Source organism: Lagenorhynchus albirostris, chromosome 20, assembly GCF_949774975.1.
Source record: "Lagenorhynchus albirostris chromosome 20, mLagAlb1.1, whole genome shotgun sequence".
Classification (NCBI taxonomy): Eukaryota; Metazoa; Chordata; class Mammalia; order Artiodactyla; family Delphinidae; genus Lagenorhynchus; species Lagenorhynchus albirostris.
In genome coordinates this window covers 29,833,033-29,899,504 of record NC_083114.1, presented here as the reverse complement: position 1 = coordinate 29,899,504, position 66,472 = coordinate 29,833,033, and the positions used below count along the sequence as shown (strand labels likewise).

The window sequence follows — 66,472 nt, the reverse complement described above, 5'->3', positions numbered from 1 at the left end:
GTTAAGGGGTACAAAAAATGTAAAATATGACATCAAAACATAAAACGTAGAGGGCGGAATAAAAAATATAGATCTTTTAGAATGTGTTCAAATTTAAACAACTATCAACTAAAACAGATACATGTAGAAGCCAATATACATGAAACTCATGGTAACCAGAAACCAAAAACTTTCAATAAATGCCAAAGAAACCCCAACAACAACAAAGAGAAAGGAGCCCGAACATAACACTAAAAAAAAAAAAAATCATCAAATCACAAGAGAAGAGACTAAAAGAAGAAAAAAACAGAGAACTACAAAAACAACCAGAAAACAAGTAACAAAATAGCAATAAGTACATACCTATCACTAATCACTCTAAGCGTAAATGGACTAAATACCCCAATCAAAAGACAGAGTGGCTGAATGGGTTAAAAAAAAAAAAAAAGCAAGACTCATCTATATGCTGCCTATAAGAGACTCACTTCAGAGCTAAAGACACACACAGACTGAAAGAGAAGGGATGGGAAAAAGACGTTCCATGCAAATAGAAATGAAAAAAAACCTGGGGTAGCAATATTCATATCAGACAAAGTAAACTTTAAAACAAAGACTATACGAAAATACAAAGAAGTGCATTACATACTGAATAAGGTGTCAATAGAAGAAGACGATATAACATTTGTAAACATATGTACACATAGGGGCATCTAAATATATTAAGCAAATATTAACAGGTATAAAGGGAGACGTTGACAGTAATACAATAATAATAGAGAACTTTAATGCCCTATTTACATCAATGGATGCATCATGCAGACAGAAAATCAATAAAGAAACATTGGCCTTGGGACTTCCCTGGTGGCACAGTGGTTAAGAATCTGCCTGCCAATGCAGGGGACGTGAGTTGGATTCCTGGTCAGGGAAGATCCCACATGCCATGGAGCAACTAAGCCCGGGAGCCACAACTAGTGAGCCTGTGTGCCACAGCTACTGAAGCCCGCAAGCCTAGAGCCTGTGCTCTGCAACAAGAGAAGCCACTGCAATGAGAAGCCTGCACACCGCAATGAAGAGTAGTCCCCACTCACCACAAGAAGAGAAAGCCTGCACACAGCAACAAAGACCCAACACAGCCATAAATAAATAAATAAATAAATAAAATTAAAAAGAAACATTGGCCTTAAACAATAAATTAAACCAGATGGACTTAATAGACATTGATAGAACATTCCATCCACAAAAAAAGACTACACATTCTTTTCAAGTGCACATGAAACATTCTCCAGGATAGATCATGTGCTAGGTCACAAAACAAGTCTCAATATATTTAAGAAGATTGGAATCGTATCAGTCATATTTTCCAACCACAGTGGTATGAAACTAGAAATCAGTTACACGAAGAAAACTGGAAAAACTACAGACACATGGAAACTAAACCACATGCTACTAAAAAGCCAATGGATCACTGAAGAAATTAAAAATGAAATTTAAAAAATTCTGTGAGATGAATGAAAATAGAAACACAACTTTCCAAAATCTATGGGACACAGCAAAAGCAGTTCTAAGAAGGAAGTTCATAGCAATTCAGGCCTACCTCAAGAAACAAGAAAAATCTCAAATAAAGAACCCAACTTTATACCTAAAGGAATTAGAAAAAGAACAAACAAAGCCCAAAGTTAGTAGAATGAAAGAAATAATAGAGATCACAGCAGAAATTAATGAAAGAGACTGAAAAAACAAAACAATAGAAAATTTCAGCAAATCTAAGAGCTCTTTTTTGAAAAGATAAACAAAATTGATAAACTTTAGCCAGACTCATTGAGAAAAATAGAGAACCCAAGTAAAATCAGAAATGAAGAGAAAGAAATTATAATCAATAACACAGAAATACAAACAATCATAAGACAATATTATGAACAACTATATGCCAACAAATTGGACAACCTAGAAGAAATGGATAAATTTCTGGAAACATATAATCTTCCAAGAAGAGGGAATGCTTTCAAATGCATTCTATGAAGCCAGCATTACACTGATATCAAAACCAAAGACACTACCAAAAAAAAAATTATGGGCCAATATCCCTGATGACCACAGTCACAAAAATTCTCAACAAAGCATTAGCAAACCAAATTCAATGATACATTAAAAGAACCATACATCATGATCAAGTGAGATTTATTCCAGGGACAATAGGATGGTTCAATATCCACAAATCAATCAATGGGGAAAAGATAGTCTCTCCAATAAGTGGTGTTGGGAAAACTGAACAGCTACATGTAAAAGAATGAAACTAGACCATTTTCTCACACCATATACAAAAATAAGCTCAAAATGGATTAAAGACATAAATATAAGACCTGAAACCATAAAACTCCCATGAAAACATAGGCAGTACATTCTTTGACATTGGTCTTAACAATATTTTTTTGGATCTGATTCCTCAGGCCAGGGCAACAAAAGTAAAAATAAACAAATGAGACCACATCGAACTGAAAACCTTTTGCACAGTGAAAGAAATCATCAACAAAATGAAAAAACAGCATATTGAATGGGAGAATATATTTGCAAATGATATGTCTAAAAAGAGGTTAACAGTAAATATCCAAAATATATAAAGAATTCATACAACTCAATATATTAAAAAAATCTGATTTAAAAGTGGGCAAAGGACTGAATTGGCAGTTTTCCAAAGAAAACATGCAGATGGTCAACAGACACATGAAAAGATACTTAACCGGGCTTCCCTGGTGCCGCAGTGGTTGAGAGTCCGCCTGCCGATGCAGGGGACACGGGTTTGTGCTCCGGGAAGATCCCATATGCCGTGGAGCGGATGGGCCGTGAGCCATGGCTGCTGGGCCTGCGCGTCCGGAGCCTGTGCTCCGCACCGGGAGAGGCCACAACAGTGAGAGGCCCGCATACCACAAAAAAAAAAAAAAAAAAAAGATACTTAACATCACTAATCATCAGGGAAATGCAAATCAAAACCACAATGAAACATCACCTCACACCTTTCAGAATGGCTATTATCAAAAAGAGAACAAATAACAAGTGTTGGTGAGGATGTGGTAAAAAGGGAACCCTAATGCACTTTTGGTGGGAATGTAAATTGGTATAGCTGGTGTGGAAAACAATATGGAGGGTCCTCAAAAACTTAAATATAGAACTACCATATGATTCAGCAATTCCACTCCTGGGTATTTATCTGAAGAAAATGAAAACACTAATTCAAAAAGATATATGCACTGCAATGTTCATTGCAGCATTATTTACAATAGCCAAGGTATGGAAGCAACCTAAGAGTTCATTGATAGATGAATGGATAAAGAAGATGTGGAATATTATACACAATGGAATATTAGCCATAAAAAGAATGAAATCTTGCCATATGCAACAGCATGCATGGGCTTACAGGGTATTATGCTAAGTGACATAAGTTAGAGAAAGTCAAATACCGAACATTTTCACTTATATGTGGGACCTAAAAAAGAAAAAAGTATAATAAAACAGAAAAAAACAGAAACAGACTCACAGATACAGAGAACGAACTTGTGGCTGCCAGAAGGGAGGAGCGTGCAGGGATAGGCATAATAGGTGAAGGGGATTAAGAGGTACAAACTACCACTTAAAAAATAAAAGTCACAGGGATAAATGTCCAGCACAAGTAGTATGGTCAATAATATTGTAATAACTTTGTATGGTGTATAATCTATAAAAATATTGAGTCACTATGCTGTACACCTGAAATTAATATAATATTGTAATATTTTTTAAAAAGAAAATAAATAAATGCTTGTATTACAAACAAAAAGAAAAAAGTGTTGATATCTCCAACTATAATTGTGGATTTCTTTCATTTCTACCAATTTTTGCTTCATGTATTTTGAAGTTCTGTTATTAACTGCATAAATATTTAGGTTTCTTATGTCCTCTTGATGAATCGATGCTTTTATCATTACAAAATATACCTCTTTATTCTTGATAATATCCCTTGTTTTGAAGTCTATTTTGTCTGTTATTAATATAGCCACTCTAGCTTTCTTTTGATCAGTGTTTGTTTGGTATATCTTTTCCCATCCTTTAATTTTAAAAACATTATTTTCTTTTCCTACTTTTGTTTTCTTCCAGTTTTATTGAGATATAATTGACATACAGCACTGTGTAAATTTAAAGTGTATAGCATAATGATTTGACTTACATATGTCATGAAATGATTATCACAGTAAGTTTAGTAGACATCCATAATCTCATACAAAATTACAGAATACAAAAATACACATACAAAATTAAAGAAATAGAAAAAATATTTTTCCTTGCAATGAGGATGCTTAGGATTTACCTTCTTAACAACTTTCACGTGTAACATACAGCAGTGTTAATGATATTTATCATGTTGTACCTTACATACCTAGTACTTATTTTTATTATAACTGGAAATTTGCACCTTTTGACTGTCTTCATCCAATTCCCTCTCCCCCCACCCCCCACATCAGGTAACCACAAATCTGATCTTTCTTCTATGAGTTTGTTTTTGGAGTATAACTGACCTACAACATTATGTTATACAACATAGTGATGTGATATTTCTATACATTTCAAAATGATCACCATGGTAAGTCTAGTTTTGATCTGTCACCATACAAGGATATTCCAAAATTATTTACTATATTCTCTACAAAGTACATTTCATACCCATGACATTTATTTTGCAACTAGAAGTTTGTACTTCTTAATCTCCCTCATCTATTTCTTTCCTCTCCCCACCTCCCTCCCCTCTGGCAACCTCCTATTTGTTCTCTGTATCTATATCTCTGTTTCATTGTTTGTTCACTTGTTTTATTTTTTAGATTCCACATATAAATGAAATCATGAAGTAATTGTCTTTCTCTGACTTTTTTCACTTAGCAAAATACCCTCTGTGTCCATCCTGTTGTCACAAATGGCAAGATTTCATTCCATTTTTTTAACTTTTAAAGTATCAATGTCTTTATATTTAAAGTGAGCTTCTTGTGGACAGCATATAGTTGGATCTTGTTTTTTATCCAATCTGACAATTTCTGCTTTATGGTGTGTTTATGGCCCCGTCCTCCATCTTCAAAGTCAGGGAGAAAGAGAGAAAAGCAAGAGTCAAGTCTGTTACTCCTCATAAGATTGTTCCATTTCAGTAGGATCTCTTCTCTGGGCCAAGGTGAGTTCAAGGGATAGTAATTAGGCATAAAGCATAGACACTGTGGGACCCAGAAGAATTTTTGAAGAACTGCTTTCCTAAAGTCTTGTAGTGGGGAGAGCCCAAGTAAGTTATAAAGTACCAACTGGAGAGGGGAAAGAGAGAGCAATTGGGCTGTTATGATATAGCTCAGATGTGGCTGGTTTAAGAAAGAAAAAATGGGGGTTGGGGGGGGTGGGAGTAGATGTAAGGAGGCAGCACAGTTCAAAGGAGAGTCCATAGGTTTGAGTCAAAACATCCTGAACATAAGTCCAGGCTCTATACTTCTTGGTCATAAGACTGAGTAGTACAATTAATGTCTTGGTTTATAAATATGTGAAATGGAGGCAATATCTACCCTTTGTGATGGTTTGTGTAAGTGTTTTCTAGCCAAAAAAACAAAAAACAAAAAACCTCCAAATAATGGTTCCATTTTAGGGAGAACACATTAAATGTCAACTCTGAACCTTCCTGACTGGGGATGGGGGAGGAAGGGTTGCTGGGGGTGGTACAAGGGATTTTGGCCTTTATGCTATATAATCCAAACTTTTGATGTTTAAGAAGATGTCAGTATATAAATGTAGTGGGGATCAGGCTACTCTTGATATCAGGTACAAACTCCTTCCAGAATCTGATAAAAGCCATGGACTCTTTCCAGAAAATGGCCCCCACAAAAATCTAGGGAGGTTTTTTTTAATTGACATAAAGTTGATTTAGAACGTATTAGTTCAGGTGTACAACATAGGGATTCAATATTTTTTATAGATACTCCAGTTAAAGTTATTACAAAATAATGCTATATTTCCCTGTGCTGTAAAGTATATCTCTGCTGCTTATTTATTTTATACATAGTACTTTGTATCTCTTAATCTCATACTGGTACCCCCTACTGGTAAGGGAAAGAGTCAATAGACCCCTTGAACTCTCCTCATGGATCCCAATTTTAAGAATCCTGACTTATACCAGTAAATAAGGAGAATAAAAATCTAGTTTATCTGTATAAAAATAATTCAACTATGGTTAGACAAATAACTTATATTTCCATATCATGTGGTACAGTACCTATTTTGTCTATGTCAGATTGACTTTGCTATAAGTTTGATTTGGTATAAAACTAAACTGTTGGTCCTGGCTCCACCGTTATCATTTGCTGTTCATGTGGCACAGTGTTGCCTATGCACAACTTTAAAAGAAAAAATTAGAGTGGCTTTTCTCTTAAAAGCTAATATTCTGCCTCCATGGTTTCACCTGTCGAAATAATTATTTCCCAGATTGGCAACTGTGTGCTCTTATAGAATAAATTGGTAGGTGAGAGGTCGTGAAGCAGAGTGGAAGGTGTTCAGGCTTCAAAAGACAGACCTGGCCTGGAATCTCAGCTCCTTCACCACTTACTAGGGCTCAGCCTTCAAGCTCTGGCCTTCAATAACTTCATTGATTAAATGAGAATAACAAATACCTACTTAAGGGGTTTCTAGGAGGATTGGGGACAATACAAACAAAGCACCCAGGCTGTATCAGATCTTAAATAAATAGGGCTATTGTTACCGTGAGTCCTTAGTGTTACACAACAGCAGCTTTGTTGCTTAGGGCTCCCAATGCCATATAATGAAACTGGCATGAGATTCTTGAGTTCAGGGGACAATTGCCTACTCTGTTGAGGAAGCAGCAAATGTCAAAGGCTGAAAATTGTTGACATCCCCAAGGTGTCAGGGAGCTAGACTGAAGGTTATGGTGTGTCCTGCCTTTGGCAGTCCAGTGAAGCACGTCTTCATAATGGCATTTTGTTGACTTTTCCCAAGGCCAGTGAGGTATCTAACTAAGGTGGCTTAAAAATCCGGAAATAACACACGCAGGGGAAAACCCAGTGCAATAATGACATCTTTTCCTTCCTTACTGTTAGCTTCCTTGTTTCTTCTTTCTCTGGTTCAGTGAATGCCAACACAAGGATTAATAAATCTTGACACTTTTTTGCCTTCTTCCAAGAATATATTTTCATGTCTGGGTAACCGTCATCACCTCCCCTGACTCCTTTGGGAAGAATGGGTGCATTCTGTGAGTCACCTCCACCGATTAGGAGGCCAAAGTTTCCCAGGATTCAGTGGAAGGCTGTGTCGTGTGGTGGAAAAAGTAGTAGTTGAGAACTCAGGACGCTTGGGTTTGGTGTCCATCAGCATTTCTGTCTGAATCTGTATAAAAGCGGCCTCCAGCGCTGCTTTAGTTTCCTCATTTGTAAAGTGCATCAAGTCTGGCCTTGGGTATGAGCGAGCTTCGTTCCCACTCAGGACCAGCGGCAACCCCGCACGAGCCCCAGCCGAAGCGTGCGCTGGCACCAACTGGCCTGCGCCTGCAACGGGCGGGGCTCTGCCGCGCCGCGTAGGGAACCGGGTTCCCGCCTCCCTAACCCAGCGTTTCCGTTGCCAGGGGAACTGGGGCGGCGCGCTTTCCGGCGCAGTCGCGCGCAGCGCAGCTGTCATGGCGGAGACCGTTTGGAGCACTGACACCGGAGAGGCCGTGTATCGCTCTTGGGACCCCGTGCGCAACCTCCGCCTCCGGTAGTCGCATCACCCCAGAGACCCGTGCTTTTATGCTGTCAGATAATTAGAGCCTGAACTTCGCTTCTTGTTTGCTGGGACCCTCACTTGGGTTTGCAGTCCTGACCGCTGTCACCTCGTCTCCCCGCGTCTCCCTCACTACCCGGCACCCTCTTCACTCCCAGCTTCCAGACCCACCCTTTCAGGACCCTGCCCCTCCCAAGTTTCTCGAGGCCCTGTGTCTCCAGTACACTCTCCCATCGTCTTCTCCTTAGGTCCCCGTGCCGCACTCACATCCCCTCTGTCGCCTACACCCCGCCACATTCTTGGTAGCCGTACCCTCTTCTGAGTTTTGTTTCTCCATCTTTGCTCTGCTTTCATCTCCTGGTTGAGTGTTTTGTAACGAGTATTTTGGGCTTCTCTTTTCCTGGCAGAGTCCACCTGCAAAGAATCACATCAAGCAGCTACCTCCATTGCCAGCCTGCTGCCCAGCCTGGGAAGGACCTCATAGACTTGGCCACTTTTAGGCCTCACCCATCCACCAGTGGGTGAATGGTGGTGATGTGGCCGCCTGGGGATCTGGGGAAGGGCCTAGGGTGGAGGTTACCTCTTAAGACAGAGTAGACCCAGGTCTATAGTCTGAGAAAAGGTATAGAGAGGATGGGTTTATTGTCCAAGGTCACAGGTCTGGTAAATGTTGAAGCCAGGATTTGGTCCCAGGCAATTTTAACTACTACATTATGTTGTGTAAAATTGAATAAGGCTTGATTCCTGCCGTCAAGATGCTGATCCGAATTGTGGTCAAACGTAGGGAAATAGCAAATACCATACTTTAGATACGTTATAAATTTGCCTGTCAACCGAAATACAAATTTGTGGCATTTTTTTCCTAAGAGAAAATATCACTCCAAGCTTGAAACATACAACTAAACACTTTTTAAAACAGCTTAAAAATTGGGGTCTACTTGGAAAATGTACATATTAACACCGTCTGTGTTCTAGCAGTTTTCCTTATCTGGGAAGCCAGAAAAGTGAGGAAGAGAGGACAGTGTGTTTGCGTTAGGTCACTGGTCTCTCTGCTTTTGTTGTTTCTGTTCAAAAATATTCCTGGGCAAGAGTGTGAGCTGGCAGGTTGTGAAGCATGTGTCTTTGGAAAAGGCACACTCAGCTAGGAGTGTGTGTATTAGATTTGGTTCTTAAAAAAAAAAATCAGTTGTATGTCTTTCCTTTTCTCTCCTGATACTTGGTCTCTTAAGGTTATAGTGTTAGTGATTCTAGATATATGGCTTCAGGAATAGTGAAGATAAAAATGCCACAGTTCCTGGGCTTCCCTGGTGGTGCAGTGGTTGAGAGTCCACCTGCCAATGCAGGGGACACGGGTTCGTGCCCCGGTCTGGGAAGATCCCACATGCCGCGGAGCGGCTGGGCCCGTGAGCCATGGCTGCTGAGCCTGCGCATCCGGAGCCTGTGCTCCGCAATGGGAGAGGCCACAACAGTGAGAGGCCCGCGTACTGCAAAAAAAAAAAAAAAAATGCCGCAGTTCCTGTCTAGCAAATGTAGGCAGTTGGGATTGAGGAAGAGCTATTTAGCCTGTATCTAATAAATTTCAGCTCTTGACACTGAATTAGATCAAATAATTCCTGGAAGGCATGACTTCCTTTTATTCAAATCAGAGTAGTGATTAAGACTTCTTGGGTCCTAATCTTGGCTTCTACACATATCCACAGCCTCTATAGAGTAAGTCTAGAGTGAGTGCTTCATAGATCAGTGAACTCCAACTGATTTTGTGGCAAATATAAGAGCAGGGACTTTGGTTATAACCAACCACAGAGTGAGAAGTGGTGCTAGTTTGGCTCAAACATTTGACTCACTCTATTGTCTTTGGAGGTGGACACCGCCCGGAGGTCGATGAAGAGGAGGAGGTCGTGATTGGGTGGCAAGAGAAGCTCTTCAGCCAGGTGAGCCAGTGTCCCTTGTCTGCTCAGTCTGCCTCCCCCTGGTCCATCTCCACCTGACTAGTCACAGGGAAGGATTCTTGATACATATGGCTAAACTGATTTCCAGAAAGCTTATAACAGTTTATACTTTCCACTGTTGTGCTTATGGGGTCAATGGAATATAGTGCCTGCCACTACCCAGTTTTATAATCCTGGGTAAGACACTTTTCATCTCTGGGCCACATACCAAAACAGCAGAATTACTGTTTTGGTATGTCAATTCTGTAATAGCAGAATTGAATTAGACTATCACTGTGGTTCCTTTTAGCTCTAACATTCGTTGGCTCTCCTGTCCTCCATTAGTTTAGATAAACGACAGTTGGCTATGAGAACATGTCAAGTTGCATCAGCTCTATAGAACTAATTTGACCAAACTGTTATAGGAGCAAAATTTGACATATTCTCAGTAGAACTTTGTTTCTTTGTGACCTCAGTTCGAAGTAGATCTGTACCAAAATGAAGCAGCCTGTCAGAGCCCTTTGGATCATCAGTACCGCCAAGAGATTCTGAAGCTGGAGGATCTGGATGGCAGGAAGAACCGACGAATCTTTACCTACACTGACTCTGATAGATACACCAATTTGGAGGAGGTAGCATTCTTCCCCAAGCACCGTAGCTCCCTTCACCTTTGTCTGCCCTAGCTTTCCGGCCTCTCTGTATGTTAACTCGGAAGCCTGTTAAGGGGATACAGACCTTCTGGCAGCCAAGCTGGAGTAGGTGGGCACAGTCTGCGGGTGGTGAGGCTGCTGCTCCCGGCTCCATCTGCTGGAGGGCCTGGGGGAGCCGGCAGTGTCTCTAATCACAGGCTTGCAGCCTACAGACTGGGAGAAGCCACCACTGGGTTTGGCTTCCTCCGTGCATCATGAGATCAGACAGGTGGATGGAGTCTAGAGCCATCTAGATAAAATTCATCACGGATTCAGCCGAAACTGAATATATGGGTTTGAAGAAGGATTCAGTACTGCGTGGGGAATGGCTTATATCCTCAATTTGCCTATGACAGCTATACCCTCATGGACTTGTTTTACATTTTCTTCTGCATATTCTGTCTTAGTGAGATTTTAAACTCCTTGAGGGAGGGGAGTGCCTATGTTATCTGATTTTTGTCTATGACCTTGTAGATCTCTGCAAGGAGCCAGGTGTTAAGTGAATGTTTTTGAAAGGTTGATGCTTATATCAGGAAAGCTGTGGGTTGGTAGCATATAAAATTTGGGTTGTCTGTTTTGGTAAACAAAAGAAAATTACAGATAGTGTTCAGTTACCCATGGGAGGGTTTTCCACAGGATACCTGTGTTACACATCTTCCAACTACCTAGTGATGTCAACGTCTACCAGGCAGACTCACCAAACCTTTTGTTGGTATGTGTTTAGAGATTGCAGGCTCATTTTAAGATGAGCATAAATAAACTCATTTCTCAAGGATAATATGCTGCTGTAACCTTCGGGCAAACCAAGGCTTGGTTGGGCTCTTCCTTGGGCTGTTTGTGCCACTGTGCCCGCCGTCAGTGTGATTGTGAGGTGGCCGTGCGCTGAGGTTCAGGTCCTATGTGAAGTTTCAGAAGGAAGACTTCCCTCCAGGTCCTTGGTCCCACACGGCCCTGAGCAGGCTTACACTGGGCTGCTCTGTTTTCCCAGCACTGTCAGAAGATGACCACTGCAGCCAGCGAAATGCCGTCATTCTTGGTCGAGCGAATGGCAAATGTCAGGCGGCGACGGCAGGACAGGCGAGGGATGTGAGTGCAAGTGTGTACAGGGCCGTGGCGGCCTCTGTGGTCCGTCCATGCCTGTGTTCCCCGTATGCCCACCAACTCGAGCGTCCCATCCTGCAGCAGACCTCCACCTTCGTGTGCTCCCCTGAGCTCCTCCTTCAGGCTGTTCGGGGGGTGCCAGGGAAGTGACCCTTCCTGTGGTGTCTCCCAGGGAGGGTGGCATCCTTAAGTCACGAATCGTCACCTGGGAACCCTCAGAAGAGTTCATCCGGAACAGCCATGTCATCAACACCCCTCTTCAGACAATGTACATCATGGCAGACCTGGGTCCCTATGGAAAGTGAGTGAAGCTTCTTACTGCCCGGCTCAGACCTGCATTCTCTTCTCCTGTCACTAACCATCACTCTCCTGTTACAGTCATCCCAGGTATATGGGAGGGAGGGATGTTTTCCTTCTACTTTTTCTTTGGAAGAGAGTATTTTACCATGACAATTCTCACTCCAGCCTCTGTCCTCTCCCCTGATATGTCCTGAACACCTCTTCCTCTTTCCCTGGAGGTGGGGCAGCAGTCTTGAACCCTGGTGTTAATTCCCTGGTTTCTAGGCTTGGCTATAGGAAGTATGAACATGTCCTCTGTACTCTGAAGGTGGACAGTAATGGTGTGATCACAGTAAAACCTGACTTCACTGGCTCCAGAGGACCCTACAGGTGAGAAGAGGAAGAAAGGGATGGCGGAGACTGGCATTGCTTTCCTTGGCTTTACTTCTTGCCCCAAGTTGAGGAGATTCTCTGAAAGCCCTTCATGTGTTCTAACTTTTAAATTCCGAGCCAGTGGTTCATATTCTGTTCCAGGTCATAGACCCTTAGGACACTGGGCAACCTTTTCTCAGAAAATATGCACCTACCCGGATTTGAAAGTGATACCTTCATCAGTGTCGTCAAGTGAAAATAATTCTCTGTGCTGCTGCGTGTAGGGACTAATCAAAACTGGGAGAGATGAACTAGCCAGGTCTTCTCCTCTGGCCTGACTGTTCCTCATCTTACGTCTTAGAATAACAGAACTGTAAATCGGCTCCTCCCTGGGCTGGGTCTGGAGGGCCCCACCTCCTGTTTGCTGAGTTAGTCCCTTTGTGGCTTTGACCTTACAGAATCGAGACAGACGGGGAGAAGCAGGAGCTGTGGAAGTATACGATTGACAGCGTGTCCTCCCTTGCACAGCCTGAGGAGGAAGAGCGGGAGCAGCGTGCGCTCAGGGACGTAAGTGCTGGTTCAGTCCGGGAACCAGAGAGCTGGGAGCCGAGGCCGCGGCCGAGGTTGGGTCAGCAGCTGCAAGGCCTTGCTCTTAGAGGCCTCGCCTGACTTGGGAAGCGCTGCTGACATGTCAGATGTAAGGTTTCGATCCTATTATAAGATCATCACAATAATGACCATTTATTTGAGCATTTGCTGTGCTCTGTGCTAGGCCCTTCACATACTTTATTTCATTTAGACTGTACCACAAGCCTTTAGGTGAATATTTTTATTATTACCACTTTATAAATGAGGAAATGGAGATCAAGAAGCTAAGCGGTCTGCCCGAGGTCACGTAAGTGCGAGAGCCAGGTTGGTCCCAGACCGGTGGACTCCAGAGCCTCTGTGCTTCATGGTCAGATGTCAGTGTCTGGGATGCTTAGGCCCAGCTTTCTGTGGCACGTCCCACTCCTGCTGCTTTTCTCCCTCCCATGCAGATCTGGACCCTGGTCTGGCTGGGGTCACACCTTGAGTTTCAGTGTGGTTTGTTTCCTCAGCTCTATGGCCGGCACAAGGAGTATCTCAACAGCCTCGTGGGCACTGACTTTGAGACGGTGAGTAGCTGGGTTTCCTGCAGCTCCGCCAGCTGGGTTTCTGTAGCCAGAGCGTTCTGACTGCGGCTCAGTGACAGTTCTCTCTTCAGGGTCCCAAAGACATACTCCTCAGTGGAAAAAAGTAAAAAACAACATTTAGAGTATAGTCCTTGTTATGTTTTAGAAGCATTGCATATTGATATAGAACTGTTAATGCATAGGAAAAGGTCTCAAAGGGCACACACCCTATGGGTGGCTTTCTCTGGGGAGGGGGTGGGATTGGGAAATGGTAGATGGCTATTGGGTGGTGAGAGGGACATGTCAGGAATGTTTACTTTTTATTCTCTAAACTTAGGTGGTTTTGAATTTTTATCAGTGGGAGTGCATTCATGTATTACTTTGTAATTAATTTTATAAATAAATATAAAGATGAAAAGTGTCTTCCTTGCTCTTCATGTAGATATTTTTCCTAATGCCCCATAGAGAGGGAGGGGTGTCATTTCTGTTTGTCAAATAGTTTGGCTCTTAAAACAAAACAAAAGAGTTTAAGTCCGTAATCCTGTGGTCCTATTCTTTGTCTTCTCTTATTCCAGGAGTTCCATTTCTAGATCTGGAAACAAGGAGAGAGTTACCTGGTGGTCTCCCTCTCTCTAAAAAATTAACTTTCACTATTTTTGTGTTCTATTAGCAACAGATTTTCGGTGTTAAAAAGTGAGATAAGATAGATACACAAATAATTTAACAAGGAAACTTCCTGGTCTCTTGACCTCCCTCTAGAGGGAGCCGGGGTCTCTAGCCTCTCGCCCTACGGCGGCAGGCAGCTGTGGTTGCTTCTCTTGGCCGTTCTTGTAAATACCCCACACTTTGTTGCCTTCCCCACCATGTAAATTAGGTGCTTTTTCCATTACATTACACGCTTTTAGAAATGAAGGAAACAGATTTATGGAGAAGTGGCAGGTGGGGAGGAAGCGGGATTAGTCACACACCTGGATCTGGCGTCCAGCGTCAGGTCCTCTGGGGATTTACGGGCAGGCTGGAGGAGAGGTGTCGCTTCCCTCAGACCTCCTGATCTGTCCCCACTTCTCTCTACCTCAGACGGTACCAGGTGCCCTCCGGCTCTTTGTAAATGGAGAAGTAGGTGAGTGTCTCACCAGACAGAAGCCCCTTGATGCTGGCAAGTGTCAGATTTAACTGTGGAGTAATCCTCCCTGCCCCAGTAGAGCCCTTGGGTTGTCCGCAGCACTCGGGAGACTCAGGCATGTGTCTTTCCTGGAAGCACAGGGAGTTCCTGGCCCTTGAGGGACTCGCTTCCACACGTGGGTAGGCCCTTTAGGACTGGGGCGGGTGTTAAGGGTGATAGGAGGATAACCTGAAACAGTTTCCTGTTTTCTTAGTTTCAGCCCAAGGCTATGAGTTTGACAATCTTTACGTCCACTTCTTCGTGGAATTGCCAACTACTAGTAAGTAATATTCATAAGTCTCTCTTTTTACCCATTCTGACAGTTTTCCGGAGGCATTCGGTCAGACTTCCTTCCCCACTCCTCCACTGAAATTGTTACTGTTCTTTTCAAGGTCATAGATCACTTCCAAGATGTGAAATCCTGTGGTGACATCTCTGCCTTCACCCTACTTGGCCTCTCAGAAGCATTCACCACAGCTCACTTTCCTCACTGAGACTGTCCTCTTGGCTTCTGGCTCTGTGCTCCTCTCGTCTCTCTCGGGGGCTCAGCGGCCTTCTTGACTGTTCCCTCATCTTCTGTTGATCTAAAACTATTAGAGTGTCCAAGGCTGGGCCTGGCCTTCTGTTACTCTCTCTCCACGGTCTTTCTAGGTGGCCTCATACATCCTGTGGCTTCAGTACTGTTTATATGTCTCAGACTCCCGGATGTCCCTCTCTAGCCTTAGCTTCTCCCCTGAACTCCGGAGTCATGTCCACTTACCTCTTTGTCGTTCCTATTTAACATGACCAAAAGCTTCTTGATTCCCCCTCTTGCCTCACACCTGCCCTCATGGTCTTGCCCATCTTAGCAGAATGGCAATGTCATCTACTTAGTTTCTGATAGCAGAAACTTAAGAGACATCCTTGACTCCTCACTTTCTCTAGCTCCCTACCGCCATTCATTCTATCAGCAGTTCTTGGCAGTTCTGTCTCCAGAAGATGTCTTGAATCCTCTGTTTTCTCGAGGACCCTGGGCCAAGCCACCATCATCTCTTGCTTAGGCCGAAGCATTAGGTTTCTAATTTATCCTCTCACTTCCTGTCTTGCTCCGTCTTACGTTTCATTTGCCACGTGCACCACAGCCTAACTGAGCCTTTAAAATGTAAACCAGTTGTGTCTCTTTTGAACTTAAAGCCCCAACAGCTTCCCTTCCCACTTAGAGCCAAATCCAGACTCCATTCTCTGAACGAGCTGGCCCCTGCCTATCCCTCCCTTACAGCATTGCAGTTGTAATTTCTGTTCTTGAGCAGGCCAAGTTCATTCCCACCTGAGGGCCTTTTCAGGGCCATTTCTTGTCTGAAAGCTTTTGTGTCCAATCTTTGCACGACTGGTTCTGCTTTAGTTTAGGTCTCAGCCTCAGTGTCGCCTCTGAGTGGTGTTCCCTCACCACGCCGTCTAAATGAGCCTCAAGCCACTCAGTCCCTTCACCCTGTTTCATTTTTACTTTAGCATTTATTACTACTTGATAGTCTTTTTGTTGGTTGGTTTGTTGTCTGTTCCCCCCTCCCATCCCCAACGGGAATGGTAGCCCCATGAGAGACAGGAAGCTTTTTTATCTGGTCACCAAGATGTCCCCAGTGATCGGTCATAGCACATGGCAGACACACAGTGAATGTGAAATGAATGATTGATTGCATGAACGAGTGAGTGAATGGAGAAAGGAACTTTGTCTTTTTCTCAACTGCTTGCCTTCCTCCCCGTTGACTTACTATATGTGGTCTTTGGTTTTCAGGCTGGTCAAGCCCAGCATTCCAGCAGCTCTCAGGAATAACACAGACCTGTGCCACCAAGTCCCTGGGAACGGTAGGGCAGCGAGAGGGGGCACCTAGAAGGGGGAAGGCATCTGAAGATTATCACGCTCACGGCCTGGGGAAGATTCCAGGGCTGGGTCCGGCCCTTCGCGGTGGGCTCTGCAGGGATGCCTGGCCCAAGGGTTCTCTCTGCCTTTCTGAGAGTGGTAGCCGCTCGGGTTTGGGTGTCCCTTCACCTCTCAGCCTTTTATTTCCTACCTGGGGTGATAGTTTTTCTTTTTCCCTTGGGATGGTGAGCTTGTCATTGGCTACAGGGAAAACAAATTCCAAGTGAGCCCTCGTCCACCCCATGACACTGAGTATAAAATAACATTCCTCTTTTTTAGGATAATGTGGCTTACTTCTCCTACCCGTTCACGTTTGAGGCCTCCTTCCTCCACGAGGATGAATCTGCCGGTGAGTGGCCCGGCAGGTGCTCGGCCTTGGGCCCCTCAGACAGGCCCTCTCCTGGTGAAGGCCTCCCACGACCTGGCCGCTTCTCCCCCTTGCTGCAGGTGCTCTCCCGGCATGGCCTGTGCTCTACTGCGAGGTCCTCTCGCTGGACTTCTGGCAGAGGTATCGCGTGGAAGGCTACGGGGCTGTGGTGCTGCCTGCCACCCCAGGTGACCGCTCATCCCTGCCCTTCACGTGGCCCATGTGCCCTAGCTCCTAGAAACAAGGCTAACACTTCAGAAGATTCGACCACTTCCTGTGAGGAGTAGGGATGACTGGGAATTAGAAGCACTTAGCTTGCAAGATTTCCTTCTCCTTTTGAGGAAATTTTCCCCCTCTGTTAGAGACAACTGGGTGAAAGGACAGCTAACTGGGAAGCTGAGCAGCTCTGGGCTCTGCCTCCGGCTCCTCTGACCTGACTCGTGGCCTCGAGGGAGCAGCCGCGTGGCAAGATGGGCTCTCGGCGGACGTGTATTGAGTGGATCAGCTCCTTTTGAAATAATAGCCGCTGTCTTCTGTTGTGCGCCAGGCAGTGTGCTAAGTGCTTCTCATTTAATTCTCCCCACCACTCTGTGAGGCATAGGTGTTGTTATTAGGTGAGGAGAATGGGGTTCAGAGAGGTTGAGAAACTTGTCCTGGTGCCCAGGTAATAACTGGCAGAGCTGAGATCTGAATTTCCATCTGATTGATTTTCAAGTGGGTACCCTAAACCACTCTGATGACCTTCACCAGAGGTCAGGCCATTACCAGACCAGGTGTTTTGGTGGTGGCGAGGCCCGTGTCATTGCCGGGAAGGCAGCAAGGGAGCACGTGCCATTTCCGGCCCCGCTCTCCTCTTCCTGCACAGGCTCGCACACCCTGACAGTCCCTACGTGGAGGCCCCTGGAGCTGGGCCCAGTGGCCGAGCTCAGGAGGTTTTTCATTGGCGGCTCTCTGGAGCTGGAGGACCTCTCCTACGTGCGGATACCAGGAACCTTCAAGGTGACTTTGGGGAGACTTCATGCTGGGAACGTACGTCCCTATCTCTTCTGGAGTAAGGTGGAATCTGGGTTAAGGACCCTTAATTGTTCATTGCTTCATTATTGCTTAGTCCCTTCCCTCCTGTCTCGGCCACATCTTGCACCAGGTACAAAGATCACTGCTGTCCTAGGAGAGCTCTGGAAAATAGTACACTTAGAGGTTTCCCCTGGTCCCTGTCGGAATAACTGGCCCCTCCTTCCAGCCCATCCCTGAGTCCTCAGGAATCAGAGGATTGGCAGGCAGCTTATAAGACTGCTGATTCTCGAACGAGGTCGGAATGTTCCTTGATTTACACTTGGGAGGTGGTGGAATCTGGGTGTTGGGATGAAGTTTCCTCAACAGAACTGTTCTCCCCAAGAAGGGGAATAAGAATGGGAGTGAGGCCACTGTGGTGCCTGGGGTCTAGGAACCAACAGAAACCTGACGTTAACCGGATGCCGCAGGGGGAGCGTCTGAGCCGCTTTGGACTCCGCACAGAGACCACAGGCAGTGTCACCTTCCGCCTGCACTGTCTGCAGCAGTCCAGGTGAGTGGCCATCGCCCTCCGCCTTGGGGCTTCTGACCCTGAGGGCTGCAAGAGCAGCCATGGCCACGTGGCGGGCTCCCCTGCAGGGCCTTCATGGAGTCAAGTTCTCTCCGGAAGAGGATGAGGAGCGTGTTGGACCGTCTGGAGGGATTCAGCCAGCAAAGTTCCATTCACAACGTGCTAGGTAGGCTTCCCCCCACCCAATTCCAGCTACACCCCCCTCCAGCATCCCCGTGGGTCCCATTTCCCCCACACCGTGGCAGCTGACTCCTGTGTCTGCTTCCCTCACAGAAGCCTTCCGTCGAGCCCGGCGCCGCATGCAGGAGGCCCGAGAAAGCCTTCCCCAGGACCTCGTGAGCCCCTCGGGAACCACGGTCTCCTAGCTCACTGCAGTCCTGGCCCGCCGTGCACGAGGACAAGACGGGTGATATCCAAGGCCTGGGCCCTCTTCGTCTTTCTGATTAGAGACTCTGCTGACCTGCTGAGAACCAGAAGAGCTGAGAATCCTGGGCTGGACCCCTGCCTGGTCTTCAGCTGCTGGGTGGCAACAAAGCCAAAGACCCTGTGGCCCCCATATGGTCCCTGTCTTCATATGTCAGCCACTGCAAGTGACCATCGCAACAAGACAGGTTTTTTGGTTTGAGAACAGTTTTGGGGGGAAGCCCAAAGTTAGTTCTGTCCTCGACACAGCCTCCTTTCCGGCCTGTCTCATGGTCTCAGTGGCAGAGGGCAGCAGTACCACCTGCTCCACACCTGCTTTACACATGGAGGCCCGAGAAAGAAGGCGAGAGAGATCTTACACTCCTGGCCTGGGAACCCAGCCTCCTCTTCCCAGGGTAGCCTCCCCTTCCTGCTGGGGGCTTGTTTCTGTAGTAAATGAAGGCTGAAGGCAATGCCCAGTCCTTTCTGCTAGCTAGCTGTCATCTTTTATTGTGCTTTTTATACATAAAAACTTTTTATACTGACTGACGTTCTGTCGGCTGGTTTTCTGCTTGGGTCGCTTTCACGGCCAAGCTGTTCTCCTTAACATCGGGGCCCCTAACGCTGCTGCACTTCCCTGCCTTTTCCTACTCCACAGTGTTTCTTTTGATGCTCTAAACTCAGCCCCCAGGGGAGGCTTTAAGGTTAATGCCAGCTGTGTCTTAGCAGCACTCCTCTTAAACATCTGGAGCAAAGCATGGGACTGAGGTCCAGCCCCTGCCCCCCCTGAGCCCAATGCAGAAACCAGCTTCTGCCCTCAGGGGTGCTTTATTGGTAGAAGCAGAGGGTGCTGTGCAGCCTGCAGGCTCCAGAGAAAGACCGTGGGGTGGCTGGAGGCGGGGACTCTGTGGCCTCCCAGTCATAGGCAGGGGTCAGGGACAGGGTGGGAAATAGATGAAAGTGGCTGGAGATGAAGATGACTCCTCTTGCCTGGGCCTCAGGACCCCCTTGCTTGGCTCACGAGCCCTTGCACCTGGAGCTGACATGTGACCTATTACATAAGAGGCTTGCATGGCAGGAGGGTTCATTGCTGCTGGGAACCCTGGCCGTCACTCCCAGCCAGAGAACCAGCTCTGAGCTATAGCCAGCAAAAGCATCAGCAGGAAGCGGTTGCTCCAGGGGAGGAGGTAGCCTTGTGGTCTCCCCCAGGTTTCCTTGTCTCCAAGGTCAGAGGCTTGGGATGGACTCCTGCGGAAGCAGCACAAGTAGCCAAGTGAGGAGCTTGCTGGATGTCCAGAGATTGAGCTGTTCTTAGGGTGTTGATGACCAAGCTGAGGCTACTTGGATACTTCCTAATTGCCCCGCAAAGTCCTGGGCCCTGGGGTTAACTATCAACCCAGAGGCTAGCACACTGGGAAGCCACTGTGCAAGCGTGATCTGTTGCTAGAGACAAGTTCTGTTGTTTCTGCTTAGGGGCCTGAGAGGACTCAGCTGTCCTGTCCAGGAAAGGATGTGAGGGCCTGACCCAGCCCAGGGCTGTTGGAGGAGGTCCCCCTTACCTGCAGAAGCCTCATCTGCCTCTCCAGGCTGACAGGTTCAGGCTGGGGATGCGGGTGCAGGGCACAAAGCCCCGGGGGTCGGTGTTGGCCCTGAAGATGTCCCTCGGAACGGTGGTGATACCAGTGTTGTCACACACAATTCGAGACAAGGAAATGTGGCTCAGGGCCCTGCGCTGTTTCTTGGTGAAAACACCCCGTTTTTGCCACCAGAACCTACCCAGACAGCGGAGAGATGTGGGTGAAGTTTGGCAGGGATGAACAGGAATGAGCACCTGCTGTGTGTGAGGTACTTTACATACATTATTTCATTCAATTCTCCAAAATCCCTGCAAAATAGGTATGATCCCCATTTTATAAAGGAAGAAACAAGTTCAGCAGTCTAGTAAATTGCCCAGTATTAATTGCACAGTAATTTAAGTAGCCAGGACTGGATTTGAACCCAAGTAAATGCCAAATCCAAATAAGAAGTCAAGTCTTAAACCACAAGGTTATTGGAGGGAAACCAGATTTAGCTTTTGTGCCCATGTTTTCTGGGATCCTTAAGCCTGGAACAGTGAGGCTGAGAAGTCTCTCTCCTGAGTTAAAGGTGCCTCCAACTCAGGCAAGTGCTCTCTCTGCCTCTTACCAAGCTCTCCAGGGAGGAGCTCCTGGTCTCAGATCCTGCGTACTTGGAAGAGGTGAAGCTAAAAAGAGTACTTTCTCTCATTGCTGAGTCTTGAAATTCTAGTGCTTTTCTGCCCTGCCTCTGGGGCTGGTCCCTTTAGGGTAGGGGCACTTACCTGTCTCCACTTCGGGCTCTTCTGAACTGGTTCTCAAAAAGACAAGCCAGGAGAGGCCCCACTCGGGCCCCCGGCAAAAGAGGCTCTGCGATGGCCCCGATCCAGATGTCAATGTTGTCAGGTGTTCCATAGAGATCCAGGAACTTCCTTGCCAAACCCTGGTTTTTCAGAACCTGGCTGAGCTGTGCCAGATTCCGGGGCTGGGAGAGCCGGCAGAAGCGCCTCCAAGCATTGTACCCTGTAGGGAGAGGACAGGAGCAGTTCGGTCTCACCCCTGCGGATTCCCATGAGCTTCTGCTCGCCGCGATTTCTCCCAGGGGAGCTCTGTGGTCAGGCAATATTGGGCAGAAGAAAACCCCTGCTGGCAGAAGAGGCCTTGAACCTTCCAAAGACCAAACCACTGCCCTCTTAATTTGCAGTGCGAGCAGACAACCATGCTTTGCGCACACGCTGAGGAGTGTGTCCTAATGTAAGAAGCTGTCGTAACCCAACACTCACAATCACAATGATACTATCGTGGCATTAATCAGGCACAAGTAAGACATTATCTAGAACAGGAAAGCCTCTCAGATTTGTAGAATGCCCGAATGAATAAATGAGTGAATGAACCAAGAAATGAAGAACATGGATAAAATTTATCTACTCAGAAGAGGACCACATGCTATATGATTCCATTTATATGAAAGGTCTAGAATAGGCAAATATGTAGAGATAGAAGATTGGTAATGGTCAGGGGCTGGAGTGGGGGTGGGGAGTGACTATTATTACTAGGTTTCTTTTGTGAGTAATGAAAATGTTCTGATATTAGATATGATGCACAACTCTAAATATACTAAAATCATTGAATTATATGCTTTACATTGGTAAACTTTGTGATATGTTAATTATATCTCAATATAATTTAAAATTAAAAATTTTAACTAAAATTAAAATTTTTTTTTCACCTACTCAGAAACTAACAAAGACCATACTGATTTCTCAGCCATCAGGATCCCACACCATGACAAGTCACATGATATTATGGGGACCATTAAGATAGGAGGAAGATAGCTTTGCCGTGACTCAAAGAAACACCAGCCCAACGTTGTCCATTGAACTACAACTCCCAAACCCCAGCCCCCAAGCTGAACAAAGGAAAACCACATAAGGTTTCACCATTACCGAGCACTGCTGTGCGGCTATCTCTCAGGATCCTCACATTTTTGTGAGGTACTTTGTAATCCCAGTGTTATCAATGGATATTCGCTGAGCTTGAGCAACTGTGACTTTTCCAAGGTCACCCCACCATTAAGTGCAGTTCAGACCAGGCCTTCCAATTCCAAATTTGGGAAGGGATTGGAGGAGACTGCAAGAGCTGCGATCAGTACACTATTTGTGGGACAGTTTAGAGGGTACAGAAACCGTGTGGCAGCTTGGGCAGCTAGCAATATCAGACCTCCAGCAGGGGGCGCCCACAACACTAGCTGTCAGGAGCACCCAAGCGTAGGGAAGGAAAGAAACTCAGGTTCTTGAGCGCCTGCTGTGTGCTAGCCAGGGGCTGTGTTAGGTGCAGTAGAAACTGCCCACCCTTTATTATTCACGGCCAAAAATTAGCAGAGGCAGATGGGGCTTCGGGTTGTGTTTAGACAGGGAAGTAGGAGATGGGGAGAGGGAGAGATGAGTGAGGCTGTGGCCAAAGCCTTCCCCTAACATCGTGGATTGAACAGGGGGATGGAAGGAGAAATTTTGAAACTGATTCGAATTTTACTACTTCCTAGTTATGTGGGCTTGGGCCAATTACTAGATGTCTCTGAGTTTATTTTCTCATTTATAAAAATGTCTGTCACAGCTGCTTTTCAAGGTCATTGGGAGGACTAAAAGAGTTAATATCCATTAAAGATCCTAGCAAAGTGCCTAATTTTTCTTATTTCCTGAGATGAAGTCTTTCTGTGGCCTCACCAAACAACCAAGGCCGTTACTTTTACTCCACCTGTTCCCTGCCTCTCAGGCTCTTTGCCCAATTAGAGCCAAGAGCCAGTTTCTATATCCCTGGAACTGCCTCCCTGGATCTTGCCAGGGTGGTGGGGCATGGAGCAGCTCTTCCCTGCCTTTTTTTTTTTTTTTTTGCGGTACGCGGGCCTCTCACTCCTGTGGCCTCTCCCGTTGCGGAGCACAGGCTCCGACGCACAGGCTCAGCGGCCATGGCTCACGGGCCCAGCCACTCCGCGGCACGTGGGATCTTCCCGGACCGGGGCACGAACCCGTGTCCCCTGCATCGGCAGGTGGACTCTCAACCACTGCGCCACCAGGGAAGCCCTTCCCTGCTTTTTAAAGCCACTGTTTTTCTCTACGTGGAAAGTCCTGATCTCCTTTGTTCAGCTCCTGCGTCCAAGTCCTGGTCCTGTTGTGACCCTAAAGCTAGAGACCCTATGGAGGATGGAGAAGATGTGGCAGAACAGCAACAAGGAGGCCTCAGGGATGCTTTGTGGCATCAGCCTCAGCGCATCCTGTAGACAGTCCCAGTCAGAAAGGAGGCGCCAAGGGTCTTCTCTGAACCCTCCCCCCAACCAACCATCACCAGCAACCCTGCTCTGGGGAAGCCTGGGAAGGGGCGGGCAGCCCCCTCACCTGGGAGGCCATGGTCCCGGCTGCGTTGCATGTTGAGAGCTGCCAGGTCCAGCCCGATCCTTCTCACTTGCTGAAACAGCCGGTCTCGGAGCTCATCCACTAACATGGAATTTTGACAGTTCAGCTTGGCAGGGGTGGCCATGAGGCCTCGGAGGATGGGGTCGATGCCACCTGGTGGCGGGGAATATGAGCAACACAGATTAGACCAGCCTTTTGGAAGCCCCGAGGGTCATCACATGATGCCAAGCTAGCTCAGAGCTGGACAAGCCAGTCACTTACATTCTATAATGTTTGTATCCAGAAACGGTGGCCTGGGTGGACGTGAAGAGAGCTGGAGCCGGCAAGAAAAGCAATCACCCCCACTTCTCCGAGAAGGCAAGCTCCTTTCAGGACCACAACCACCAGTCTCCTCCCCTTTTAGAAATCCTCTAATCCCGGAGGGGACAGGAGGCCCGTGACTGAGGGTCTTGGTGGCGCCTGCCTTGTTTTCACTCACTTGGGGAGATGCTTAGCAGTAGCCTGGCCTCCGACACTAAGCTGGGCCCCACCCCCTCGCCCTGTCTGCCTCTGGAAAACCTGGTCACCTTCGTGCACGATTCGCCAGCTGGCGAAGAAGGTGGAGCTGAGTGGGACCCGCGAGTCGGGTGCTGAGGCCTGGTACTGGCTGTCCAGGCGGAACATGAAGGGCTGGATCATGGTGTGGCCGAAGCGGAAGGCCAGCGTGAAGACGTTGGCCACGCGGGGGTCTACCTTGCGGTAGTACCCCCGGTAGGACCCCAGGGTTTTCCTGGCCCTGGCCTTGCCCAGAACCAAGGGCAGAAAGTCCCGGTAGGTGATGATCTGGAAGAAAAGATGGAGGAGGAACGTTACCTCAGTGGCCACCCACCCCACTCCCCTGCCTTTGGACAGACCTTTTGCTTTTCGAAGCGCTGCTCAGACATATTGATTCTTTATTGGCAGTATGTCAAATGTGGCGATGTTAATCTCCCATTGTCTGATGGAGATACTGAGGCCCAGAGAGGCTGGGTGACATGAACGGGGCCACAGAGAGAGCTAGCGGCAGTATTGGGGATACAGGTCAGATCTCAGGAACACTCTCAATCACCCAGACCTAGCTGACTTGAGGCACATCCCCCAGGATGGCTTCTCACGCCAGATTGCCTTCTAAGGGATGCTGAGACCCAGGGCCCCCTACCTGGACCATGGCCCCCACGATCTTCCGAGCCTCCTGGTACAGCTTGTCACTGGTCCACCGAGGATTCAGGTTTCTCAGCTCAGTTGCCAGCCGGTTGTGCTCTCGCATAAAGAGGGTGTGCATGGCTGCCAGTTTCGGGGTTTCAGTTGACCGGCTGTCACCTTGAAAACCCCAAGTTCAGAGTCACCATAGTCCTTCCCAGAGCAATGTCTTTCTGCTAAGGCAGACAGAGCTCTGGGGACTAGAAAGAGGTGGTGGGATTTTGTGACCTGGGCCAAATTCCTGGCCCTCACTGGACCTCCATCTCCTCAGCTGTGCTGTGAGGCTCCACTGACAAACACAATGGGCCAGGAGTGGGAGGACAGTGGAGTCTCGGGTCCCTAAGTTACGGGAATGAGTTTGCGCGAGGTGGCACAGGGCAGCTGCTGGTCTTGGGCAGGAACCCTTTTGCCTAATGATTCTGCTCTGCAGGATTACCAGATCCACAGCTGGTGGAGGGTCCTGGGTGACTCTAGGAACCTGTCCTGTGGGTTGTATCCTTCTGCACGTTCTCTCCCGGGGGCTGGACCTCTCCCCAGCTTGGGCTTGGTGTCATGCTGCTCTCCCCAGGGAGCCCCATGGAAGGAGGAAGAAGGAAGGTTGGGCAGAGCCTGTTCCCGTAGCCAGACCTTCTCCTAGAGGCCGGGAAGGAAAGTACGTTCCTAAAGGTTGGCCTTACACACAGTCATTTGCTGGCTTTGAACTAAGCCCTTGTAATGTGGTCTTATTCAATCTACTCTTAAGTAAACCTCTGGTGAAGGCGCATGCCGCTCTTGCCAGGAGCAAAGAAACATACAGTCCTTAGAAAAGGGGCTGGAGCTGACTCCCTGCAAAGGAGGTGGTGGAGCAGAGTGGAAAGAGCCCAGACCTGGCCACTACCCTGACTTGAGTCCTCACTGTGGACTCTGCCATCTGACACTCTGCTCTGGAGCACGTTAGTTATCTTCCCTGATGAGTGTCTCATCTGCAAAACGAGGGTGCTCATAGTGCTCTCCTTTCAGGGCTGCTGTAAGGATTAGAGACGGCACATTTAAATATAGTAAGTAACCAGAAGCGATGACCATCATTATGATAACCAGCAAGGGGGGCAGGGGCAAAGACCCCCAGGAGAGTTCAGATTATGCCTCCAGAAGAAGGGACCAGGTGACAGTGTCTAGCAAGAGCAGGGGGGAAACTGAAGATTCTAAGGGAATTTAGCCCAGAGGAGAAAAAAAAGGTAGGCGAAAGTGAAAGCTACTTTCAGGTTATTAAAGAGGCTATTACTGTGTGAAAGATAGAGTTTTTTCTCCGAGGTTCTAGAAGCATGATGAAGAGCAACAGATGGGCATTGGATCAAAATGGGGGGGGAGGGGCTGTCTGCAGTCAGCACCGCACCAGATGAACAGCAGAGGGGGTGAGCCCCTTATCACCGAAGAGAGTCAAGTGGCGATCTCCGGCCACACACCGGGTTCACAAAGGGACTCCTTCCAACTTACTGATTCTGGGATGACTATGCACAGATCTGTGTGCCTAATATTGAGGTCTGAAGCCATGCACCCCCATCGAGTCCCACGAGGCTTTCCCAACCCGGAGCCCAGGGACTGGCTGTTTCGTCCTTCCGTCCCCCCAGTCTGACCTGCCAGGAAGCAGGGGATGTTCGCGGTGCGGTTGGTGAGCAGGCACGGGTCTTCGTGCAGGTTGTCAAAGGGCAGCAGGGCCCGGCCGTTGTCATGGAAGAAGGTGTTGACGGCCAGCAGCCCCAGCTGGTTGGTCAGGTTGCGCAGCCTCATGGCCAAGGGGTCCTCGCTGCCGTACACCATGCTGGCGTCCAGGAAGGAGGTGAGCGCGTTGATCTGGTTGCGGACTTCGTTCTTGTTTTGGGGGCACGAGGGTGCCGAGCGGAAGAAGGGGATGCAGTCACGCTGGTTCATGATGCGGGGGTCATCGGGCGGGATCTGAGGTGGAAGAGGAGCCAGTGACACTGGGGCCCCTCCCGAGCAAGCTCACTGCTCCTGGTCATCCCCCACCTGCTTCAAAACCTTGCTCAAAACTCCCTTTTTCCAGGAAGCCCTCCTTGACTCATCCAGACTCACGCTGCTCACCAGGTCATCCGAGCACCCTTAGCACGTTGTGTCATAGAGGCATGAAAGGTTAGAAATGGACGAGGCCTGGGGCTTCCCTGGTGGCGCAGTGGTTGAGAGTCTGCCTGCCGATGCAGGGGACACGGGTTCGTGCCCCGGTCCGGGAGGATCCCACATGCCGCGGAGCGGCTGGGCCCGTGAGCCATGGCCGCTAAGCCTGCGCGTCCGGAGCCTGTTCTCCACAACGGGAAAGGCCACAGCAGTGAGAGGCCCGGGTACCGCAAAAAAAAAAAAAAAAAAAATGGACGAGGCCTTAGATCCTCATTTTATAGGTGGGGAAACTGAGGCTCAGAGAGGGGAAGTGACAACTCGTTAGCGGGAGAGGAGGGATTAGAACCTAGTTCTCCTGACATGAGGCTTGTGCTCCTTTCATTCCATTCAATTCAACAGACCATTTCCTAAGCCCCTTTCTGTGCCGGGTGCCTCGGAGATGGTGAAGGTCGAGGAAACCCAGGACAGGTTGCAGGAAGCTGGCAATTCCGTGAAAACAGACCTGCACATCGAGTAATGTAACTCTAAATTGAGGTGGCATTTGCTATGCTTGGCTTAAAAGTCAAGAGCTAGGGAGACCTTCAAGATGGTGGAGGAGTAAGACATGGAGATCACCTTCCCACAAATACATCAGAAATACATCTACGCGTGGAACAACTCCTATAGAACACCTACTGAACGCTAGCAGAAGACCTCAGACCTCCCAAAAGGCAAGAAACTCCCCACGTACCTGGGTAGGGCAAAAGAAAAAACAGACAAAAGAGTAGGGATGGGGCCCGCACCAGTGGGAGGGAGCCGTGAAGGAGGAAAGGTTTCCACACACTAGGAAGCCCCTTTGAGGGCGGAGACTGCGGGTGGCGGAGGGGGGAAGCTTCGGAGCCACGGAGGAGAGCGCAGCAACAGGGGTGCGACGGGGGCAAAGCGGAGAGATTCCCGCACAGAGGATCAGTGCCGACCAGCACTCACCAGCCCGAGAGACTTGTCGGCTCACCCGCCGGGCGGGCGGGGCTGGGAGCTGAGGCTCGGGCTTCGGTCGGAGCGCCGGGAGAGGACTGGGGTTGGCGGCGAGAACACAGCCTGCAGGGGGCTAGTGCACCACGGCTAGCCGGGAGGGAGTCCAGGAAAAAGTCTGGACCTGCCGAAGAGGCAAGAGACTTTTTCTTGCCTCGGTTTCCTGGTGCGCGAGGAGAGGGGATTAAGAGCGCCGCTTAAAGAAGCTCCAGAGACGGGCGCGAGCCGTGGCTATCGGCGAGGACCTCAGAAACGGGCATGAGACGCTAAGGCTGCTGCTGCCGCCACCAAGCAGCCTGTGTGCAGCACAGGTCACTATCCACACCTACTCTCCTGGGAGCCTGTGCAGCCCGCCACTGCCAGGGTCCCGGGATCCAGGGACAACTTCCCCGGGAGAACGGGCAGCGCGCCTCAGGCTGGTGCAACGTCACACTGGCCTCTGCCGCCGCAGGCTCGCCCCGCACTTCGTGCCCCTCCCTCCCCCTGTCCTGAGTGAGCCAGAGCCCCCGAATCAGCGGCTCCTTTAACCCCGTCCTGTCTGAGCGGGAACAGATGCCCTCAGGAGACGTACACGCAGAGGTGGGGCCAAATCCAAACCTGAACCTCGGGAGCTGTTCGACCAAAGAAGAGAAAGGGAAACCTCTCCCAGCAGCCTCGGGAGCAGCGGATTAAATCTCCACAATCAACTTGATGTACCTGCATCTGTGGAACACCTGAATAGACAACGAATCATCCCAAATTGAGGAGGTGGGCTTTGGGAGCAACTGTAGACTTGGGGTTTGCTATTTGCATCTAATTTATTTCTGGTTTTATGTTTATCTTACTTTAGTATTTAGAGTTTATCATTGGTAGATTTGTTTATTGATTTAGTTGCTCTCTTCCATTTTTTTATATATATTTTTTTCCTTTTTCTCTATTTGTGAGTGTGTATGTGCATGCTTCTTTGTGTGAGTTTGTCTGTATAGCTTTGCTTTTACCATTTGTCCTAGGGTTCTGTTTTTGTTGTTGCTGTTGTTGTTTTGTGGTACGCGGGCCTCTTACTGCTGTGGCCTCTCCCATTGCGGAGCACAGGCTCCGGATGCGCAGGCTCAGTGGCCATGGCTCACGGGCCCAGCCGCTCCACGGCATGTGGGATCTTCGCGGACCGGGGCACGAACCCACGTCCCCTGCATCGGCAGGCGGACTCTCAACCACTGCAGCACCAGGGAAGCCCTGTTGTTGTTTTTACTATAGTTTTAAGTGCTTGTTATCATTGGTGGATTTGTTTTTTTGGTTTGTTGTTCTCTTCTTTCTTTCTTTTTTTCTATTGCTTAAGAATCTTTTTAATTTTTAATAAATTTTTTATTTTAATAACTTTATTTTCTTTCTCTTTCTTTCTTTCTTTTTTTCTCCCTTTAGCTCTGAGCCGTGTGGCTGACAGGGTCTTGGTGCTCTGGCCGGGTGTCAGGCCTGTGTCTCTGAGCTGGGAGAGCCGAGTTCAGGACACTGGTCCACCAGAGACCTCCCAGCTCCATGTAATATCAAACGGCGAAACCTCTCCCAGAGATCTCATCTCAACGCTAAGACCCAGCTCCACTCAACGACAGGCAAGCTACAGTGCTGGACACCCTATGCCAAACAACTAGCAAGACAGGAACACAACCCCACCCATTAGCAGAGAGGCTGCCTAAAATCTTAATAAGGTCACAGACACTCCAAAACACACCACTGAATGTGGTCCTGCCCACCAGAAAGACAAGATCCAGCCTCATCTACCAGAACACAGGCACTAGTCCCCTCCACCAGGAAGCCTACACAACCCACTGAACCAACCTTAGCCACTGGGGACAGACACCATAAACAACGGGAACTACGGACCCACAGCCTGAAAAAAGAAGGCCCCAAACACTGTAAGTTAAGCAAAATGAGAAGACAGAAAAACACACAGCACATGAAGGAGCAAGGTAAAACCCACCAGACCTAACAAATGAAGAGGAAATAGGCAGTCTACCTGAAAAAGAATTCAGAGTAATGATAGTAAAGATGATGCAAAATCTTGGAAATAGAATGGAGAAAATACAAGAAACGTTTAACAAGGACCTAGAAGAACTAAAGCGCAACCAAACAATGATGAACAACACGATAAATGAAATTAAAAATTCTCTAGAAGGGATCAATAGCAGAATAACTGAGGGAGAAGAACGGATAAGTGACCTGGAAGATAAGATAGTGGAAATAACTACCACAGAGCAGAATAAAGAAAAAAGAATGAAAAGAACTGAGGATAATCTCAGAGACCTCTGGGACAACATTAAACATGCCAACATTCAAATTATGGGGGTCCCAGAAGAAGAAGAGGAAAAAAAAGGGACTGAGAAAGTATTTGAAGAGATTATAGTTGAAAACTTCCCTAATATGGGTAAGGAAATAGTAAAAATGGCCATCATCAAAAAAAATCTACAAACAATAAATGCTGGAGAGGCTGTGGAGAAAAGGGAGCCCTCTTGCACTGTTGGTGGGAATGTAAATTGATACAGCCACTATGGAGAACGGTATGGAGGTTCCTTAAAAACTAAAAACAGTACTACCATATAACCCAGCAATCCCACTACGGGGCATATACCCTGAGAAAACCATAATTCAAAAGGAGTCATGTACCACAATGTTCATTGCAGCTCTATTTACAATAGCCTGGACATGGAAGCAACCTAAGTGTCCATCAACAGATGAATGGATAAAGAAGATGTGACACATATATACAATGGAATATTACTCAGCCATAAAAAGAAACGAAATTGAGTTATTTGTAGTGAGGTGGATGGACCTAGAGTCTGTCATACAGAGTGAGGTAAGTCAGAAAGAGAAAAACAAATACCGTGTGCTAACACATATATATGGAATCTAAAAAAAAAAAAAAAAAAAAGGCTCTGAGGAACCTAACAGCAGGGCAGGAATAAAGAAGCAGATGTAGAGAATGAACTTGAGGACACAGGGAGGGGGAAGGATAAGCTGGGATGAAGTGACAGAGTGGCATGGATATATATACACTAGCAAATGTCAAATAGATAGCTAGTGGGAAGCAGCCACATAGCACAGGGAGATCAGCTCGGTGCTTTGTGACCACGTAGAGGAGTGGGATAGGGAGGGTGGGAGGGAGAGCCAAGAGGGAGGAGATATGGGGATATATGTATATGTATAGCTGGTTCACTTTGTTATACAGCAGAAGCTAACACACCATTGTAAAGCAATTATACCAATAAAGATGTTAAAAATTAAATAAATAAAAAAAAGTCAAGAGCTAAAGGTATAATAGGAAGATGAGGGACAGTTCCCCAGAGGAGCTTGAGGAAGGAGCCAGCCAGGGGCCCTCACATGTCATGTCGCGAGAACACTGCCCTACCCAGTAGGGGCGAGTGAGTGTGTGTGTGTGTGTGTGTGTGTGTGTGTGTGTGTGTGTGCGTGCGCACAGAGGGTCCCCTCTGTCCCCAGAAGAGGCTGTGCTCCCTGGAGCCCGTCTTTTCTTCCCTAGTGTCCCTCACCATCCTTGCCTCTCAGCTGAAGGATAGCACCGTGCTCACAGCCCGATCCCAGGAAATGGTGAGAACTGCAGGGCCCTCAGACCACCCCAGGAGGGAGAGAAGGGCAAGAGCTAAGAGACCCTAAAGGCTTCCCCTGTTGGAAAGGGACCCAGGGGTCAAGGCTAGTCTCAACTTCTTCCCCTTCTGTGAGGCCAGCACCGGGACTTCCTGGCAGGTTGCCCCCCGCCCCCGCCCCAAACACACACAGAACCAGGCGTCTGTGCCGGACTGTGCATCTCTGTCTGATACTCCAGAGTCACAGGCAGCTCCTTAAGGCAGGTGCACTAGGTACCAGATGCCCAGCCCCAGCTCTCTGCCAGAGGTGGAGGCCACATCAGGAGCCTGGGAGTCAGGGTTAAGTACCTTGATGGGGAAGCAGGGGGGCAGCTGGTCACAGGTCCTCTCACAGTCGACGCCCACAGTGAAGGCCACTCTGGCTGGGGACTCAGGGACGAAGTCCAAGTCGTGGTCAATGAACTGGCCCCACTGCATGAACATGAGGGACCGGCCCCGGTCGGTGGTTAGCCTCTCACTGGGGAAGCGCACGATCTGGTTGGAGACGGCTCGGACCTGGTGGGGAGATAGATCAGCGTGGGGCGCTGACTCTGCAAGGTGTCAGAGCCAACCCAGGACTCAGGGGGTGGCAGGTTGCCCCTGCTGGAGTTAACACAGTCCCTTCTCCTCCCCTGCCCTCCCCTCCCCTCTCCTGCTTTGTCCCACTTCCTATGTGGCTGTCATTCCTACAAGGATGCTCTCCAGCCCAGCTCCTGAGGACTCCAGGAGTAATTCCAGGAAGGGGACGGGCCAGGTTGGCTGGCTCAGACCCCACCAGCTTCTCCAGAGAGATAAATAGATGAAACTGATAGATCAATTTATAGACTAATGGATAATTAGATGGTAGAACTGATTGACAGATGCAAGAATTGGTTGCTAGGCGATGGATAATAAACAGAGAATTGGATAGATGGAAAGATCAACGGAAGAAAAATTGATAAATAGATGTTGATAGATGGGTAGATGACAGATTGTTATTTTGGCATATGAATAGAAGATTGATAAATTGTTAAATGTGAAATAGTTTAGGTCAATAGATAGAACTACATTAAGATGTATTGCTTCTTATATTTAGCAAGGTACTTTGACATGAATTCTTTCAGAAAAAAACAATATTGTAATGGCTAGCATTAATATATCACATCCTACATGGGTGTTTATATCAAGGACTTTATTTAATAGTCACAACAGCAATATTAAGTGGGTTTTACGGCCGTTTTACAGCTGAGGAAACTGATTCAGCTGGAGTCCTTGCCCAGAGTCATCAGCCAGCCTGTGGGACAGCCAGGTTCGAGCCCTGTCCGACTCCGGGCTGTGCTTTTACTCCCCACGTTTAGAAGAGATGGAACATCCTCCAGCCCCTCAGCCCTGACTCACAAGGGGGAGGAGGAAGCCATTGCGCTTCTTGTCGGGGGTCCAGCCGAAGGGGAGCGACAGCCTGTCCTCATACTCGGCTGGCAGCCAGCGCGCCAGGGGCTGGTTGGAGGCCCCCAGCTGTGGTCTCCTCCTGCAGTGGTGGGTGGGCTGGGGTTAGCAGGGTTGGGGAGGAGAGGAGGGAACTGGGCCCCACCAGGTGAGGTGCTGCCCCAGCACCCACTTGTTGTTGCATCTCCCAGTGATGGTTCGGTACTTGTTACTGCACTTCTCGGCTTCATCCCGGGGTGCACAGCCACTGGCCTGGGACAGCAGCCGCATTTGGGATTTCGTTAGCACATCTGCAGGTGGGACAGTGGGCAGGGTTCTAGCTTCTTCTAGAGCTGGTCTGTTCTGTACCTCCCATCCCCTTCCCCTCTCCCCTCCCAACACCCCGAGGCGTGCACCCTGCAACCCCCTCCTGGCTTCCTTCCACTCTGCAGTACCAGTGACATTGAAGGATCCGGGCCCCTGGAGTTGTAACTTCTCTTCCAGCAGTCCCAAGGCCACATGCATATAATCGGCAGCCTGAACGACTCTCCTGGTGGCCACTGCTTGTTGTTTGAAGTAGGACAGGAGGTCCATGGGGCTGGCCAAGCCACTGTGAAGCCGCTGCTTGATGCTGCCCAGAAGAGGAGAAGGGAGGGCTGGAGAGAGGAAGCAGACACACCCAGCAGAGCCCTAGCCTGGGCAGTGGACAGTCAGCACGGTGTAAACAGACAGAAGGATGGATAGAAGGGAGACTCTCTACCGACATGGCACTGTCCCAAGGTGCCCAGGGGCAGGTGATGGGTGAGATGACCTTGGCTAGAGTCCATCCATCCCCCATCATCAACCCTTCCAGGCCCATGCAGTCCCCAGACCCAGGCCCGGGCCCACCTCCTCTCAGTCTGATTGTAGGCGGCATCCACTAGCAACTTGGCCTCTGTTATGCAGCTCTGGAGGACTGAGGTCTCCACTACCCTAGGGGAGGCTGTTCAGAGGGAAGGAGGCTTAGGGTCCAGGGCAGCCACAGGACCCTCAGACCCAAGTGCTTCCCCCTCCATTGCCCTCCTCCCTGGCTGTCCAAGGGGCTATTACCTGGGGTGGTGCCCTCAGAGAGCCGGGCCAGGGTGAGGGTGTCTAGGAGCCCAACCAGGGCCAGGAGCAACTTCATCTCTGCAGCGAGACCCCAGCCACAGGGTGGTAAGCGAGCACACCTCTCACCTCCTCCTGCTCTTCTGTGGAAGTAGCTGGGAAGGGACTTTTATAGCCTGTCCTGGGGGAGGGAGGGGAGCTCTGGGCCTCAGAAGCCCAGCCTCTTGAGGTGGAGCTCTGGGACTTCCCTCTCATTTGGGGGCAGTTGTGACACTGAAACACCCCACTTTACCCCTCACCAACATGGAGATGTTCTTTCATCTGCTCACTCCATCCCCCGCCTCTTTGTTATCGAGTTCACTGATAGATTTCTCCCAGGGCCCAGAGCAGTGCCTAGAACACAGGTGTCGCTCCGTGAATATTTGCTGGGTGTGCCTCAGAAGAGCGCTGCGCCTGGTCCTGCCCCTAACTATGTGTATGGTCTTGGGCAAGTCACTTCCCCTCTCTGAGCCTCAGTCTCCACATTCCTAAAATGGGACTTGGGCTGAATAATAGGAAAGGCCCCTCTCCTCCTCCAGCAGGGCAGAAGCCGGGTCTGTCTTACTGCCCTATCTCCCCAGCCCCCAGCACAAGGCCTAGTATTCAGTAGGTGCTCTAAGTTGATTGAGGGGATGAATGATGTGGGGTCAATGATTCGGTCCCTCCCCCTTGCTCCAGCTCTCTCCAAGATGCAGGGGAAGGTGAGGTGATGGCGGAAGCAGGGCCTAGCAGTGAAAATCAAGGTGCTGCCTCATGCGCCATCTGGGGGACACAGTGCGAAGTCACCGGGAAGCACCCCGCGGAGTGATGGCAGCAGGCTTCCGTGCAAGCTGAGGACCTGCCTGAGGCTTAGCGCTTCTCTGCGCGCTTCTTCAGTGCACGTCAGTAGCAGGTTTGCACCACACGCTCGGTGTAAATTCTGACTTTCTATGGGCTTGGTCAGCAGTGGCTTCCTTAGGGGAGGCGGTGGGCTCCGACCCACCTGGGTTTGGACCCCGCTCGGCCTGCACCACCTTGGCTGGGCCTCCATTTCTGCATCTGAAGGGTAGAACGCCCCCAGTCGGCGCTCCCTCCAGGGCCCAGGACTTCACACCCCTTGGCCTTTCCTCCTGGTTTATGCCACTGGATGAGCCAAGCTCATCCTTTGCTCCGACCCCATCCTGGTCTGCCTGGACAGCGCTCAGCCCCAGAGTCACCCTCGCTGCACCCTGCAGCCTGCCTGCGCTCGCCCCTTCTTCGGGTGGACGTGTCCATCCCTTCCTCGGAGCAGTCGCTGTGCCTGCTGGGTGTCCCCCCCTCCTGCCCTCCGAGCCCCGCCCCGCCTAACGCAGCCGCCGGGCCCTCCGCAGCCTCTTCCCACAGCAACAGCACCGGCCCGCCGGTTGCTCTCGAAACAGCCCCTTCAGCAACCCCTTTCACAAGCCCCAGTTGAGGGCCTGGGCCAGCTGATCTTATCTCCTTGTCTTCAGCGGGGGCCCCTCTCCTGCACAGGGTCAGGACGGACCGTCACCGTGCAGTTGCAGCACGCCCACCGAGTTCCTTGCTGCTGACCCGCCATGTGACCGGGGTAGACCGCACCGCTCCCCGGACCTCAGCTTCCAGGCCTGTGAGAGTGGGACAGTGACCCTCAAGAAGGAGAGAGATTGCAAAAGATGTGGAGTGCTCCCCAAATGTGCTCGCCTCCCCTGCCCTCAGGATCCCAGATGCGCCCAGGAGATTGGAAGCTGGGGCAGGGCGTATGGAACCGAGGTCGCTCTCCTTCCAGGGTCCCCCCCGGAGAGGACTCAGACTGAGCTCTGCTCTCCCCCCGAGAGGACTCTCATTCTTCAGCAGTAGCGAGGTGTGCACGGGTTTTGCCGCAGCTGCGGGCTGCCATGGTCCCTGAGACGAGCTTGAGATAGAACCCGGGCTCTAGGCCCATCCCTGCCATGTTGGCCCATCTCTGGGGGATTTTGGCGTGCTGACCGCTCCAGGTGGTGATGGAGGAAAGCAGAAAGGAAGGAGCCGCCAAGAAACCCTGCACAACCAGTCTATGGAAGGCGGGTTCCCGGGGCTGCAGGGCTGGACAGGCAGGCGGTGTCCAGGCAAGGGACCCTGCCCCTCTTCTGCAACCACCTTGACCCTCTTGTCTGCTCCCAGGCTTCTGCTGATGCTGCAGGAAGGCTCCCTCTGGGAGCCACAGCACTTAGCACCCAGGAGCTTGTTGAGAGCAGTACAGAGAGGTGAGAGAGACTTGGCCTGGGTCCAGATCCCAGCACCGTCATTCACCTGGCTCAGCTGCTCAGCTTCAGAGCCTGCCTCCTCACTGTCTAACAGAAGGCCTTTCTCTGTTTACCTTGCAGAGCTGTTATGGAATAAAGGTGAAACGCTACCAGGGCCAGGCATGCAGCAGGTGCTGGACGGTGTTTGTCTGACAAGCCTTGTCGTTCTGCCCTATTGCTGCTTCCTTTGCTGAGCCTACTCCAGCAGTTACCATGAGGTGGAAGGGTGGGGGGCAGTGAGTGCAAGAGCTTTGCAGAGCATCCAGGCCCCGGTGCCTGGGAAGAAGGAGGGCAGGAAGAAAGGAAGGGAGACCTCCAAAGTCAGGGTTGTTCAGATCCTGGTCTCCGAGCACCCTCCCGTCAGAGTGGGCGTGCCGGCTGCCCAAGCCAGGCCACTGGAAACTGAGTGGAGTGACAGCGATGGAGGGAGAAGCCCTCCTGGGGGGATCCGCCCCCTCTCCCGCTGTGACCTTCCCTGGGGGGCAGGCCTGGACATGCGTGGCCCTCACCAGGTCTCACAGTGGTCAGCTGTGTCATCCGCTTTTTTTCTGGGGTCAGGGTCAACCACACAGAGACAACAGGAGAGGAGTGTGGGCAAGGGCCACAGGTCCCTCAGAAGCCCCCATGGGCTTTTCATAATGCCCACTGGGACCTCACTGGAGAGATTTTCCTCGGGGCTAAGTGTTGCCCAGTGGCGACCTGGAGTATCTGATATGGGAGCAGATTCGTTTTTGATACCTCCTCCTCTCCACCACAAAATTATTTTCAGTAACACTCATTAAATGAAAAAAAGCAATAATAATGGCTAGAAAGGAAATGTGTGGAAATTCTCACTTATTAAATTTGGACATAATCATCCCAGTAATGAAATAAAAATAAAATACTACAATATAAAAAGGAAAAGAGTAGTGGATTAATACTTTTTAATGACATGAATGTGTTTAAATAAAGGGAAAAAACTACCTACATATTGGTAGTTTTAATACTTAATGTATCATTACAGTTTCTGTTTTCTTGATGCGTTTTTTTAGTTTTAAAATAAAAAAATTTTAAAAAACAAATCTCAACGTTAACGATATTCAAATTCAGTAAAATAGTCACATAATAATTTAAATTTTCACTTTAAAAATATTATACTTCACAATTTGCACTCTGTTTCACTGTTTTAAATCTTAAACACAAATTCTCATTCCAAATGGTCACAAAGAGTGACAGAATGGAAGAAAGTCAAGTTCTGTCTCATCATTCTTTGCAATCACAGTAGTTAACACTGCTTATGTTAAGCCAACCGTTTAAAAGCAAGAATATGTGATGCTACAGGGGATGAGGGGCACCAAGCACAGCGAGAGCCAGCTCGGATGATTCTGAACCCTTAGAACTTACCCTCGAAGCCAATGCAGGTAACTGAGGGAGCCACCGTATAACTGGGAATTCTGCAAATTGACTTCCACGTGGAACACAGTACATATTAAAGGATAAGCAATAGGGCTTCCCTGGTGGCGCAGTGGTTGGGAGTCCGCCTGCCGATGCAGAGGACGCAGGTTCGTGCCCCGGTCTGGGAAGATCCCACATGCCGTGGAACGGCTGGGCCCGTGAGCCATGGCCGCTCCGCAACGGGAGAGGCCACAACAGTGAGAGGCCCACGTACAGCAGAAAAGAAAAAAAAAAAGGATAAGCAATAAAAATGCATTCATTTGAAGCTTACACATAGAATTGTTAAAGCAACGGTAATTGCAGCAATTGTTTAGAATCTAGACCAACGAAAGATGTCTTTGGGGAGAAGCGTTTCGTCACTGACATTGTTCAGAATTGCTGACACGTGACGAGCACAGGAAGCAGTCCAACACTTCATCCGTGCTCTTGGTACTTTTAAATTCCCTACAGACAATGCCCGCCATCTCCTGCTCCTCCTCTGCCCTGGCCTTGGTACTGGCATTTTGCCCCTTCCTCTTGCCCTCACTAAATGACAAGTCAGGAAGCTTTCAAATCCTTCCACACACATCCCAAGTTTGCGTCCCTGGGGAGGGGGTCGAGGGGGAAGCACCGGGCTCTGAGTGCCTGGGGGTGGGTGAGGGGCTGCTCATGTGCTGAACCGGGGATGAGCCCGGGCCCTTCCAGGATCCTAGTGTGCACAGCCATGGACCGCAGGGCCTATGCACAATGTCCCTTCAGCAGGAGCCCAGGGACCCCCCAATCCTTCCACTCTCCCAGGCCCCATAGGACCTCTCCAGCCTCCACTCACCCCTCCCCACTGCCCACCACACTCCAGCCTTGACTTCCCAGAAGCTTTCTGAATGCACCATGTTCTCCCTCGCCTCTGGGTCCTCCTACACTTTCCCTTTGCCTGACTCACCTCTACTCATCTTCACAGCCCAGCTGAGACACCACTTCGTCCAGGAAGCCTTCCCTCATCCCTTTCCCGTTCACCCCTCAACATGGTCTGTGTTCTGTTTGCAGAGCAACCTATGCTGATGCTCTGTCAGCACAAAATGGGCTGTACTGAAGGCATGCTGTCACCATGTCCCCCTCCCGGACTGACCACGGGGACCCCAGACCCGATCTTGTTTGCACCTGTGGACCCAACACACGGGGCCTGGCCAGTGCTCAGAAATGTTTGTGGAGCATGAGTGAACCGTGTCATGTCCTGATTTAGCTCCATGAGTCCACGCGCCCTCTTTCACCCCGCAAAGGAGGACATGTTCCTTCCCCCATCAGATGCGATTTCCTCTTCCTTTCCCAGATGAGAGTTTGGAGCTCCCAGGGTCCTGACCCCGATAGGCCAGGTAGGTGGAGTGGGGCAGGGGGTTGAGCGCCACCATGGTGGAGACCTGGAGCCTTCGGGTGGGCACTAGGTGGGCCCCATGACTATTCCCGGTGCAAGGCCAAGAGGCCAGGAGCTGGAGCTGCAGGCGGTTGAAGTGGGAGCTGCAGGAAGGGTGTGAGAACGGGCAGCCCACTGAGCATGGAGGCCAGGGTGGGATGCCCCCCTGGGTTGGGTGTCTGAGAAGCTCAGCTCCCTGCAAGGCCTGCGTGAGCTCCTGCCCCTATAGGCGGAGTCAACAACCCACTGCTGGGGATGAACCAGGCTCCTTACAGGCCGGGGGCCTGGCTGGACCTCAGCGGCTGGGGAGCTGTGGGAGAGCTCTTCCTCTGAAAAAGAAATGGGCAAAATAAGAGTCCAAGATGGGGCCCCACAGGAGGAAAAGCTTTGTAGTGAGACCCATGAAAAAGACAACTTGGAAAAAAAAAAAAGACCATTTGGGGTGACAGGAGATGAGGCTACTAGGAATAAGGGGGCCATAAGAAGGGTTGGGAACACCTGGGGACTGGGGCCCTGACCAGCCAGCTCCTCAACTGTGTTCCACCAGCTCCCTCCCTGGTGACCATGGGAGTATGAGGCCCTGGGGGACTTGGCACACTGGTCCCAGCATGCTGTCCCCTCTGGGACTCATCTTGGCCCTCCAAGCAGCGTCTCCTAAGGAGCCAGACTGGGTGAGCCACCCCCTTTCTCCAGAGTTCCTTCTCCTCTCTCTGTTCCTCTGCCCTCTAACCCCGCTGGCTTCGACTCCTGAGACAGGCCTCCCGCCACGTGCGATGGGTCTCAACCAAAAAGGCCCCTCTCCTTCGTGCCTGGTGACTCCTGCTGACCTCCAGGCCCCATCCACACAGAGCTGTTATTGTCCCGGTCCCATTGGCCATGACTCGGGTGGCCAGGTCTTCCTGTTCCTTACTCTTGCAGCTGCGTTCCTAGAGCTTAGCAGAGCTGTGATTATACATGTATTTCTGTGCTTGAATTTTATTAAGCCCCAGCTCCCTGCAGGTCTGTGAGAGCCACACAGAGAAGATACGTACCTGCTCTGTTGCTCACTGTAGCCTCAGCCTCTAACCCACCGCCTGGCAGGGCTTTAATACATATGTGTGGAATGGACACATCTACGGCCTCGCCTGTCACAGCTCTCGGGTCAGGGGGTGGATTTGTGCCTGTACATCTATTAGGACCTGTGCCTCTGGTCAGGGCCAGGCAAGCCCTGGGTCAGTGGATACTGTTGCAGGCCTGGCCCTACCAGGCTGACGCCCAGACCCTGGACCACGAGGGAGCCTTCCAACCCTGGCATCTTTCGGCTGCCAATACCAAAGAAACTTCCTTCCTGCCCTCCTCTGGCCATCTTGAAACCTCAAGATTCTGCAACTGCTTTCACAAGAACCGTCTGCCAGCCACGGTGGAGCTGCTGGCCACAGGCCTGATTGGATCTCTTTATCTGCTCAGCTCCAACGGCCCCCGTGGGGACAGCTGCAGTGGAGCGGGACCCAGGGCCTGCTCCTGTTCCCGGGGGTGCCTGGGAATGGGGCGCTTGGCTCTGTTCTCATAACAAGAACACTGAGGTCTGCAGGGAGACTAAGGGGCTTGGCTCAAACGACAGCGGCTGCACCCCGGGCCAGAGGCTGGGGCAGGCCAAGGGTGTGTGAACGTGTAGTCCTGTGTGTATGAGTATGCACCGGAGCTGAGGGCTCCCAGAGGGAGGCAGCTCAGAGTGTTCTGTTTTTTGGGAAGCCAGGAAAAACACCATGGGGCTTTGGCCAGCTGGCCTGGGAGCCCAGTGCCACCCCGGCTGCTTGACCTCTCTGATCAGCTGGTAAAATCAGCGAAGGGCAGGGATGTTCAGGAGGCAGGGGTGGTCCCTGGTGAGCACTTGAGATGTGCAGGTCCAGGCTGGGGGTGGGGGCAGCTGAGGGCCATCCCTTCCCCTCCCGCCTGCCTTGGCCTTACCTGAGAGCTGTACCTCACCTCCTCCATCAGACTGGGGACTCCCAGGGGCAGGCACGGGGCGAGGGGAGGAGGACCGTGGGCTTGCACAACCGGCAGACCGTGTTTTGCCTGAGCGACGTCATGAGTGAGAGGACTCAGCGGGACATATGAGCCGCCGGGCACTGCTGCTTGTAGGGTAACAGGCCGGGAGGTGCAGGTTCCAGCAGGGGCGGGGGGCACTGCGGCTGGCTCGGGGTGGTCCATAGCCCTTGCTGCTCGCCAGCCTGTGCTCTGTGCTTTACTGCACTCATCTGAGTGCTCACAACACCCCTACGAGGCAGCTGCTACCGCCCGGGACCTCAGTTTTATTGTTGGGGTACAGAGGAAAGAAGGTGTCACCATCTTGGAGCCAGGAAGGGATCTCAGCCTGGGTCTGACTCTACAAGCTGCTTCCTTCTCCCCCAGGCTCCCAAGGGCATGGGTGTGACCTGATGAGAGAAGCCTCCACACACAGGCTGGAAGGTGCCTCAGGCCTGAGAAAGTTGTCCCACGGGTGGGACTGGAGGAGAGGCTGACAGGCCGCCCTGGCTGCTCCGATTGTCTCTCCTCAGCTCCCCACCTCTAGGGTGGCCACTGCAGCACGGGGATGGGAGCCAGTCTGGAGCAAGGGGGGTGGGCGGGGTCCCAGAGCCTGAGAGGGACTGCCGCGTAGTTTCTCCACCAGAAAGAGCCCACACGCATCCATTTTTGCCTCCTGGCATCTCAATGCATCCAGAAGGAATGAATGCCTGAAAGCGGTAGGAATTTAGACACCCTGTTGAATGCAATAGTCTCTTGCGTGGGGCGCTTACAATTTAGAAGGTTCAAAAATGCAAACAATGACTTGAACGATCGTGTGGGTTTTATCCCCGTCCCGCCAGCCACAGCCTCTTCAGCTTCTCACTGGTGAGGTGATGAGTCTGCGGGTCTGTGGTCCCAGCCCCTTGGCAGCCCTGGAGGTGGCTGGAGCCAGCGTCCAGTGTCAAGGACAGAAAGTCCACTAGCCAGAGCCCTTTGTGCTAAGTAAGGGTTCCCCTCTCTCGCCCCTCTTGCTGTCCTACGCCCCCAATACAGTCTTCTGAGATGCTCACGGGAGGGAATAAGGCTCTGCCCTGCTCCTCCCCCCTCGTCCCTGGAAGGCACGTCGTCCCATGAATGCACCACGACTGGATGCCAGAGTGGGCTGTCCTGGGTCTGCCACTTGTGCTGGGCTCCTGGCTCTCTTTGTGTCTATCTAGGCAGTGATAATGGTTCGGAATGGAATCAGGCCTCACATCCAGAATAGGTACAGGATTATCCCAGAAGAGACGGAGTCAGGTGCTCCCCCAATACTTCTCCCAGTTACTAAAGGCTTATTGGGTTGGTGGATACTGTCTTCAAGGACTAATGCGGGGTTTTACAATATTATTTGCTTGGTTATGCTTTCAACACAAATTTATGGAGAGCCTTTACAATCCAGGGCCTGCCCTGGGTGCTAGGGCTACGGTGGTGAACAAAAACAGGCATCTAACAGAGGCGAGGCATGAAACAAACACGCCCCTGTAGGTCTGAAGGAGGGAAAACCTCTCGTAAATCCATATAAATGTAGAAGCGTACTCCTGCCCTCCACTGTTAGGAGACTTGCCCAAGGTAATGGCTGATTAGTGCGAGAACTTGAAGTTGAATCCAAGTCGACTGCTTAACCCACTCCGCCAGGTTTGACCTCTGTAACCATTCTCTGCCTAGCAGCCAACACGACCTCTTTAAATTATAAGTTATATCATGCCACTACTCCCTTCTACACCCAAACCCTCCAAAGACTTTCATTGCAGTTAGAATAAAATTCAAACGCTTTCATGATCTGGTTCCTATCAACATCGGTGGTAATTTAAAGGTATGCCCACAAATTCTTTGAGTCTCCTCATCTAAAAGATGGAGTCTAATTCCCCTCCCTTGAATGCTCACTTCTGTCTAATAGAATGTGGTAGAAGTGATGCTATGGGACTTCTGAGGCTAGATGTAGAAAGAATTCAGCTCCCACCTCCTTCTCTCTCTTAGGACACTTGTCCTTGGAAACTACCATGTTGTGAGGAACCCCAGGCCACACGGAGAAACTAGTCAATAGCCTCACCTAGGCATCCAGTTGACACCAACATCAACAGCCAGACGTAAGTGAATGAAAGTGCAAACGATTCCATCCCTGGCCTTTGAGTCTTCCAGCTGAGGCTCCAGACATCTGGAAGCAGGGATGAGCTGTCTCCCCCATGCCCTGCCGGAATTCCTGGCCCACAGAACCTGTGACAGATAATACATGATCGCTTTGTTTTAAGCTGTTAGGTTTGAGGTTGACTTGTTAGGCAGTAGTAGATAACTAACATAACACCTCAGACCTCACCTCCTACCAAGATCATTTTTGTTCATAACACTCCAGTTACACTGTCCCCTTTTCTTTTTCCTCTGGGCAAAAAGTTCATTCTAACCTCCAGGACCTCTGCACGTGCTGTTTCTTCTTTCTGGAATGCTTGCCCGTCACCTGGATCTTTGTCTGACTGTCTCCTTCTCATTGCCCAGGTCTTTGCTGAATTAGCCCCTCCTCAGAGATTGCTTCACCAGCCACATTTTACAATGCTGCCCATCCTATCAGTCACACTACCCCCTGCATTTCCTTCATAGCTTTTATTCTATGAAATTATCTTATTTATTTATTTGTCCATTTTTTACTTGTGTATCTCCTCACACTTCTTCCTTCCTCTTTCCAGCCCCTCCCATCTGGTATTGAGGTGGGGAGGATGAGAAGCGGAGACAATATGTCCTTTCCCCATGAGAGTTCCCAGTGCAAAGCAGCACGCCTCCTGGCCATCGTGGCTTCTCTGTCTGTTCGCACTGCGGGGTTAGCCCAAGGCCCATGGCCCCGTGTCCAGGTTCTTGGGAGAGCTATACAGGGACTCCTGGGGCACATTCTCTGTCATGGAAGACAGGCTGCAGCTTACCCTCCTCCCTCCCCCAAGCCTTCACCTCAGCGGCCACCCCACAGCCTTGCTGCTTTATTGACACCTGTGCAGAATCTAAGGGAGCACGTGATTCCCTCTTTCAACCGCTCACACTCCTCCCTCATAAGGCCTCTGCTCTTCCCTCTCTAATTCTAATTCTCCCACTTTCTCGGAATCCTGTCTGTCTGTCTCTGTCTCTCACACACACACACGTAACAGGTTTATGAAGAGTAGGGAGCAACCCACCTGGCAGGGAGGAGTATTTTAGCACTGACATTATTTAGTGAGCATAGCAATTATAAAAGCACCTCCTGTTGTTTTAAAACTCAACAGAGAAAAAGAAAACCCTTATGGCCTGTACAGGCACCCTCTGCCCTGTCCTTGGTATGTCCCTGTGTCAATGCAGTGTAGGAGACACGGCCATAGGTGGAGATCCAGGCAGGCATCATTGCCCTTGGGTGCCCCAGCTGCCTCTTCTCCTGCTTTTAGCTCTCCCTCTATCCCAGCTCCCTCAGAAACAGCTGATGGCTCCTCCTGGGTCAGCCACTGCCACAGCCACCTGCGTCCTCTCAGAATGCCCTGCTTCCTCAGGCTCCTGTCCTTTCTTTCTTTGGTTCAGACAAAACAAACTCAGGAACTTTTCCAAGAACCTAGGGGTAAAAAACAAAGTAGGACAGAAGGAGTAAATTGTAGACACAATAAATACTTAATGAATGAATAAAAACACGAATGTCTAGACATAACTAGTGACAAGTTTCCTGGATAGTGCCAATTAAGAGGTGTGTTACTTGTTCCTTTCATGCCAGACATGTTTGGGGGGAGTCTGTCCACCCACACGCTCCTTCTCTGGGGACAACCCTCACCCACAATCCCTGCTGAAGGGGTGGGCTTGGATGGCCACACTTATGTCACACGACCTGCACATCCCTCAGCCACATGGGATATGTGGTCCAACCTCAGCCAATCAGATTATTCTCACAGAACTTTGGAATTTGAATCCAGAGACACTGACCTAGCTGACTGCTGAAGGAGCATGAAAAGGTCAGGTTTTGGGGCAGAGGCTCCCATGTGAGCCATGTACAAGGCGACTGCATAGGCAGGGACTGATGAATGGAGGGGGGAGAAGGAGGGACCAGCTGCTGTGTCAGACCTGACAGTTGCTTATTCCCATAATACCCAACTTCACTTTATTTCAAGAAGAGCTTTATATCCTTAAAATAAACACCCTCTTTTTATTTAAACTTGTTGGGTTTGCAGCCCCTTGCAACTCTAACCATAACCTATTTCTTCTCTTCAACTCTGCTTAACCCCAAAGCCCCAGTGTGATAGTGGAGGAGAGAAATGATGGGTGTGTGGCATGGAGGTCCAGGCAAAGAGCAAGCAAGGCACACCAGTGAATTGGGGGGGAAATTCCCAGATGGATGTAAGGAAGACTAAACTGGCAGAAATCAATGTCGGGAGGGAGAGAGGGAAAGAGGAAGGGGAATGGGGGGTATATATAGAGATAGATAATCAACAAACCATTATAGAGCACTTTCTATGGATAAGTAATGCATTAAGCCCCAAATGAATGCTGGAATATTTACAAATATGAATAAATGAATGAGGAAATGAGTGGATATTCCCATTCCTGTTTGCAAGAAGTGTTGAGTCTGAAAACGGGGGCGGGGGGGGATAAGCAGTAAGTAGTCAGAGTCTTGCAGACATGGCCCTGAATTTTTTTTTAACGTCTTTATTGGAGTATAATTGGTTACAATGGTGTTTTAGTTTCTGCTTTATAACAAAGTGAATCAGCTCTACATATACATATATCCCCATATCTCTTCCCTCTTACGTCTCCCTCCCTGCCACCCTCCCTATCTCACCCCTCTAGGTGGTCACAAAGCACCGAGCTAATCTCCCTGTGCTGTACAGCTGCTTCCCACTAGCTATTTTACATTTATAAAATAAATGTATATAGTGTATATATGTAGTGTAGTGTATATATGTCCATGACACTCTCTCACTTTGTCTCAGCTTACCCTTCCCCCTCCCGGTGTCCTCAAGTCCATTCTCTAGTAGGTCTGTGTCTTTATTCCCGTCTTCCCCTAGGTTCTTCATGACCATTTTTTTTTTTAGATTCCATATATATGTGTTAGCACATGATATTTGTTTTTCTCTTTCTGACTTACTTCACTCTGTATGACAGAATCTAGGTCCATCCACCTCACTACAAATAACTCAGTTTCGTTTATTTTCATGGCTGAGTAATATTCCATTGTATATATGTGTCACATCTTCTTTATCCATTCATCTGTTGATGGACACTTAGGTTGCTTCCCTGTCCTGGCTATTGTAAATAGAGCTGCAATGAACATTGTGGTACGTGACTCTTTTTGAATTATGGTTTTCTCAGGGTATATGCCCCATAGTGGGATTGCTGGGTCATATGGTAGTTCTATTTTTAGTTTTATAAGGAACCTCCATACTGTTCTCCACAGTGGCTGTATCAATTTACATTCCCACCAACAGTGCAAGAGGTTTCCCTTTTCTCCACACCCTCTCCAGCATTTATTGTTTCTAGATTTTTTGATGATGGCCATTCTGACTGGTGTGAGATGTTATCTCATTGTAGTTTTGATTTGCTTTTCTCTAATGATTAATGATGTTGAGCATTCTTTCATTTGTTTATGGGCAATCTGTATGTCTTCTTTGGAGAAATGTCTGTTTAGGTCTTCTGCCTATTTTTGGATTGGGTTGTTTGTGTTTTTGATATTGACTTGCATGAGTTGGTTGTATGTTTTGGAGATTAATCCTTTGTCCGTTGCTTCATTTTCAAATATTTTCTTCCATTCTGAGGGTTGTCTTTTTGTCTTTTTTATGGTTTCCTTTGTTGTGCAAAAGCTTTTAAGTTTCATTAGGTCCCATTTGTTTATTTTTGTTTTTATTTCCATTTCTCTAGGAGGTGGGTCAAAAAGGATCTCGCTGTGATTTATGTCATAGAGTGTTCTGCCTATGTTTTCCTCTAAGAGTTTGATGGTGTCTGGCCTTACATATAGGTCTTTAATCCATTTTGAGTTTATTTTTGTGTATGGTGTTAGGGAGTGTTTTAATTTCATTCTTTTACATGTAGCTGGCCAGTTTTCCAAGCACCACTTATTGAAGAGGTTGTCTTTTCTCCACTGTATATTCTTGCCTCCTTTATCAAAGATAAGGTGACCATATTGCGTGGGTTTATCTCTGGGCTTTCTATCCTGTTCCACTGATCTATACTTCTGTTTTTGTGCCAGTACCATACTGTCTTGATTACTGTAGCTTTGTAGTATAGCCTGAAGTCAGGGAGCCTGATTCCTCCAGCTCCGTTTTTCTTTCTCAAGATTGCTTTGGCTATTCGGGTCTTTTGTGTTTCCATACAAATTGTGAGATTTTTTGTTCTAGTTTTGTGAAAAATGCCATTGGTAGTTTGATAGGGGTTGCACTGAATCTGTAGATTGCTTTGGGTAGTATAGTCATTTTCACAATGTTCATTCTTCAAATCCAAGAACATGGTATATCTCTCCATCTATTTGTATCATCTTTGATTTCTTTCATCAGTGTCTTATAATTTTCTGCATATAGGTCTTTTGTCTCCTTTGGTAGGTTTATTCCTAGATATTTTATTTTTTTTGTTGCAGTGGTAAATGGGAGTGTTTTCTTAATTTCACTTTCAGATTTTTCATCATTAATGTATAGGAATGCCAGAGATTTCTGTGCATTAATTTTGTATCCTGCTACTTTACCAAATTCATTGATTAGCTCTAGTAGTTTTCTGGTACCATCTTTAGGATTCTCTATGCATAGTATCATGTCATCTGCAAACAGTGACAGCCTTACTTCTTTTCTAATTTGGATTCCTTTTCTTTCTTTCTTTATTTTTTTCACTATATAAAACGTTTTTAATGTGTAAAATGTTTACAGACTTAAAGTGGTATTGAAAGATACAGGAAGACCAACATAATTTCAGAAAATATTAGATTTGCAAAATAACCAAATATGATCTATTCAATTAAAAATATGATTAAAAATTAAACAGGTGGATTAGACATTAGATGAAGAGAATTAATGAACTACAATGTATGCATATGCATGTGATAACATATCTATATAAAACAGAAAATATATGTAACAAAAATAATAAGTTGTTAAGTATATAAACATAATGTCTATGTGTATATATTTGTATATTTATATATTTCAGAAAAATGACTGATATATTTCAGAAAATATTTCTGAAAAATTATCCAAAAAGGGTAATAGGTGATAGAGACCAGAATGAGAAGGGATAAGTAAATTTAATCTGAGATACAGAAAGAGAAGCCAGAAATAATAAGGTGGTCTTTTATTTCTTTTTCTTCTCTGATTGCTGTGACTAAAACTTCCAAAACTATGTTGAATAATAGTGGTGAGAGTGGGCAACCTTGCCTTGTTCCTGATCTTAGTGGAAATGGTTTCAGTTTTTCACCACTGAGGATGATGTTGGCTGTGGATTTGTCATGTATGGCCTTTATTATGTTGAGGAAAGTTCCCTCTATGCCTACTTTCTGCAGGTTTTTTATCATAAATGGGTGTTGAATTTTGTCAAAAGCTTTCTCTGCATCTATTGAGATGATCATATGGTTTTTCTCCTTCAACTTGTTAATATGTGTATCACGTTGATTGATTTGTGTATATTGAAGAATCCTTGCATTCCTGGGATAAACCCCAGTTGATCATAATGTATGATCCTTTTAATGTGCTGTTGGATTCCGTTTGCTAGTATTTTGTTGAGGATTTTTGCATCTATGTTCATCAGTGATATTGGCCTGTAGTTTTCCTTCTTTGTGACAACTTTGTCTGGTTTTGATATCAGAGTGGTGGCGGCCTCGTAGAATGAGTTTGGGAGTGTTCCTCCCTCTGCTATATTTGGAAGAGTTTGAGAAGTATAGGTGTTAGCTCTTCTTTAAATGTTTGATAGGATTCTCCTGTGAAGCCATTTGGTCCTGGGTTTTTGTTTGTTGGAAGATTTTTAATCACAGTTTCAATTTCAGTGCTTGTGATTGGTCTGTTCATATTTTCTATTTCTTCCTGGTTCAGTCTCAGAAGGTTGTGCATTTCTAAGAATTTGTCCATTTTTTCCAGGTTGTCCCTTTTATTTGCATATAGTTGCTTGTAGTAATCTCTCATGATCCTTTGTATTTCTGCAGTGTCAGTTGTTACTTCTCCTTTTTCATTTCTAATTTTATTGATTTGAGTCTTCTCCCTTTTTTTCTTGATGAGTCTGGCTAATGGTTTATCAATTTTGTTTATCTTCTCAAAGAACCAGCTTTTAGTTTTATTGATCTTTGTTATCGTTTCCTTCATTTCTTTTTCATTTATTTCTGATCTGATCTTTATGATTTCTTTCCTTCTGCTAACTTTGGGGTTTTTTTGTTCTTCTTTCTCTAATTGCTTTAGGTGTAGGGTTAGGTTGTTTATTTGAGATGTTTCTTGTTTCTTAAGGTAGGATTGTATTGCTGTAAACTTCCCTCTTAGAACTGCTTTTCCTGCATCCCATAGGTTTGGGGTCATTGTGTTTTCATTGTCATTTGTTTCTAGATATTTTTTTATTACCTCTTTGATTTCTTCAGTGATTTCTTGGTTATTAAGTAGTGTGTTGTTTAGCCTCCATGTGTTTGTATTTCTTACAGATTTTTTCCTGTAATTGATATCTAGTCTCATAGCGTTGTGGTCAGAAAAGATACTTGATACGATTTCAATTTTCTTAAATAACCAAGGCTTGATTTGTGACCCAACATATGATCTATCCTGGAGAATGTTCCATGAGCACTTGAGAAGAATGTGTATTGTGTTGTTTTTGAATGGAATGTCCTATAAATATCAATTAAGTCCATCTTGTTGAATGTATCATTTAAAGCTTGTGTTTCCTTATTTATTTTCATTTTGGATGATCTGTCCATTGGTGAAAGTGGGGTGTTAGATTCCCCTACTATGATTGTGTTACTGTTGGTTTCCCCTTTTATGGCTGTTAGTGTTTGCCTTATGTATTGAGGTGCTTCTTTGTTAGGGGCATAAATATTTACAATTGTTATATCTTCTTCTTGGATTGATCCTTTGATCATTAGTAGTGTCCTTCTTTGTCTCTTGTAATAGTCTTTGTTTTAAAGTCTATTTTGTCTGATATGAGAATTGCTATGATTTCCATTTGCATGGAATATCTTTTTCCATCCCCTCACTTTCAGTCTATATGTGTCCCTAGGCCTGAAGTGGGTTTCTTGTAGACAGCATATATATGGGTCTTGTTTTTGTATCCATTCAGCCAGTCTGTGTCTTTTGGTTGGAGCATTTAATCCATTTACGTTTAAGGTAATTATCAATATGTATGTTCCTATTACCATTTTCTTAATTGTTTTGGGTTTATTATTGTAGGTCTTTTCCTTCTCTTGTGTTTCCTGCCTAGAGAAGTTCCTTTAGTATTTGTTGTAAAGCTGGTTTGGTGGTGCTGAATTCTCTTAGCTTTTGCTTGTCTGTAAAGCTTTTAATTTCTCTGTCAAATCTGAATGAGATCCTTGTTGGGTAGAGTAATCTTGGTTGTAGATTTTTCTCCATCATCACTTTAATTATGTCCTGCCACTCCCTTCTGGCTTGCAGAGTTTCTACTGAAAGATCAGCTGTTAACCTTATGGGGAATTCCCTTATGTGTTATTTGTTGTTTTTCCCTTGCTGCTTTTAATACTTGATCTTTGTATTTAATTTTTGATAGTTTGATTAATATGTGTCTTGGCGTGTTTCTCCTTGGATTTATCCTGTATGGGACTCTCTGTGCTTCCTGGACTTGATTAACTATTTCCTTTCCCATGTTAGGGAAGTTTTCAACTATAATCTCTTCAAATATTTTCTCAGTCCCTTTCTTTTTCTCTTCTTCTTCTGGGACCCCTATAATTCAAATGTTGGTGCATTTAATGCTGTCCAAGAGGTCTCTGAGACTGTCCTTAATTCTTTTCATTCTTTTTTCTTTATTCTGCTCTGCAGTAGTTATTTCTACTATTTTATTTTCTAGGTCACTTATCCGTTCTTCTGCCTCAGTTATTCTGCTATTGATCCCTTCTGGAAAATTTTTAATTTCATTTATTGTGTTGTTCATCACTGTTTGTTTGCTCTTTAGTTCTTCTAGGTCTTTGTTAAACACTTCTTGTATTTTCTTCATTCTATTTCCAAGATTTTGTATCATCTTTACTATCATTATTCTGAATTCTTTTTCAGGTAGACTGCCTATTTCCTCTTCATTTGTTAGCTGGGTTTTTGCCTTGCTCCTTCATCCGCTGCGTGTTTCTCTGTCTTCTCATTTTACTTAACTTACTGTGTTTGGGGTCTCCTTTTTGCAGGCTGCAGGTTCGTAGTTTCTGTTGTTTTTTGTGTCTGTCCACAGTGGCTAAGTTTGGTTCAGTGGGTTGTGTAGGCTTCCTGGTGGTGGGGACTGGTGCCCGTGTTCTGGATGAGGCTGGATCTTGTCTTTCTGGTGGGCAGGTCCATGTCTGGAGGTGTGTTTGGGGTGTCTGTGGTTTATTATGATTTTAGGCAGCCTCTGTGCTAATGGGTGGGGTTGTGTTCCTGTCTTGCTAGTTGTTTGGAATAGGGTGTCCTGCACTGTATTTTGCTGGTTGTTGAGTGGAGCTGGGTCTTGGCGTTGAGATGGAAATCTCTGGGAGATTTTCACCATTTGATATTACGTGGAGCTGGGAGGTCTCTTGTGGACCAGTGTCCTGAACGTGGCTGTTCCACCTCAGTGGCACAGCCCTGATGCCTGGCTGGAGCATCAAGAGCCTGTCCTCCACGTGGCTCTGTTTGAGCTTCTATTTCAACAGCAACAATGGGACTCTGGACGGTGTGGGCCACTTTTTTCGCCAATTGGCCGAGGAGAAGCGTGAGGACGCCCAGTGTCTCTTGAAAATGCAAAACCAGTGCTGCGGCCGCGCCCTCTACCAGGATGCGCAGAAGCTTTCTCAAGATGAGTGGAATAAAACCCAGGATGCTGTGGAAGTCACCATTATTAGGGAGAAGAACCTGAACCAGGCACTATTGGATCTGCTTGCCCTGGGTTCTGCCCTCGCAGACTCCCACCTCTGTCGGATTGGGTTATTTGTTTTTTTTTGATATTGAGCTGCATGAGCTGCTTGTAAATTTTGGAGATTAACCCTTTGTCAGTTGTTTCATTTGCAAATATTTTCTCCCATTCTGAGGGTTGTCTTTTCATCTTGTTTATGGTTTCCTTTGCTATGCAAAAGCTTTTAAGTTTCATTAGGTCCCATTTGTTTATTTTTGTTTTTATTTCCATTTCTCTAGGAGGTGGGTCAAAAAGGATCTTGCTGTGATTTATGTCATAGAGTGTTCTGCCTATGTTTTCCCCTAAGAGTTTGATAGTGGGGCTTCCCTGGTGGCGCAGTGGTTGAGAGTCCGCCTGCGGATGCAGGGGACATGGGTTCGTGCCCCGGTATGGGAGGATCCCGCATGCTGCGGAGCAGCTGGGCCCGTGAGCCATGGCCGCTGAGCCTGCGCGTCCGGAGCCTGTGCTCCGCAATGGGAGAGGCCACAACAGTGAGAGGCCCACGTACAGCAAAAAAAAAAAAAAAAAGAGTTTGATAGTGTCTGCATGCCCCTGAATTTATGTCACTCTCTAGTCTCAGTTTCACCCTTGGGCATGTTGCATGACCCCTCTGGAGTTCAGCCCCCACCCTCTCCATGCCTCCCTCACTGCACTTAGGAATATCTGCCCTACTTCCAAAACACTACTCAACTGATGGAAGAATAAATGTCAGGAATAATGACAACAACAATAATCCTTACGTAGGTTCCATGGTTTACAAAATATTCTTACACATTTTTAAAATTTGAATCTTATAACAAAAGTGAGATTATTGAGACAGATATTGTTTTATGCTAGTTTGGTGAGGAAGAATCCATGAATGCAAGAGAGGTCAGGTGGCTCATTCAAGGTTACTAGTTTGGTAAGTAATGGGACAAAGGCTCCCAGTTTAGGGCCAAGTCTCCAAGTTCTGCACTTTCTCTATCACTCTGGACAAAGAACAAAAGGGTTATCGGGAAAAGAGATCAAAAGGCAGAAAACAGAACTGCTCTTCTGGGGAAATGCTGTCATCCTAAGGGAAAACTGTCCACCAGAGGCATAAAGGAGAGTGTGGCTTTCCAAAATATTTCCAAGGGAACATATCTTACTGTCATAGAAGTGTTCAAATCAACCTTCACACACACAAAAAATAAGGATATTTTCCTTTTTCCTAAAAAACTGAGTTGCTTAATTTCAAAATTATTAAGTTCTAAGATGAACTTCACAACATTTCCAAAGCTATGAAGCAATAAACAGTGGCTGTCACTCCACCTTATAAATAGAAAACAAAGCCAAAGAGAAGTGATCCGCCCACTGTCACTCTCTTTTATAAACCAGCTGGTACCTCCTTAATCTTTTCACTGCTGCCTGCATCTCCTTGTTTCTCAGGGTGTAGATGATGGGGTTGAGCATGGGGGTCATGACAGTTTGGCTAATGGATACAGCCTTGTCAATGGAGAAGGAGGTAAAGGGCTGGGTGTAGAGGTAAATGCTTGGAACAAAGATCATAGACACCACGACGATGTGAGTGGTGCAGGTAGAAGCTGTCTTTCTCCTCACTTGCCCTGAATGAGACCTCAGGATCACCAGGATGGCTGAGTAGGAGGTCAGGAGAAGGAGGAACCAGATGAGGACCAGCACCCCACTACTGGAAATGATAAGGAACTCCAGGAGGGAAGTGTCCGTGCTGCCAAGTCTCAGCACTTGTGGAACATCATAGTAGAAATTATTTAGGACACTGGGGCCACAGAAAGGTAGGGGGATCATCAGAGTCAGTTGGGAAATGGAATGGATGAAGCCTCCCACCCAGTTAGTCACCACCAGCCCCACACAGATCTGAGTGTTCATGATGGTGACATAGTGGAGGGGCTGAGAGATGGCAACAAGGCAATCATAGGCCATAAATGAGAGGAAGAAAACCATGGACCCTCCCACAGAGTGGAAGGAGAAGATCTGGGCCATGCAGCCCTGATAGGAGATGGCCTTCTTCTCAGCGAGGAGGTCCACCACCGTCTCTGGGGCAGTGACTATGGAGAAACAGAGCTCTAACACAGCCAGATTTCAGAGCAGAAAATACATGGGTGTTTGGAGTGGGAATCAAAGGTCACTGTGACCATGATGAGGAGGTTTCCCATGACAGTGGAGGTGGAGACAAACAGGAACACCAGAAACAAGAAGAGCTGGAGCTCCTGAGTCTGTGAGAGCCCCAGGAAGACAAATTCTGATACTCACGTGAGGTTCCCTGATTCCATGGTGTCTTCTCCATACACCTAAAAAACACAAACCACAGACAGAGATGCATGAAGTCACTACTTGCCCATTTAGTGCTTTCAGTGTCCAGGTCTAGCTGATGGAAATTTATGTGCAGATCATAATACCAGTTCTGATTAAACGGCCTTGTCTCTGGAGAGTTCACTAGTTGGTGCTGGAATACACATTCTTGAGATATCTTAAAGCCATCCAGAGACACATGCAACCTGCCTTTCCAAGATTCAGTGTAATATAGTGGTGGGAAGGCTCTTGGAGTCCAATGGACCTGCAGTCAAATTTCAAAGCCTCTATTTCCTTGAGATTTGGCCTTGAGCTAGTTACTTAATCTCTCTTAATCTCAGTTTCCACATCTATAAGGAAAATGTTTTCTTTATAGAAATTGTCTAGGGGATTAAATAAAATAACACATAAGGTTCCTAGAACAGTGCCTGGAATAATAAATGGTAATCACTCTCCTCTGTGTAGTCTCCTGCTCTAAAGACCTCCTCCCCTTTCCAGTCTCTAATACATTTTTGTACCAATCATTTTTCATACAACAGTTAGCACATCATAATGTTAATGAATTTTTCATGTGTCTATATTTTTCCTCCACAATTCACAATATGCTACAGACAGAAGTCTTGATTCATAATTTATTTGTGCCCTGCAGTATCCATCCTTCCTCATAGTCAGTACTTAATAAATAGCTGGTGTTAACTGCTGAGTGGGTGAAAAGCTATTTTGTGTGCAGGTCCATGCAGGGGCGCCTCTGGATACAGCTGGACATCTGGGGCATTCCATTTCTTTCCATCCTTCACAGTAGGTGGTCCCTTACTAGGTGAGGCTCCCCAGATCAGAGGTGGAGACAAGAGGCAGAGGGGTAACTACCATTAGTGAAGAAATAGATGATGAATATATTGTTTGAAGGAGACTTAGAGCTCTTCTGAAAGGACAGCAATTTCAGAAGATGTTATTGAATCCAAGGGTAGAAGAGAAAAAAATATTGAAGGAGAAGAAATGGAAATAGACGAAGAATTAAAGGGAGGAAGGAAATTATAAGGAAGGAAAATGGGGGAATAGAATGAGTGAAGGAAGAAGAGATGGAAAGATGGTGGGCAGGGGAGGGAATGGGAACAAAGGGGAAGAAGGACATAGAGGTTGAGAGATAGGGGTGACAGGTGAGGGTTAAGTGCCCTCCCCACTCCCCCTGCCTCGTCTCATCTCCCACCCTGACCTCATGCAATCCATTATCTATTAGAGACCACTCCCTTATTTTTTTTAATTAATTTTTATTGGAGTACAGTTGCTTTACAATGTTGTGTTAGTTTCCACTGTACAGCAAAGTGAATCAGCCACACGTATACACATATCCCCTCTTTCCTGGATTTCCCTCCCATCTAGGTCACCACAGAGCACCAAGTAGAGTTTCCTGTGCTACACAGTAGGTTCCCACCAGTTATCTATTTTATACACAGCAGTGTATATATTTCAATCCCAATCTCCCAATTCATCCCACCCCCCCTTGGTATCCATACATTTATTCTCTATGTCTGAGAGATCACTCCCTTATTTTTCACTTCAATTTGTTTTCACTCTAGTCCACTTTCTACACAGCTGTCCATGAGACCTTTCTAAATGCTGAAATGATCACATTCCCCTCACTCCTATCCTTGTAGTGATGCTCACCAGAGCCCCTTAGGAGCCACATCCAATACTTTGTGGATCAAGTCAGGGTGGATACACGTACACGTGCATGCAACACAGCATGTCATACAGGGCTGTAAAACGTAAGCTCCATTTGCCTTTCTAATCGGTATCTCCGCCTCTGATGAACCACTAGCTCTTTGATGGATTAAAGTCTTAAACACACTCCATATTTATTTATTTCCATGTTGGTTCCCTGGAATTCTGTTCATACCTTCTCAACCCTAGAAAAGGCCCACTAAAACATCACCCTCTCTGTCATTCCTGTCACCATTTCTCCCATACAGAACAAATTCCCCATTTTTCAGTGTTCTTAAACATCGAAAACATACTCTGCTATAGGTTTATCATCATTCATTTTTTCAGCTTCTCTCCTCAACTTACTACATCGTAATTTCAATATCTTGGCAACCCCAGGACTTGGAACAGCCGGTCTGATACAGCACATGCTCAGTAAATATTGTCAAGTTAATGTATTAAGGAGGTAATTGATTATGTGGAGATTTTTAAAGTGAATTTACTTATCCTATGTTCCCTATCTCATAAAGCCACATCTATAAGTGGTTGTTAAAATTACTGGGTTTTACATGCAACCTAAAGCAGCTGCTTAAAAGCACATCCCCTCAATTACTTCCCGAGGCTCTCCTCCAACTTTAAACTTAGTACCATCAAGTCTATATCACTTTTTAATTCTCTCCAGCCTCCAGCAGGTGTTTTCAAGAACCTAGTTACCATTGACCTATCCGGAAGTGTGGAAACCCTCAGGCTCTCACCTTCCTTCAGCCCCGAATGGCGGAAGAGAGTTCAGGTCTTACATATTTCTGGGAGGTCCTCTCTATGCAGCTTCACAGCTTTCTGATCTCTGCCCATACCTCACACACACAACTCATCGGCATGACCCTGGGGACGAAGGGATATCCTTAGGGAGAAATTATTGGACTGGGAACAGGAAGCAGAGCTGGAATGAGTCTTGCTGGGGACAAGGGAACAATGGGAGTTGCTAAAAAGTTTCTAAGTCGGGCTTCCCTGGTGGCGCAGTGGTTGAGAGTCCGCCTGCCGATGCAGAGGACACGGGTTCGTGCCCCAGTCCGGGAAGATCCCACATGCCGCGGAGCGGCTGGGCCCATGAGCCATGGCCGCTGAACCTGCGCGTCCTGAGCCTGTGCTCTGCAACGGGAGAGGCCACAACAGTGAGAGGCCCGCGTACCACAAAAAAAGAAAAGTTTCTAAGTCTTTCAGAAACACTTGCTATTTGACCATACTCCCCAAGGCAACCTACAGATTCAATGCAATCCCTATCAAAGTACCAAAGGCATTTTTCACAGTACTAGAACAAATAATTTAAAAATTTATATGGAACCACAAAAGACCCCAAATAGCCAAAATAATCTTGAGAATGAAGATCAGGGTTGGAGGAATTATGCACTCTGACTCCAGACTATACTACAAAGCTATAGTAATCAATACAGAATGGTATGGGTGCAAAAACAGACACACAGATCAATGGAACAGGAGAGCCAGAAATAAACCCATGCACTTATAGTCAATTAATCTCCAACAAAGGAGGCAATACAATGGAGGAAAGACAGGCTCTTCAATAATTGGTGCTGGGAAAACTGGATAGCTACATATAAAAGAATGAAATTAGAATATTCTCTAACACTATATAGAAAAATAAACACAAAATGGATTAAAGACATAAATGTACAACTGTATACTATAACATAGGCAGAACACTCTTTCACATAAATTGCCACAATATTTTTTGAGATATGTCTCCTAAAGTAAAGAAAATAAAAGCAAAAATAAACAAATGGGGGCTTCCCTGGTGGTGCAGTGGTTGAGAGTCTGCCTGCTGATGCAGGGGACACGGGTTCATGCCCCGGTCCAGGAAGATCCCACATGCCGCGGAGCGGCTAGGCCCGTAAGCCATGGCCAATAAGCCTGCGCGTCTGGAGCTCGTGCTCCGTAACGGGAGAGGCCACAACAGTGAGAGGCCCACGTACCGCAAAAAATAAAAAATAAATAAACAAATGGGACCTAATTAAACTTCACAGCTTTTGTAGAGCAAAGGAAACCCTCGATAAAACGAAAAGACAACCTACTGAATGAGAGAAAATATTTGCAAATGATAGGACCAATAATGGGTTAATAGCCAACATATATAAACAGCTCGTACAACTCAACATCCATAAAACAAAAAAACCAATTAAAAATTGGCAGAACTTAATAGACATTTTTCCAAAGAGGAAATGCAGCTGGCCAACACGTACATGAAAAGATTCTCAGCAATGCTAATCATCATGGAAATGCAAATTAAAACCACAATGAGACATTAGCTCACACCTGTCAGAATGGTTATCAGAAAGAACAGAAATAACAAATGTTGGCCAGAATGTGGAGAAAAGGGAGCCCTTGTACACTGTTGGGACTGTAAATTGGTGCAGCCACGTGGAAAACAGTATGCGGGTTTCTCAAAAAACTAAGAATAGAACTACCATATGACCAAGCAATTCCACCCTTAGGTGTATATCCGTAAAAAACAAAAGCACTAATTTGAAAAAAATACATGCACCCCAATGTTCCTAGCAGTATTATTTACAATTGCCAAAGTATGAAAGCAACCTAAGTGCCCATCAACAGATGAATGGATAAAGATGCAGTATATAGATATGACAGAATACTAATCAGCCATAAAAAAGAATGAAATTTTACCATTTGCAGTAACATGGATGGACTTCGAGGGTATTACGCTGAGTGAAATAAGTCAGACAGAGAAAGACGAATGCTATATGATATCACTTATATGTGCAATCTAAAAAAGTATAACAAATTAGTGAAAAAAGCAAAAAAAGAAACAGATTCACAGACATAGAGAACAAACTAGTGGTTATCAGTGGGAAGGGGGGTGAGGGGTGATATAGAGATGGGGAGTGGGAGGTACAAACTATTGGGTGTAAGATAGGATACAGGGATGTATTGTACAACACGAGGAATATAGCCAATATTTTGTAATAATTGTAAAGGGAGTGTAACCTTGAAAAATTGTATAAAAAATAAAATTAAGAAAATTGCAAACTCCCTTCCCCCCCAAAAAAGAATACCTGGAACATATTGGAAGCTTAATGAATATTAACTGAATTAACGCATAAGCAAATAATTTAACACATGGAGACTATAACCAAACTACCTTCTGTTAATGCATCTGCTTAAGTGCAAATAAAATAATTCTATATGAAAACTCCAAAAACAAAAAACAAAACAACACAGCAACAAAAAATAACACTTACTATTTGAAAGGTCTGCCTTGAGGGCAAAAAGCAAGCAAGCAAACAAAATTTTTTTTAAAAACCCACAAAAAACAACAAAACAGGGCTTCCCTGGTGGCGCAGTGGTTGAGAGTCCGCCTGCCAATGCAGGGGACGCGGGTTCGTGCCCCGGTCCGGGAAGATCCCACATGCCGCAGAGCGGCTGGGCCTGTGAGCCATGGCCGCTGGGCCTGCGCGTCCGGAGCCTGTGCTCCGCGACGGGAGAAGCCACAACAGTGAGAGGCCGCGTACCGCAAAAAAAAAAAAAAAAAAAAAAAAAAAAAAAAAAAAAAACCACCAATGACAATGAAAATTGTAGAGATTCATGACATGTAAGATTAGGAGATCAAGATTAGAAAGGCCAGGAACTCTCAAAATTTCTGGGATTTTTGGAAGGACCCACTTCATAGACCAGTGGTTCACACACTTAAACATGCATTAGAATCACCTGGAGGGAATGTCAAAACTCAGACACACCCATGCAGAATTTTTGACTTAGTAGGTTTGGGTGGAGCCTGAGAATTCACATATCTAACAAGTTTTCAGGTGATGCTGATGCTGCTTATCTCACAGTTTGAGAACCACTGACTTTGAGTTTCACTGCTCTTGTCAGCAGAATGAACAGTTCTTTCTCACAGCATCATCAAGGCGACTGGTTTAATAGTTTACTTTTTAAAAAAGAATTAATTGACCTTGACTTGGACAACATTATAGGTGGGAAGATATTTGTATACTACATTGGAAACAAAACCTATAAATCTGTCTTTTATTTTGTCAACGGGATCCCAAGGTTGATTCCCCATCCATATCCAATTCTATTGCACCATCTATAACATTCTAGTACCCTTTATATATGAATTATTACTCAGTAAGATCCTTCCTTTCATACAAGGACTAGTACAGGAAGTGCATATATTTTCTTATTATGATGAACCAGAATTGGAATTTCTAATCTTGGTGTCCAGTAGCTTTCCTTTCTACATGAGATTTCCAGGATGATCTGAGTTCTTTTGTTACAAATATTTATACTTAGCAAGAACATAGAAAAACACTATCAGAAGCTCTGGTTTTGTCCAAATACAAGAGATATAGATTTAAAAAAACATGAATTCTTCCCAATATTTAGAGCTTTATTCCACTTAAAAACCAACCACCCGTTAAAATAGCCTGGGTTGAGGCTGGGGAAGGGACTAGGTCTTATCAATCTCCTTGACTGTCAGATGTCACTAACTGTAACATTATTAAGAATAACTAATTAAATTACCTGGACTAATTCATTATAATTCTGATTTGGTTTTCAATAAGAATGCCATTATATCTTCTACTTTATATATTTCTCCTCTCAAGTCACATAAATGTTTGTAAACACATTTCAACCCCAAAGTTGATTCCTCAGAGCATGATTGTGGACGAGTTATCTGTTTTAGAAATTGATTACAATGTGGCTTATTGTTTTGGAGTTATTGTACTTGGGCCGTTGTGAACATTCAATAAATGTGTAAAAATTAATAAACAGAAGCTTCAATTAAATAGTGTTGAGAGACCAGAAGGGGGAGCTCTCAAACCTTGTGACAATAGCAGAGCCCAACAGGAAAAAGAAAGACTCTACTTCTTTCCTGGCAAGAACTCAGCCAAAGAAAAGCCATGGGCTCTTTTTTTACTACAGCCTGCCACCTTCTTTTTTCTCTCTAAAGAAAGAAGTTCCCTTCCCACTGGGGACTTGCACGTGGCTCACTATGGGTGCAGACCCTGAATTGCAATTCTCTGCTGATCCTGAATAAACCCATCTTTGCTGGGAAATATTTGGCAGTCTGTTTGTTAGCATAACTGAAAGTTATCCTTTTTTAAGAATAGGAGAGCAGTAAAAGGCAGGTTGGGTACACCTCAATGCACAATGTTGCGGATACAAAAATAAGAAATCCATTCTCCTCTCAAGGAACTCACAGGTTGATGCGAAAAACAGACCCAGGAACACATAAAGGCACTTCAGAGAGGAGATACCTCTACTAGCAGAATGGCCAACGGTTAAAAGGCTGAGCAGGTAACCATGACTGGAAGAGAAGGAAGACTTCGGAGAGGACATGACATTTAAACAGAGGTAAAGTTCAAATGTGTTAGGCAGACAAAGGAGGGAAAGTGTGTTTCTGACAGGAAGACCAGAGGTCCGGGGCTGAACTGGCACAGCATACACTCCAGGAGCCCCCAGGGCCTCGGCAAGGTTGGAGCACAGGGGACGTGAAGGGACATTAGGGTAGAAAGGAGGCAGGAATCACTGTGAATAGTGTTAAGAGATCAGGCTCACACACTTAAGTTTTACCTTGAGGGAGGTGAGAAGCCGGTGGAGGACGTTATGCAGAAGAATGACCTACAGATGCGGGCCTCTCTGGCAGCAGGGAGGAGGAGAGATGGGAGAGTTGAGAGGATGAACATAGCGGTGCAGCTCCTCTGTTTATTCATACCCCATCCTGTTTCAGAAGAGACTTCGTGAGGGCAGTTAGGAGCTTGTAAGTGTTCTGTGTTCGTTACCCAGCCCATCCCAGCTTCAAAATCATTAAAGATGTGAGGAGGGTGAAGAGCTAGAGGAGAAAGGGAAAAGGAGATGGGAGCTAAGAACAGAAGGAGGAGGATAAATAGGTAATTAAGAAAATTCACAGTGTGAAAGCCGACGAGCCAACAGGGACCCATGGCTCAGTGATATCAAGACCCTGATTCAGTGGGTCTGTGGTGCCCTTGGCCTCTCCCTCATGAGCCGAGATGGCCTCCATGCTTCCTTATGGTGTAAGTCCTCACACATCTCATTCAAAGGTTGGTGGGGAGGAAATGGGTGGAGGGCAGTTTCTTTCTCCTCCTGCATCTCTTGCCTCTACTCCTGGAGGAGAAATCTTTCCCAGAATCTCCTAGGCTATCACACTGTTTGTTGTGATCACATGAACCGGATCACATGAACACATGAGCACTCCTGGCTTCTAAGTGTTTTGGGAAGGTGAACACTTATGATAGGGGACAAGCAAGGGGGAGGTGGTTGGCAATGGCTTTGGGTAGACACCCAAGAACAAGGCTATCTTCTTATAAAGCACCTAGAAACGGGGGTGAACATGATGGACCAGAGGCAAGAGAATACTGACAGGGATGCAAAGTCTGTCGTATGTAGGATAACTCTTCTAACAGTAGAGGTCATGAACTCAAATGTGAGGTCACAAACTCAAATAAGAAAAGGAGGTCAGCAGTAATTTCTCTGTCTAAGAGGTACTGAGGATCATCACGCTCCTTACCCCAGGACAAAATTTGAGCATCTAAGCCAAAGACAGGAAATCAAGATTTTTCTTTGCAGAAACAACAACTCCTGAAAAATAGATCTCCATGTATTGGTACTTGGGTGTCCTCCAGTAAAGAGCTGATTTCCACCTGAACCCCTAAGGTAAAGTTTAAAACCTTTAATACATAGAGGTATGAATTCATATTTTATTCCCTTACTCTTAAATGTAGATAGCCAAGGATCAACAGGAAGACCGCTAATACAAAAGGGAAAAAAAATAAATAGAAAAATAAATGAGACGCAAACAGAAATGACATAGGAAATAGAAGAAAAGTTTATATAATTAACATCCTTTCAGAGAAACAAGAAGACATAGGATCCATAAATAAGAACAAGATGGTATTAAAAATCATAGAACAAAAAAGGGTTCTTGGATATTAAAATATGTTGACAGAAATGAAAACTTTAATAGAGAGATTGGAAGGTAGAGTTGAGAAAATCCTCCTAGTGTAGAATAAAAACACAGTTTGAATAGAGTTTCCACAGGATGGGGCCCAGCATGGGTTGTCAGAGCCTGGATATCCCTTTTGGGAGCCACCAGTTGCAAACATTAAAGCACAGTGAGAAGAATATTCCCATAGTGGGATGACTCAGTGTGGGGAGCAAAACTCCAAATGGATGAGAAGGGTGTCTATGTACAGGTGCACCCTGATGTCAGGTGTCAGAGCCCAAGCAGGGTGAGGAGGGTTTCCACATGGGGGATATTCTGATGGGGGTGTTGGAGCACGAGTAGGGTAAGGAAAGTGTCTGAGCAGGGGGCTGGTCTGCTGTATGATACCAAAGCCCAACTGGAGTGAGGAAAGCATCAGGAGAGAGAGTGGAAACATGGACAGAACTGCTATGGGAGATGGTTGTATACAGGGGGATGAATGAAACAAGTTAAAAAATTAAGGATAGAGTGATGTCAGAGAAAATGGCAGAGTGGGGAACTCCAAGGGCCCATCCCTACACAGAATAGAATTGAGAATAGAATTGAGAGTCCAGAAATAAACCGTATTTTTATGGTCAATTGATTTTCACCGAGAGTGCCAAGATTTTTCAATGGGGAAAGAATTGTCTCTTCATTAATTGTGCTGGGACAACTGGATATCCACATGCAAAAGAATAAAGTTGGACCACTACCTCATACCATCTACAAAAAATTAACTCAAAATGGATCAAAGTCCTAAATGTAAGAGACAAAACTATAAAAATCCTAGAAGCAAACATAGAGGTAAATGTTTATGAACTTGGATTTGGCAAGGCATACTTAGGTATGATAACAAGAACACAAGCAACAAAAGAAATAATGATAAACTGGACTTCATCCTAATTTTAAAATTTGTGCATCAAAGACCCTTATGAAAAAAGTGAAAAGATTTCTTCCAAAGAATGGGAGAAAGTATTTGCAAATCAAAATTTGACAAGGATCTATCATCCAGAATATGTAATGAACTTCTACAACTTGACAACAAAAAAGACAACCCAATTTTTAAAAAATAGGCAATGGATTTGAATATACATTTCTGCAAAGAAGATATACAAATGTCCAACAAGAAAAAATGCTCAACATGAAAAGATGCTCAACATCATTAGTAATTAGGGAAATGAAAATCAAAATCATAATGAGATACCACTTCATACATGACAGGATGGTAATAATAATAATAACAATAGAAAATTACAAGTGTTAGAGAAGATGTGAGGAATTTAGAAGCCTCATAATTGCTAGTGGGAACAAAAAAGGGTACTGCTGCTGTGGAAAACACTTTGGCAGTTCTTCAACAAGTTACATATAGAATTAACCGTATGACCTAGCAATTCTACTCCTAGGTATATACTTGAAAGTCCTGAAAACAGGTACTCAAACAAATACTTACAAAGGCTAACAGCAGCACTACACACAATAGGCAAAAGATGTAAACAACTAAAATGTCATTCATCAGATGAATGGGTAAACAAAATGTGCTGTATCCAGACAATGGAATAGTATTCAGCCATAAAAAAGAATGGAGTACAGGGAATTCCCTTGCGGTCCAGTTGTTAGGACTCCATGCTTTCACTGCTGAGGGCGCAGATTCAATCCTTGATGGGAGAACTAAGATCCCTCAAGCCATGCGTCATGGCCAAAAAAGAATGAAGTATTAATACATACTACAGTGTAAACTAACCTTATTGACATTGTGCTAAGTGCAAGAAGCCAGACACAAATATTTTATCATTCTACTTTATGAAATGTCCATAATAGGTAAGTCTATAAAGCGGACTAGTGGTTTCCAGGAGCTGAGGAGAGGGGAGAGAATGGGGAATGACTGCTTAGTGGCATGGGAAATCCTTTCGGGGGGATGAAATGTTTTGGAACAAGACAAAGGTGATGGCTGCACAACACTGTGAAAATACTAAATGCCACTAAATTGTACACTTGAAAAAGTTAATTTTATGTGAAGTGAATTTCATATATTTATATAAAGGATTATGAGAGCCAGGTTCCTCAGCAGAGAAAATAGTTATAAGCGTGGAAAGGGAAAAACAGAGTAAGTTCTAAGTTCTGTGATGCTGGATTGGGAAAGGAGAATATATATATATATATATATATATATATATATATATATATATATATATATGAAACAGTGAGCACACCCAGCACCCAAATTTGCCTTCTAAATACCATTCTCCACTCAGAGGAAGCAGGACTGTTTACTGAAATTGTTGATTCCAGAGCTGGAGCACAGAAAGTACAAGATAAGCATGGGGCGTTTCATTGGACCAGTAAGAAAGGAAGTGCTCAAAGAATAGAAAGAACATATGGGACTTCCCTGGTGGTCCAGTGGTTAGGAATCCGCCTTCGTAGGGGATACAGGTTCAATCCCTGGTCAGGGAACTAAGATCCCATATGCATGCCGCAGCTAAGCCTGCGTGCTCTAGAGCCCACGTGCCACAATGATGCAGCCAAATAAATATTAAAAAAAAAAAAAAGAACATAGAAGCCAGCCTGAAGAGACTATGACTGGCCAAATCTGGGATAAATTCACACAGATAATAAATAAATAAATAAATTGGAAGTTTGATAAGAAACCAGATATTGACATAGTCTCAAAGTACCTTTCCACAAAATATTTACTAATTTCCAAGGGAAAATGAATAACTTAGGTGAGAAGTCTAATGAACACTTCTTAGTCAAGTAATCAAAGTGATGGGACAACAAAAAAAAAGAGTGATGGGACACTAGTAAAGAGACAAAGCAAAATCACTCATCCCTCATAGGTTGTAATAAGAACACAGCATGACTTCTGCGATATTCCTGGCAAACTGACAAAGATGCATCACCTGAGTCTAATCATCATGAAACATCTGACAAATCCAAACTGAAGGACATTCTACAAAATAATTGGCCAATAATTTTTTAAAGTTCCAAGATAATCAAAATCAAGGAGAAACTCTTCCAGATCAAAAGAGCCTAAAGACACATGACGACTAAATGCAACACATGGTCTTTTTGTTTGTTTAAGATTTTTTTGATGTGGATCATTATTGAATTTGTTACAATATTGCTTCTGTTTTATGTTTGGGTGGTTTTTTTTTTTCGGCCACGAGGCATGTGGGATCTTAGCTCCCCATCCAGGGATCGAACTGGCACCCCCTGCATTGGAAGGCGAAGTCTCAACCACT

The 66,472-nt window shown here is 46.6% G+C and overlaps 3 protein-coding genes across 8 annotated transcripts; 1 reads left to right on the top strand and 2 right to left on the bottom strand.

Annotated features, from left to right (window-relative positions):
• The first annotated feature begins 7,638 nt into the window (after positions 1 to 7,638).
• Positions 7,639 to 19,218, top strand: MKS1 (MKS transition zone complex subunit 1). Of its 6 annotated transcripts, XM_060133074.1 has the most exons (18): positions 7,641 to 7,737; positions 8,151 to 8,260; positions 9,604 to 9,674; positions 10,148 to 10,303; positions 11,349 to 11,446; positions 11,634 to 11,762; positions 12,026 to 12,130; positions 12,571 to 12,679; positions 13,210 to 13,266; positions 14,341 to 14,383; positions 14,640 to 14,705; positions 16,197 to 16,267; positions 16,602 to 16,671; positions 16,770 to 16,877; positions 17,555 to 17,688; positions 18,171 to 18,253; positions 18,340 to 18,437; positions 18,545 to 19,218. In XM_060133074.1, exons 1-18 carry the CDS (start codon positions 7,658 to 7,660, stop codon positions 18,634 to 18,636), a joined length of 1,680 nt encoding a protein of 559 aa, XP_059989057.1. In that variant the 5' UTR covers positions 7,641 to 7,657; the 3' UTR covers positions 18,637 to 19,218. The 6 variants fall into 6 exon arrangements, 4 of the variants coding, with proteins under 4 accessions (XP_059989060.1, XP_059989057.1, XP_059989061.1 ...); XM_060133077.1 differs by lacking the exon at positions 8,151 to 8,260 and having other exon boundaries at positions 7,639 to 7,737; XR_009537422.1 differs by having other exon boundaries at positions 18,134 to 18,437; positions 18,545 to 18,596.
• Positions 19,219 to 20,243: 1,025 nt separating this feature from the next.
• EPX (eosinophil peroxidase) lies at positions 20,244 to 34,154 on the bottom strand. The gene is made up of 12 exons (XM_060133073.1): positions 34,079 to 34,154; positions 33,878 to 33,971; positions 33,445 to 33,620; positions 33,183 to 33,300; positions 32,963 to 33,092; positions 31,895 to 32,101; positions 26,468 to 26,786; positions 24,814 to 24,974; positions 24,203 to 24,458; positions 23,619 to 23,789; positions 21,012 to 21,249; positions 20,244 to 20,445 (listed from the first exon to the last, which is right to left on the bottom strand). The coding sequence occupies exons 1-12, from the start codon at positions 34,152 to 34,154 to the stop codon at positions 20,244 to 20,246; spliced, it is 2,148 nt and encodes a 715-aa protein (XP_059989056.1).
• A 19,409-nt stretch (positions 34,155 to 53,563) lies between these two features.
• Positions 53,564 to 54,498, bottom strand: LOC132511273 (olfactory receptor 4D2-like). Its single transcript, XM_060134331.1, is given in 2 exon segments — positions 53,564 to 54,339; positions 54,342 to 54,498. Coding segments are annotated over 2 exon segments (933 nt in total).
• Positions 54,499 to 66,472: the final 11,974 nt, after the last annotated feature.

What these genes read in the sequence shown, in the direction of transcription:
- EPX (XM_060133073.1), bottom strand. Translation starts at nt 34,154, where the DNA reads ATGAAGTTGCTCCTGGCCCTGGTTGGGCTCCTAGACACCCTCACCCTG. An exon ending in TCGTGGGGGCCATGGTCCAG is followed by an intron (nt 24,459 to 24,813) that starts GTAGGGGGCCCT and finishes CTTTTCTTCCAG; the next exon opens with ATCATCACCTACCGGGACTT. An exon ending in CCGGGACCATGGCCTCCCAG is followed by an intron (nt 21,250 to 23,618) that starts GTGAGGGGGCTG and finishes CTCTCCCTACAG; the next exon opens with GGTACAATGCTTGGAGGCGC.
- MKS1 (XM_060133078.1), top strand. Translation starts at nt 7,658, where the DNA reads ATGGCGGAGACCGTTTGGAGCACTGACACCGGAGAGGCCGTGTATCGC. An exon ending in GACCTGGGTCCCTATGGAAA is followed by an intron (nt 11,763 to 12,025) that starts GTGAGTGAAGCT and finishes CCTGGTTTCTAG; the next exon opens with GCTTGGCTATAGGAAGTATG. An exon ending in TTCCATTCACAACGTGCTAG is followed by an intron (nt 18,438 to 18,544) that starts GTAGGCTTCCCC and finishes CTTCCCTCACAG; the next exon opens with AAGCCTTCCGTCGAGCCCGG.